The following is a 72,089-nucleotide window of genomic DNA, read 5'->3' as shown; positions in this document are numbered from 1 at the left end:
TCTTGACCAAGCCCCCTCTCTCTTCATGATGTTATGCCTTTGCCCGTGTTCTTTCTTCTGTCTGGTGAGTTCCTGGGACAAACGTGCTCGTATCTTCTCTTCCAGAAAGCCTCCTCTAACTGGCCCCTCTTTCGTCCCTGAAGAACTAAGTCCTCCCTCCTAGGCATTTGCATCACTCTGCACACATGTTGGATATGTCAGCATCACACCGTGTTACAGGTTCCTCTCTTGCCTCTTACGAGGCACTCCCTCCCCAAGTGTGTGTATCAATTAGCTACTGCCATGTAACAAACCATTCCAAAACTTAGTGGCTTACAACAACAACTATTGATCTAACTCATAATTCTCTGGGTCACCTGATGGTTGGTTCTGCAGATCTCAGCTGGGCTTGGTTGAGCAGCTCTGCTCCTCTCGGCTGGGGCCCCCTCCTGTGTCAGCTGATTGCTGGCTGGTCTAGAACGGCTTTGGCTGGGATGACTCATTTTGGTCTTTGTGCTCTCTCATTCTCCAGCAGGCTAGGTCAAGCTTGTGTTCATGGTGGCTGAGCAGGGTTCCAAGGGAAGAAACAGCAGCATGCAAAAGCTGCTTGAGACCTGGGCTCAGAACTGGCACAATGTCACTTCTAGCACGTTTTGATGGGCAAAGCAAGTCACAAGGCCAGCCCAGGTTCAAGATGTGCAGAAATGGACTTCATCTCTCAATGGGAGGAGCCACGAAGTCATACGGCAAGGAATGTGGTTGCAGGGAAGGGAAAATTGGGACCATATTTGCAATAGATCTGCCATGACTTTGGTTAGCCATACGATATTTGTTCTCAGCGCTGTAAAACAGTCCCTATGTGATGTGGAGAAGCAATGTCACCGTATGAAACTCACACCATGTATTATTATTATTTTAAAATTTATTTATTTGTTTATTTTTTAATTAAAAAATTAATTATTTAATTTATTTTTGGCTGAGTTGGGTCTTCATTGCTGTGCGCGGGTTCTAGTTGCGGTGAGTGGGGGCTACTCCTTGTTGTGGTGCGTGGGCTTCTTATTGCGGTGGTTTCTCTTGTTGCAGAGCATGGGCTCTAGGCGCATGGGCTTCAGCAGTTGTGGCATGCAGGCTCAGCAGTTGTGGCACACGGGCTTAGTTGCTCCATGGCATGTGGGATCTTCTCAGACCAGGCATCGAACCCATGTCCCCTGCATTGGCAGGTGGATTCTTAACCACTGCACCACCGGGGAAGTCCAGAAGGGAATTTCTGTAGCACCTTTGAGTTGCAGAATTGTGATGCTCTCTTCATCCTGATTCTTCCCTTGGGAGACCTTTCCATGCCCTGGGGACCCTCGCACAGCCTACAACCTCTGCTTCGCTGAAACACTGAACCCCAGGAATCTCCTTTTCCGTTTATGTCTCTGGCAGCTGCTTTCTCTGCAACGGCCCCGCCCAGAGGACATTTCAACAATGCCAATTCCCGCGCACTTTCCAGCCACCCCTGAATGAGTGACCCTGCTAGGAGTGCAGTTTTCTCTCCCTCTTGCCCTCACTTTGATTTGATCAGGCCAAATCTGAAATGATGTGTGAAAGTAATGATATTTTGTAATTAAATCTCTGGTGACGGCCGCCACAATTTGTGCTACATGCATTGTTCATAAGGAAAAAAATGCATCAATTCATTTTCTGACCGGCTACTCCAGGGACTGGCAATTAGGAGAAGCTCATCTCGTTGCCTCGCATATTAAAGAGCTACTGAAATGCGAAGATAATTTGGGAGGTGTTTTTTTTTTTCAACCTTCTAATAATGTTAGCTTAATTAGGGAGGCTCAGTGTTAAAGGGAAAGTTTGGATGACTTGAGCTTATAGTGGTAGAGGGAAAATAAAGAGCAAATAAAGGGAAATGAAGATGCCGGGCAGAGACTGGGAGGGCTAGAGGATTAGGCATATTCCCTCCTGAAAGTTTTGACTTTGCTGGATCAGGGCTGGCGATGGCTAAGGATGGGAGGGCCCAGGGCAGGCTGGGTCTACGGATCTAACGCTACTCCCTTGGCATTCTGGCTGGACGTTTTCATTTTGCACCCTTATTCTTGCCATCATGCCTCGGCGTGTACCTTTTTCACCTCCGTCCTTCCCATCCCCCCCCCCAACCCACCACAGCTCTTCCCCTAATCTGGTTACTGCTCTTGGCATCTGCCGAGGACCAAGGTACTGAAAGGATCTTCCATCCTTTTTTAAAAATGTAGACTTTATTTTTAGAGGAGATTTAGATTCACAGAAAAATTGAATGGAAGGGCTTCCCTGGTGGCGCAGTGGTTGAGAGTCCACCTGCCGATGCAGGGGACACGGGTTCGTGCCCCGGTCCGGGAACATCCCACATGCCGCGGAGCGGCTGGACCCGTGAGCCGTGGCTGCTGAGCCTGCATGTCCGGAGCCTGTGCTCTGCGGCGGGAGAGGCCACGATAATGAGAGGCCCGCGTACCGCAAAAAAAAAAAAAAAAAAAAAAATTGAATGGAAAGTACACAATTCCCACCGAAAGGAGTCTTTCTCACTATCAACGTCCCGCACGGTGTGGTACATTTGCTATAACTGGTGAACCTACAAGGACACATCATCATTACCCAAAGTCCATAGTTTACATTATGGTGTTGTACATGTTATAGGTTTGAACTAATGTATAATGACCTGTGTCTACCATTATGGTACCCTAGAGAATAGCTTCACTGCCCTAAAAATTCCCTGTGCTCTGGTTAGGCCTCCCTCCTTCTTCCCCTGACCGCTGATCTTTTTACTGTCTCCATACTTTTTGCCTTTTCTAGAATGTCATATGGTTGGAATCATACAGGATGTAGCCTTTTCAGATGGACTTCTTTACTCAGTAATATGCATTTAAGGGCATATGACTTTAATGCCTTTAAATTAAGGCATTAAAGGCATCTTTTAAGGGCATCTGTTTTTCAGGATCACCCCTCGGAGCCCAGGAAAGTCATTCTTCTAAATACCACCCACCCCACCACATGTCCGAGCCTTTGGTTCTATCTGTGCAGTGCCCAGGGATTGCTTGAAGGTGTGGGCAGAGAGGAGGATGTGAGAGAGACAGAGATCACAGAGGATGGATTGCGGAGAGTGGGCAACTAGGGTCCAAAGATCTAAGAGGATAAAAGGCCAACATAACTGCTGAAGCAGATTCAGTCAACATTATTTGTGTTTCTGGAGTCTGCCAGACAAGGTGCTGGTCTAGGGGGTTTCACATAGAATTTTAATTTGGCCCTTGGGATGACGCTGCTGCCCAGGGTGAGATGGTTAGTGCAGCCCATTTTACAGGAGAAGAAACTGAGGGTGAAGTAAATCAGAAGGAGAAAAACAAAGACTGTATCATATCGCTTATATGTGGAATTTAGAAAAATGGTACAGTTGAACTTATTTGCAAAGCAGAAATAAAGACACAGATGTAGAGAACAAACTGAGGGTTACCAAGAGGGGAAGGGGGAGGGGGATGAACTGGGAGATTGGGATTGACATATATACACTACTGTATATAAAATAGGTATCTAATGAGGACCTACTGTATAGCACAGGGAACTCTACTCAGTGCTCTGTGGTGACCTAAATGGGAAGGAAATCTAAATAAAGGGGATATATGTATACGTATAACTGATTCACTTTGCTGTACACCTGAAACTAACGCAATATTGTAAAGAAACTCTACTCCAATAAAAAAAAATTATTTATGTAAAAAAATTTCAGGGAATGCCCACTGGGTGAAACGTGCCAGATAACTGGGGGTTAGACCAGTGGTTCTCAACCCTGAATGCACTGGAGAGTCACCTGGGCAGCTTTTAAAAAGTACTGATGTCCAGGCTGCCCTCAGACCAATGAAGTCAGTGCGTCTGGCAATACCAGAATGTTGTAGAAGGTCCCTCACACTTGCAAAAATCCTGGGGTCACCCTGTTTCATCAGAAGATAAGGTCGTGCTTGCCTTCTCCTGGTTCCAAAGTTCTCTGTCATCCTTAGAGATCCCGGGTTGCCTTTTAGGGGGTTTAACCATTAGCAGAGCAGATGGGTGCTTTGCCGTTGATCTTCGAAAATTGGAATCTATTTGCAGTTCTGAAAGGAGGGCTGGGGATCTTTGCATATGTATAAAGAAGGTGTTTTCTAAGAATCATAATGGCGTAAATAAGGTTTAGGTGCATATTTAAACCTACTTTGCAAGCTTTCCCAAGGTCTTTAGAAATGCTTGTCAGCATATAAACAACTCATTTATTACAAGTTATTCTTCTATTTCATTAAAGCATGCCCCCTAATCCCTGATCACAGGCAACCCTGAGCTTAGTTTGAATAACTATAAGAACTTGAAAAAAATGTGGGTTTTGTGTATATTCAGTAATACAGGTTTGGCTCTAAAGCCAGCATGATCTCCCCAGTCTGAATTCAAGTTGGAACATAAACGCTTTTGGCCAGATTATCTTCACTATTAAATCGTTCAGATTTAGTTTTCTTCCCAGGTTTTAATGGAGTCAGAAGCTATAGTTAAGGCTCACTGGACATTTCATCTTCTTACTTCTTGCTGCCCTCCGTTTGGAAATTAACATTTACTTAGCATCTAGTAAGTGCCGGGCTCTGGATTAGCCCTTTTCATCCTGGCTGCAACCTTGAAAGGGAGTATTCGCACTGCTGCTTTGCATTGAAGGCAAACTCCTGCCTGTGGAAATGGGTGGGAAGTAAGTCAGACAGAGAAAGACAAATATCATACGATATCGCTTATATGTGGAATCTAAAAAAAGGGCACAAATGAACTTATTTACAAAACAGAAGTAGAGTCACAGATGTAGAAATAAAGCTTATGGTTACCAGGGGGTAAGAGAAGGGAGGGATAAATTGGAAGATTGGGATTGACATATACACACTACTATATATAAAATAGATAACTAATAAGGACCTACTGTATAGCACAGGGAACTCTACTCAATACTCTGTAATGGCCTATATGGAAAAAGAACCTAAAAAAGAGTGGATATACGTATATGTACAACTGATTCACTTTGCTGTACACCTGAAACTAACACGACATTGTAAATCAACTCTACTCCAATAAAAATTAAAAAAAATTATTTATGAAGACAAATGATTTCAGGGAATGGTTGAAACGTGCCAGAAAACTGGGGGTTAGACCAGTGGTTCTCAACCCTGAATGCACTGGAGAGTCACCTGGGCAGCTTTTAAAAAGTACTGATGTCCAGGCTGCCCTCAGACCAATGAAGTCAGTGCGTCTGGCAGTGGAGCCTGGGGCAGGCTTTCCAAAGCTCCCTAGGTGAAGGCTCAGCTGAGAACCACAGCATAAGCAAGTACAAGGCCTCTTTCCCAAAGCTGAGTCCTAACATCCAGTGTAGCGGGAGTGATATGGATACCAGAGCATGTGGACCCAGGTTTGAATTTTGACTCTGCTCCATATTAGCTGTGATTTTGGACAACGTATCTTGTCACTGGGAATCCCCTTTTTGAGCTGCTGCTGATAATATTCATCATGATAATTAAAAAGACTTGAGGTGCAGGGTTCTTCTGAGGATTTAATGGGACACCCAGACACTCGAGATGCCCAGGGTTCCTCCTATGAAGGACCAACCATGGTACCAACCTCTTCCAGTCTTGCCCAAGGTGACCTGGTCCTCACCCCGCCTGGAAGCATGTGGCTGACCCCAAGTCCCAGTCCCGGCCACCTCTCTGGAAGCTGCCCCTTTGGACGGTGCCGGCGACGTGCTCGGCCGTGCCCATCTCCTCCTGAGGAGGATGGCATAGACATTTCAAAACAGTTTAATTATTCTGTGGCTGTCTGGCTATTAGCTGTGACAAGAGAGCTCAGGGCTATTTTTCAGCATTAATTTTCCATTTGAAATGAATTCCTTTTGGTTACACTTTTTAAATGTTTCTTTTAATTAGACGCAATTACTTCAGAAGAATTGCTTTTATTCCTCAGCCTGAGATCCCGGTGATAAAGTCGCTCTCTGGCCCCCACCGAACGGCCGGGATGGCTCATTTAGCTGCTGCACTAAAGTATATTGAACTAGGAAATTATACAGCGAATCAACTATTAATTCCTTTTATGATCGCTCCCTCTAACATCTTGAATGAGATCTTCAGGGAGAAATTTAGTCACAATAGGGATCATTGTTCTCTACCTCCAGCCTCAGGCCCAGGGTTGGGGGCAGGGTGGGCGGTGCAGCTGGGGGCTGCCCTGGTGCTGGGTCTGACACAGGGGGCAGGATGGCACAGGAGCTCCTGGCTGTCCTGGGGTTTGGGGGCTGGGAATGGTGCAGCCAGAGCTCCTTGGCCAGGCTGGAGGGTAGACCCTTAGCTCCATGCAAGCGGAGGGGGCTGTGGCCTAGCTTCATGCAAGGGGAGGATGCAGGTTAATTGACTCAAGTTGAGGGCTGCAGATTTTGGTGATTTCTTTGGTGGTTCGCAGTACTGGGAGTCAGTAGGTGGCACTCTTCCCTCTGTGTTGGTAATTCTGTCTGGGTTGATGGGAGGCCCTGGGAGAGCTTTTGCAGCCAGACTTGGAAGAAACCTTTCTTTAGCGGCTTTAGCCGCATCCACTCTTAGCAGATGGGGAAACTGAGGCACAGAGGGCTGCACAGGCAGACAAAGGCTGAACCAGATCTCTTGGGCCCCGGCCAGTCTGAACATGGCCCCTGGGATTTTCTTGGCTTGGAAAGCCACCCCTCCAGTCCTGGCTGGCTGACGGCTTCTCCTGGAGCAGGTATTTTAGGTGAAGTTTACAGTTTCACTCACCTAGGGCTGCTTTGCCACCATGCACCTGAGATGCTGCAGTCCCAGCACGCCGGACGAGGAAGGGGTAGGCAGGACCGTGGGGTGTTCCTCAGCACTTGGGAACCGCAGGGCTGCAGGAGCTCAGGGGTGCAGTGGGGCAGAGGAGGGCCCAGATGCTGGCAGTGACCTCAGGAGTGTCATGGCTGCCTCTACAAACCCTGCTGGACAGCCGCTCTAAACTAGGCAGTGGGGTGGTGGATGGAGGGATGAGACCAAGAAAACATGGGTCCTGACCTCTTGGAGACATTCACTCAAAATCACAAGATGATGAACGTGTGAAATTTCTTTTAGAGGAGTTGGGCTTTGAAGATGACTAGGAGTTTGCAGAGGAAAGACATTCTGGGCAGAGCAAAGGCGTGGAGATGTGAGAGCAAGAAGCTTGGGGGCGTGGAGGGGAGCGGCAGGAGGTCTACATACGACTGCCCACCTAGGCCGTGTGTGCCAAGCCTGGGAGTTTGGACTTTGTCCCAAGGGCAATGGGGAGCCGTGGAATGGGGAGCCTTTCGGCAGAGAGGAGACATAGTCACATTTGCGATTTCGACAGACCGTGCTGGCTGCTCTGTGGAGGATTTGAGACAGTAGGCTGAGACACCTGCTGGGAGGCTCCCCCTCACCGCACCCCCCCCAACCCCGTGCACCATCCAGGAGTGAGGCAAACACGGCCTGAATTAGGACAGGGTTGGGGGGGATCAAAAAGGCAGGCACAGGTGAAGTTTTGAGCATGGCTGCCTTCTGACCTCCGTGGACCCTGGACACTTCTGCCGTTTTGGGTTGCTCCCAAAATAATAGATTTTGCGGCGGCGGGGGTGGAGGTGGCCTAAAAATTTCATTTGTTTCTGATGAGAGAAAAAATGAAACATTTTGATCTACTCGAAGTTAATTTTCTTCTGATTTTAAAAGAAATTAAAAATATGCTATGTACATACAATGGATACTATTCAGCCTTAAGACAGAAGGAAATTCTGCAATATGCCACAATGTGGATAAACCTCTGGGTCGTTTTGCTAAGCGAGATAAGCCAGTCATAGGAAGACAAATACTGAATTCTTCCACTTAGAAGAGGTAACTAAAATAGGCAAATTCATAGAATTGCCAGGGGTTGCCAGGGGCTGCGGGCAAGGAGGAAATGAGGAGTCACTCATCAACAGGCATAAAGGTTCAGGTGAGCACACCTTAAATTTATACAATGTTATATGTCAAATATAATTCAATAAAAAAATTTCAGGGCTTCCCTGGCGGCACAGTGGTTGGGAGTCCGCCTGCCGATGCAGGGGACGCGGGTTCGTGCCCCGGTCCGGGAGGATCCCACATGCCGCAGAGCGGCTGGGCCCGTGAGCCATGGCCGCTGGGCCTGCGCGTCCGGAGCCTGTGCTCCACAGCGGGAGAGGCCACAGCGGTGAGAGGCCCACGTACTGCAAAAAAAAAAAAAAAAATTTCAGTTAAGTAAGATGAATAAAGTCTAGAGGTCTGTTGTACGACATTGTATTGAGAGTGGACAGTAATGTATTGTACACTTAAAAATACGTGGAGGGTAAATCAACTTACTGTGGGTGTTCTTACCACAGTAAAAGAAGATGAAAAGACATGAAAACATTGCTGGGCATCCGTAAAATATTGTTGGCCTCAGGTATGGTGCTTCTGAGCCTGATGGAGAGGTCGGTGCTGGTTTTGAGGGAGAACAGATAGGATTGGGAACTTGGGTCTCCTGTTCCATGGCTGAGGGAGGATGTGGGACCCTTCCCCTCCCCTTCCTCCTTCAGCCTCTCCCCACCACCTCGGTGCCCTGGAGGGTGAAAGTGATGACAGTGATGAACACTTAACTGAGTGCTTACTATGTCTGAGGCATTTTATGTGCTCTGTTTCATTTACTGCTCACTACAATTCTTTGAGGTTATGATGATTCTTTCTACTTGGTAGATGAGAAAAGCAATGCCCAGAGAAGGTAACGTGGCCTGGCACAGAGTTCCTGCCCCAGAATCATCTGAGCAAAATCTCTCTCAAGTTTATCTGGGAGAGCGGAGGGTGGTCAGCAGAAGTCATGCTCACTACTCGGGCCAGTTTCCTTCCTGCCCCCAAGTACTCTGTTATGGACTGAATGCTCGTGTCCCCCCACGTTCACTTGTTGACGCTTAAATCCCCAGTGTGAAGGTATTTGCAGGTGGGGTCTCTGGGAGGGAATTAGGTCATGAGGGTGAAGCCCTCACGAATGCGATCAGTGCCCTTATAAGGGGATGAAGAGACCAGAGTTCTTTCTCTTCTCTCCACCATGTGAGGATATAACAAGAAGATGGATGGCCATCTGTAAACCAGGAAAATGGTCCTCACCGAGATCCTGACCATGCTGCCATCCTGATCTTGGACTTTCAGCCTCCATCACCGTGAAAAATAAATGTTTGTTGTTTCAGCTACCCAGTCTATGGTATTCTGTTATAGCAGCCTGAACTAAGACATACCCTTTTTGCTAGTCCTGGGCAGGACGTCCTGCTCCACAGGGAGCCACGAACCACCTCTCAGAGCCCTGGGATCAGGCCCATGGCTGGTGGAAGGGAAATGGCAACTCCTTTCCGTGTATGTTGAGATGAGCCAAGCATGTGTTGTGATGCTGACCAACCGTTTCAGCATCATAGGACTTCCTTTGCTAAAATCAGGACAGTCCTGGGCAAACTGGGATCGTTGGTCACCCTAGGCTGTCTGTGTGTGACTATAACACAGACCAGTCAAACATTTCTCCTGCTAAAGACATAAGCTAGTTATCACCTTGTCTTTGAATGACCTCCATCCTGTAGCACGTTTCCAGGGGAGCCAAACTGACTGGTTCGGCCACTTAGAATGGCTGGCTTGATTGGCTGGTGAAGACTTCATTGGCTATGAGCAACAGGCTTCCAAATATATTGGAGAATTATTGTTGAACTTGAGGTTACACACTTTTAAGTTTGAGCTCCGTTGTTTTGGACCATATGAACCTTAAGGTTGTTGTGTATTTGAATTCCACTTTCCATCTAAATTTCATTCTTCAGAGGAAACTCATGTGTCTGCTCTTTGAATTTCTTCAATTCAACTGAGTTCCACAATTTCCAAAAAATAAAAATGCATGATTTATGTTAGGGCGGTTATGAGATGATTTTAAGCAGTTCAAAACTGATCAGGTTTTAAAAAATTAAAAAACATTTAAAAATTTTTATTATTATTTTTTGCGGTATGCGGGCCTCTCACTGTTGTGGCCTCTACCGCTGCGGAGCACAGGCTCCGGACACGCAGGCTCAGCGGCCATGGTTCACGGGCCCAGCCACTCCGCGGGACTTGGAATCTTCCCAGACCAGGGCACGAACCCGTGTCCCCCGCATCGGCAGGCGGACTCTCAACCACTGCGCCACAAGGGAAGCCCTAAAAAACATTTTTTTAAATGAACGTTAGATTTAAAAAGCAGGCGTCTGGGCAGGAAAAAGGGATGAAGTATTAAGAAAAACTTATGATTGAAGGGGAACAGTACAGTGGAGGTTTCAACCATGGCTACGTGAGTGCGATTGGTACCTTCAATATTACTGCTTGGAAAAGGTAGACTGGAGTGGGGCAGAGAGCAGTGTTTTCTCGGCTTTGCCACTTAACAGGGGGTAAATATGCTCAGTCTCTCCGAGCCATAGTTCCCTCATCTATAAAAGAGATATCATGAGTGTTGGGTTGTCCTGAGGATTAAATAAGATCAGTAATGTAACCTGCAGTTCTTGGCACATAGTAAGGTCTGATGAGTAGAAGCTAATTATTTTTATTTTTATGAAAAAAAAAGACAAATGATCAGAGTGAGTAGGAACCTGAGAAGCACTGCTCTCCATGACATGCCACATTTACACACAGAAAACAGAGTAGCTAATATAAACTCATCTCATCTAAACAAAGAATTATAAAAAGCACCGTTGGCTGATCACACTCTCAAAAACCTCTGGGGTGGCTTCCCTGGTGGCGCAGTGGTTGAGAGTCCGCCTGCCGATGCAGGGGACACGGGTTCGTGCCCCGGTCCGGGAACATCCCACATGCCGCGGAGCGACTGGGCCCGTGAGCCGTGGCCGCTGAGCCTGCGCGTTCGGAGCCTGTGCTCCGCAACGGGAGAGGCCACAGCAGTGAGAGGCCCGCGTACCGCAAAAAAAAAAAAAAAAACCTCTGGGGAAAGCAACCCTGGGTGGCAGCATTTCAGATATGGTCTCAGTGCTGCCTGCACATCAGAATCACCTGGGGAATTAAAAAACACACTCATGCTCTACCCGTAGAGATTGTGCTTTAACATGCCTAGAGTGGGGCTTGGGCATCGTACCTAAAAGCTCCCCTGCTGATTCTAATGGGCTGAGAACCACTGCCCTATGTAATCATAGATCTGTTTAATGTCTGTCTGTCCCAAAGGGCTGGAAGCTTCCCGACGGCAAGGACTGTAAATATTTGTTGAATCAGAAATGGATGAATCAGAAATGAATCAGAAATGAATGAATAAAGGAGGATCTTGCAGGCAAGCTTTCTACAGGGCACGGGGAAGGAGGTGACTGCCTGGCCTGCCCTGGACCCCTGGCTGATGGGAACTGGCCTTCCTGGTGGAGGAAATATCACTTATGTGGGTGCGGCGGCTGAAGCATGCACGGGTAGCTTGCAGGAAATCAATCAGCCCAGGCCGGTAAACATGGGTTGAGGGAACAATGCTGGAGAGGGGCTTTGAATGCTGGATAAGGAGTCTGGACTTCTTCCACTGGTTACCTCTTCCGGGATCAGTACTTTGTTCTTGCCTCTCCCCTCGTGGAGCTCAGCTTCAGTGTGGAGAAGGCTTGGGGCAGGTTCTCCTACCGATGCCTGCCCTGTAGTCCACTGAAGCCAGGGGCCGAGAGGAAAGCCAGCCTGACTCCCAAGAACATATGGGCCTTGGAAATCATAATAAGAGGAAGCCATCTTCTTCATTAATTGATTAATGTAATTAAAGAAAGATAAGTAAGTCGATACCGACCACATTAGACTTAATTTGTACAGGCCATTAGCTGTGCTCCCTCCTTCACGGTAAGTGCTTCAGATGTGCTTGTGCCCTGGGGGGCGTTAGTGGGTGCTGGGTTTAAACCTGGCCCCCCGTGAACCTTATTCTGGCACCTCATTGCCCAAAAGTAGTACTTGAGCCCCCAGATGTGGGTTAGATACCAACTCTGTGACTTTGGGAGATTTCCCCTCACTTCCGTGACCCTCAGTTTTCTTGTCTGTCTAAGGGGGATAATGACACTGATCTCAACGTGGAGATGTATGTGCCAGGTCCAGGGGAGGAGTGAGACGTCCTATTCCGTCCTGTGTCCTTCCAAAGACAGCCTCCTTTTCAGGCCTGGGGGCCAGCCCTGGGCATACCTCTGCTCTGGACCCTTAGCCCAAGATGCTCCTGTAAGGTCTCTGGGGACTTTGTGGGTCAGGTTCTCATCCTACTTCCCCCTTCCCAGATGCTGTCTCCATCCTCCCTTGATCTCCAGGGGCTATCTCTCAGGCTTTCTGCTTCTCTTTCTTTCTCTCTCTCCCTCTATAGTCTCCTTCTGGGCCAAGGCACTCATCCTCAGGGAAACTTTCAATCCCCCTCTCCAGTGCCCTGCAACTCTCTCCCCTCCTCAGTATTCTCACATCAGGAAATGGCACCTCCAGGGACCTCCCCGGCTGTCCAGTGGTTAAGACTCCGTGCTTCTAATGCAGGGGCTAGGGGTTCGATCCCTGGTTGGGGACTAAGATCCCACATGCCACATGGCGTGGCCAAAAAAAAAAAAAAAATAAAGGAAATGGCACCTCCATCCCTCCTCAGAGGCTCAAGCCAAGAACTTGGGGGTTACACCTGATGTTTCTTTCCCCCTCACCGGCCCCACCCAAACCATCCACAAGTCCTGTTAATTTTTTTTTTTACAACTTTACTGAAGTATAATTGATATACAATGAACTGCTCATATTGAAAGTGTGTATTTTGAAAAGATTTCACATATGTGTACACCTGGAGGACCATCATCACATTCAAGATAATGAACATATCCATTACTCCCAGCAGTTTCCTCATGTCCCTTGGCAATCCTCCCTCCCGCTCTTTCCTAAATCTCTCCTCCCTCCCATCCCCAGGCAATCACTGATCTGTCCCTGTAGATTACTTTGCTTTTCTAGAATTTTATACAAATGGAAGTATACAGAATGCATTCCTTTTTTCTGACTTCATTCACTCAGCATAATTACTTTGAAATTCATCCACGTTGTTGCATGTGTTAATAGTTCATTTCTTTTTATCGTGGACTAATAGTCCATTGAATACCATGAATGTGCCACGATTTTTATTTATCCATTTACCTGTTGATGGACATTTGGCTTATTTCCAGTTTTTGGTGATTACAGCTAATGCTGCTATGCACATTCCTGTATAAGTATTTGCATCGGCATACGCTTTTGTTTCTCTTGGGTAAACACCTAGGAGTGAAATGTCTGGATCATGTGTTGCTATATGTTTAACATTTTAAGAAACTGCTAAGCTTTTTCCAAAGTGGTATTACCATTACACACACTCACCAGCATTGTATGAGAGATACATGCACCAGATGCCCCATATCCTCGCCCATATTTGATATGGTGAGTCTTCCATTCTGATAGAAGTAGAGTGGAATCATATCATGGTTTTAATTTGCATTGCCCTCATGAATAATGATGTTGAGCATTTTTTCCTGGGTTTATTTGCCATCCATATAACTTCTTTGGTGAAGTGTCCATAGTTTTTACCCACTTAAAAAAATTGGGTTGCTTATTTTCTTATTATTGAGTTTTGATAGTTTTATGTATTTGTAATAAAAATCCTTTATCAGATATGTCATTTGCAAATATATTTCTCCAGTCTGTGGCTTGTCTTTTCATCCTCTTAACAGTATCTTTCAAAGAGCAAAAGTTCTTAATTTTTTTTTTTTAGTAATGCTGGGAATGTTTGGGTGGTGAGGTTGAAGAGAGTATGGAGAAGTTGTTAGAGTAGCTGCAGGTTTTTGTTTTTTGAAGATGTTGGGGGTAGGAATTTATTAATTTACTTATTTATTTTGGCTGTGTTGGGTCTTCATTTCTGTGCGAGGACTTTCTCCAGTTGCGGCAAGCGGGGGCCACTCTTCATCGCGGTGCGTGGGCCTCTCACTATCGCTGCCTCTCTTGTTGCGGAGCACAGGCCCCAGACGCGCAGGCTCAGGAGTTGTGGCTCACGGGCCCAGTCGCTCCGCGGCACGTGGGATCCTCCCAGACCAGGTCTCGAACCCGCGTCCCCTGCACTAGTAGGCAGATTCTCAACCACTGCGCCACCAGGGAAGCCCAAAAGTTCTTAATTTTAATGAGGTCCAGTTTATCAATTGTTTTTCTTAGATGAATCATGCTTTCGGTGGCATATCTAAGGAATATTTGCCTTACTTGCAGTTACACAGATTTTCCTTCTATGAAGTCTTCTGAAGTTTTATAGTTTTAGGTTTTATATTTAGTTCTATGATCTTTTCTTTGGTTAACAGCTTTATTGAAATAAAATTCCCATACCATACAATTCACCAATTTTAAGTATACAATTTGGTGGTTTTTAGTATATTCACAGAGTTGTGCAGTCATCACCACTCTCTAATTCCAGAACATTCACATCACCCCCAAAAATACCTCACATGCATTAGCAGTCACTTCCCATTCCTCTCTTCTCCAAACCCCTGGAAACCACTAATCTACTTTCTGTCTCTATGGATTTGCCCCTTCTGGATATTTCATAGAAATGGAATCATACAATATGTGGTTTTTGTGACAGGCTTCTTTCACTTAGTATAATGTTTGCAAAGTTTATTCATGTTGTAGCATGTATCAGTACTTCATTCTTTTTTATTGCTGAATAATATTCCACTGCACACATGGGAATGGATTGTATACATGCTGTATAATATTCCATGCAAACATTTTGTTTATCCACTCATTATTTGGTGGACCTTCCTGATGTTTCCAAGTTTTGGCCATTATGAATACTGCTGCTATAAACATTTGCATACAAGTTGTTACGAGGACTTATTGCTGGGTCATATGGTAACTCTACGCTTAACTTTTTGAAGAATTCCCAAACTGTTTTACAAAGACGCTTCACCAGCAATGTATGAGGTTCCAATTTTTTGTATATACTCACCAACACTTGTTATTGTTCACTTTTTTTTTTCAACAGTGAGAGGCCCGCGTACTGCAAAAAAAAAAAAAAAATTGAAGTAATTGCTTGAATGAATGAATGAATGAAGTAACTTCATTTCTTTCAGCCTCTTTTCCTTATCCATAAAATGAGGGTCATAATCTTCAGGTCCCTGGATTGTTGGAGGTATTCCATTTCAGTGAGGCTTTGTCATCTGGAAGACCCTTAGGAATTGGTAGTTCAAGTTTCCACTCAAGATGAGGGTCCCATTCTGACCCAGGGGACCTTGCTCTTTAAGGGTCCAGCACATCTCCCATCCCCACTCACCAGGAAACACACCCTGGCTCCTCTGTAGGTCAGTGAATTGCATTCAGTCTCCTGGAAGTTGGTGTCCCCAACCTGAGTGCTTCCAGGTCCCCCTGCAAAACTGACACCTTGATCCCCACGAAGAGCATCTGTTCACATGGTCCAATTACCACATCTCAGTGGGTCCTACCCTGCTCCTTCTGTACAGGCTGCAGACATGCTGTGTGGGAGCATGAAGGATGTCCTTCTCAGTATTATCTGCTTCTGTCTGAGTAAAGGGCATCTTTATAGGACAGGAAATGTCACGTCTTTAAGGATGTCTACCACCATTTTTCTTATTGACAATACAACCTAGTGACTGCACAAGAAGACTTCTCTGCAGTGGGAACAAGGGCAGAGGTGAGACCAAAGCTAGGATTGGGGGCTTAGTTTTTCCCCCAGTCCACCTAGAGCAGCCCCTCCTTCCTGCTAGGTAAGGTCAAGGGCTTCTCTGACCCATCCGGTCCATCCATGACCCTTCCATCTGGGCTTTGAGGTCTCATCTACTCTGGCCTTTGTATCATTGATTATCCTTCCTCTTTCTTGAGGCTTGAAAATAATCATCAAAGTTAACCTTCACTGGGAATGTTCTGGGATCTAGGCCCTGTACTAGGCCCTTCTACAAGCCTAATCCAATCCTCCCAACAACCTCAGGAGGCAGACAATATTTTATCTCCATTTTACAGATGAGGAAACTGAAGCTCAGAGAGGTTAAGTCACTTGTTTGACGGTATGCTGCTCTTGGTTCCTTCCCATGGAGACTCAAACATGTTTGAAGACCGGAGCTCTCACCCTAACCGGGGGCCTGGTTCCCCTGACTCCCTATTCTCCTGGGCTTACAGCCTGTCCTTGGGATTTGGGACAAGATGGTCAGGGGGATGGTTCTCCAGAATCCCAGGGCTCCTCTAGCTAGATTCTCTAGAATCCCAGGGGAAGAGGAGGCAGCCCATCTCCAGGGACTATTTCCAGGCAGTGAGCTTGAACTTACTTTATTCGTATGTTCCAGAGGCCAAGACTCCAGGAGGCTGACAGACTGAGTCTGGGCTCTGGATCACTCAAAAACACTCAGCCATCTCTGTTGCTGTAAAACTCATGGTTTTAGAAAAAATTCCTAATGTGAAGGAAAAAATGTTATGCGATTAAAAAAAAAAAAACCCACCCACCATCTGAGAGGCAGCCATTACCATCTGTTGTATGTGTAGCTGCAGACCACTCCCCCACTTCCCTTGATCAAGACTGATGTGTTGGGCCTGGACCCAGTACTTCCAAGCAGGAGGCTCAGGTACCCTTGCAAAGTGCCCTGGGAGCCCCTGGTCCCGAACCATCACCCAGCTCCATAATTGCATGCTCCTGACCTAACATAGTCAAGTTCCTCCATCTGCAAAATGGGATAATATTTGTATGTACCATTGACCCAGAGAACTCAGACATGGGGATCGGCTCTTACTTTTGATTATAAAACAAACCTCCACCTGCCTTGAGGTCTCTGGACCCCATGGGTCCATTGTTCATTTCCTTAATGATAAGCTACATTCCCTAATGATAAGGAGATATAATTTTACAACCATCGTTTGGGGGCTTTCTGCTGTAGGAATAGGAAGCTATGGAGAGTGAACATGGTGATAACTTTTCCTGGCTTGCTCTCTTCTAGCTGGAGGGAGGTCTTGTTGAAGGGCTTAGTTGCAGATGTGCACATAGTGGGTCAGCACAGGCAGACTGAAGAGGACCCTTTTTGAATTGGGGGCTTTTGAGAGGTCCAGAACCCAGGCCCAGCTTGTCAGCCTGCTGGGGTCTTAGTCTCTGTGACCTATTTTTAAAATTAATTTTTACTGGAGTACAGTTGATTTACAATGTTGTGTTAGTTTTTGCAAAGTGAATCAGTTATACATATACATATATCCACTCTTTATAAGATTCTTTTAAAAAAGAGTAGAAATAGGTCATTACAAAGTACTGAGTAGAGTTCCCTGTGCTACACAGTAGGTCCTTATTAGTTATCTATTTTATATATAGTAGCGTATATATGTCAATCCCAATCTCCCAATTTATCCCTCCCCCTCTTTCCCCCTTGGTAACCATAAATTTGTTTTCTACATCTGTGACTCTATTTCTGCTTCGTAAATAAGTTCATTTATACCGTTTTTTATGATTAAAGTGGGCTCAAGCCCCCTTCAGCTGGCCTCCCTGCTCCTTCCTCAGCCTCTGGGCACAGGTACTATGACTGCCTGGATTGCATAGATGTGAGAGTTGACCATGGCAGTGAGGATCTCTACAGAGGGCTGGAGAGGAACAGGATCTGACCACAGAGCAGAAGTCTTCTAACCTCTTAGGGAGGATGGGGGTCTGAAGAGAATGATGCCTGTAAAGCTCTCAGCCCAATGACTGGGCCAGAGGAAGTGCTTAATGATTGCTAGTTGTTATTATTTATCCTTAGCATTTCTTCTTCTTCTTCTTACTATCAACATCATTATTAGGGGTGGCATTATTAGATGGCCTCCAAGAATTCATGCTTCCTCTTTCACAGAATAGAGTTGGTGCTTAGGGGCAGCTGTCCAGATAGAAACAGTTTTTCCCAGACTCCCTTGCGTCTAGGTGGCACTATATGACTAATTCTTACCAGTGGGCTATGAACAGGAATACTTTGTATTAATTTTAAGTCAAGGAGGTTAGGAAGTGGGTCTGCCTTCTCCAACCTCTTCTTCTACCTGGTTAGAGGCAGAGAACATTGAGGCCTTAGCAGGGATTCTTTTTTTTTTTTTCTGAAACAAACAAACAAAAAAACCCAACGGAGATGCAATTTATAGACATAACATTTACCTATTTAAAGTATACAATTCAGTGGATTTTAAAGAGTTGTGAAACTATCCCCATAACCTGATTTTAGTACATTTTCATCATCCCAGAAAGAAATTCCTTATCCATCAGCAGTCACTTTGTAAACCCTGCCCTGCATCTACTGAGAAAATCATGTCATTTTTGTCCCTTATTCTATTAGTATGGGCATTACATTGATAGGCACGTAGACCTTAACCAATGTCCCTAGCTGGGATTCTTAACTTTTTTGTGTTCCATGGACCATTCGGCAGGCTAGTGATGCTTATAGACCCCCACTCAGCATAATGATGCTCAATCATACTTCTGATTGAAGTTTAATCCCTAGAATGATAAGGGAAGCCAATTATATTGAAATAAAGTTCTCTCCAAGGGTGCCTTGGGATTTTTAGGTTAAGATCTCCCAGGGCAGGGTTTCTCTACAGCATCTGTATCAACATTTTCAACTGGATACACTTTGGTTGTGGGAGGTTAGCGTGTGCATTGTAGAATGTTTAGTAGTATCCATGGCTTCTACCCACTGGATGCCAGTAGCACTCTCTTCCCCAGTCATGATAATCAGAGGTCTCTCCAGGCATTGAAAATGCCTGGGGTTGGGTGGGTAGGGGAGACAAAACCACTTCAAATTGAGAACCACGGTGCTAGGGGATGTTGGAGCCACAGGATGGAAGGAACTTGGGTCTGAGTCTTACTGTGAGGAGGGAAGCCTCCTATTGACCAGTGAAACCTGCACCGGACCATTACATGACTGGGAAATAAACATTTATTGTGTTAAACCACTACAGTGTGGGAGAAAGAAGTGTACAATGGACACCCATATACTCACCACTTAGATTCTACAATGAACATTTTGTCTGTCTGCTTTATCACATATCTATACAGCTTGATGAATTTTTACATACATATATTCATCAAATTTTACACACACATATATATATTAACATACAGAACATTTCCACCATCTCAGAAAGCTCCCTCTACCCTTTTCCAGACAATATCCCTTCCCCCATTACTCGTTCTGACTTCTACCACCACAGATTAGTTTTGCCTATTCTAGAATTTCATATAAATTGAATCGTACAATATGGACTCTCTTATGTCTGACTTCTTTTACTCAGCATGATATTTTTGTGATCCATCCATACTGTGTTTGTCAGTAGCTTTTCCTCTCTCTTGTTGCTGTGTGGTATTTCATCATATGGATATACCACAATTTGTTCTTTCATTCTCTTATTGATGATGAGTGTTTGGGTTGTCTCCAGTGTTTGGCTATTGTGAATAAAGCCATTATGAACATCGGTGCTCATGTCTTTTTATGGATAGATGCACTCATTTCTTGTGGATAAATACCTAGGGATAAATTTGCCAGACTATACAGTGCACTTTACACTCTCATCAGTCGTATGTGTGGGTTCCCATTGTTCACATCCTTGCCAACACTTAGTCCTGTCAGTTCTTTACCTGTTAGCATAATTACAGATTGAAGTGAAATTGTGGTATGTGATACAAAGGAGAAGCTCAGGTGGGTCAAGGGTCATACTGGTAATGGGATCAGGAAGGGACCCGGTCGTAGGGGCAAGAGCCTTAGTAAAGGCCTGGAGGCTGAAGGGAGTGTGAGATTTTGGAGGAAGTGGAAGGACAGTGTGGCTGGAGAAAAAGAACAAGGAGCAGAGTGCAGGGAGATGAGATGCCTGAGGCTGGCGGGAGCCAGGCTGTATGAGGCTTTGAGGCCAAGGCAAGGAGATCCACCTTTGTCATAGAAGAAGGGACTCATACACTGCTGGTGGGCATTGGAAATGGTCCTGAGGTATGAAAAAGCGTGATGCCTTTGGGAGAAGTGAGAAATTCAGTGTCTCTGAGAGGCGTGTGCTAGGGGTGTCATGTCAGGAGATGAAGGGGAATAGGCTTAAACCAAACCATCAAGGGCCTTGGGGGTCAGGCCAAGAAGGCAAGAGCAACCAACAGAGGTTTTAAAAAAATTATTACTAATTAGTTAGAATGGGTTATACATACACACACAGCAAACTGTAAAAGAGGTGAACAGGGAGTAACAAGCCTCCTTTCCAATTTGTTCCCACCCCCAGAGCCCTTTTTCCTCTATAGAACCAAATATTGCAAAAATTGTCATCCTGGGGCTTCCCTGGTGGCGCAGTGGTTGAGAGTCCGCCTGCCGATGCAGGGGACACGGGTTCGTGCCCCGGTCCGGGAAGACCCCACATGCCGCGGAGCGGCTGGACCCGTGAGCCATGGCCGCTGAGCCTGCGCGTCCGGAGCCTGTGCTCTGCAATGGGAGAGGCCACAACAGTGAGAGGCCCGCGTCCTGCAAAAAAAAAAAAAAAATTGTCAACCTTTCGGGATACTCTGCATATATCAGCGAAGATATATATGTGTCTATATCCTTAAGAAACCCTCACGAAGAGCAGCATTCTAATCACAGTGTTCAGCACTTTGCTTTTTTCACTTAACAATGTATCTTGGAGATTGTTTCATATCCAAACATAAAGAGCTGCCTCATTCTTTTTTAACAGCCATAAAGATTTCCATTGGAAGGATGTACGGCAATTTATTTAAGCAGTCCCCTGTTGATGGACATTCAGGCTATCTCCAATCTTCTGTTATTATAAACCGTGCTGCCTTGTACATCCAACTCTGCATACATATATGCAAGTATGTCTGTGGAATTCTTGAGCAGTAGGATTTATGCGCCAATGGGTACGTGCCTCAAACATTTTGACAGAGTGCTGATTGCCATCCATGGAGACTGCCAATTTACACTCTCACCAGCCTTTGAGAGCCATGGTGTCTCCACACTCCAGCCTGTTCAGTGTGTGATCGAACATTTTGATCACTGTCCGTCTGATAGGTAAATAAATAGTATCTCATTGTGGTTTTCATTTGCATTTCCTTTTTATTAAGACTGAAGCTGAACATCTTTTTGTATGTTTCGGGGTGGAGTTTCCTAATCTGAGAACTGCTTGTTCATACCCTTTGCCCATTTTTTATTGGATTCTTGGTCTTTTTTCTTACTGAATTGTTAGGACATTAGTATAGGGGTGTAAAGCTTGCCTGTTGGTCAATTTCCTCCAGCCTCTGACCCATCCCTGTGGTTGCAGTGTGTGCATACAGACATTCCTTCTCTGAGCTGAGGTGGTGGAGGTTTGGAGAATGCAGGTTTTGCTTAGCTCTTTCATGGAGACACGACTAATGGGACAGAGCAATTCTACTCCTTGGTAGAGGAAGAAATGCCTCTGACTGGGACAGAGCCCCTTCCCTCTGCTCCCCATCAGCTCTCTTCTTTTCTCCCTGGTTCAATACCGTGCTTCCTCCCTATACCCCAGGAGTTCTCTCTGCTCAGCTTCCCCTTTCCTAATATTAGCACAGGCACAGCCCTGCCCCCCTGTCACAGGCAGTAATTATATAGCAAATTAACCACAAGCTGTTCGGTCCTTGTCTGGTGGCAGTTGGGGAGATGCTACTCTGAGTAATGACTTGGGTAGTCGATGCTCTCATCTGTAATTTGCGTGTGCAATAAACGCAGAAATAAAAACCCGATCCACATGAAAAAGGGACCAAATAGAGGGAGAGGGGGTGGGGGAAGAAATCATGAATTTTGTGGACTGCATCTTACTGTCTGGCTTCAATTTCCTCTTGAGTAATGCAGTCATTGCCTACATGTGATTGATGGCTGTGTTTGCCTAAAGGATGGAGACAGGCAGAGGGAGAGTCAGGGAGCAGGGCTTGACTCCTGACTCCTCAAAGCGTGTCTTTGTGAACGGGACAGTTATTCTCTAAGCCTCAGTTTCCTCATCTATAAAATGGGGATAATAATAATTTATCTCCAATCAGGTATTAAACAGCCTGGATTTTGGAACATGGTAAATCCATAGTAAGTGTTAATTTTCTTCCTTCCCTCCCTCTCTTTCTTCCATCATATGAGGTAGGGGTTTTAAAATTAAACTTTCATTTTTGAGATAATTGTTGATTCATATGCAGTTGTAAGAAGTAATAAAGAGATCCTGTGTGCACTTTACCCATATTCCTACAGTGATGACACCTTATAAGACTATAGTACAATGGCACAACCAGGATATTGACTGATACAAATCACAAATCTTACTAATATTTCCCCACTTGTACTTGTACGTGTGTGTGTGTGTGTGTGTGTGTATTTAGTTCTGTGTAACTTATCACATGTGTAGGTTTGTTAATTCACCATCACATTCAAGATAGATAACACTTCTATTACCATAAGAATCCTTCCTGTTGCCCTTAAATAACCACACCCACCTCCTCCCATCCCCCGGCCCATCTCCAACTCTTGGCAACCAACAGTCCGTTCATTTCTAAAATCTTATATAAATGGAATCATACAGTATATAACCTTCTGGGATTGGCTTTTTATAAAAATACTCAGCATAATTCCTTGGAGATTCACAGAGCTTGTGCATGTGTAATTCATTCCTTTTTATTGCTAAGTAGTATTCCATGGTATGGATGCATTAGAGTTCTTTTAACCATTCATTCCCTGAAGGATGTCTGGGTTGTTCCCAGTTTTTGGCTATTACTAATAAAGCTGCTATGAACATTCATGTACAGGTTTTCATACAGTTTCACTTATATATGAACATAAATGTTCATTTCTCTGGGACATATGCCCAAGAGTACAATTGCTGGATCATATAGTTATTGTAAGTTTAGTTTTTATAACCAGCTGCCAAACTGGTTTCCAGGGTGGCTGAACCATTTTATATTCCCACTGGCTATGTATGAGTGAGTGATCCAGTTTCTCTGCATGCTTGCCAGCACTTGGTGTTGCTGCTACTTTACGTTTTAGTCCTTCTTATAGGTGATATCCCACTGTGGTTTTAATTTGCATTTTCCTAGTGGCTAATGGTACCAAACATCTTTTCATGTGCTTATTTGCCACCTGTAGATCCTCTTCTGTGAAATGTCTCTTTGTATCTTTTGGCCACTTTCTAACTGGAATATTTGTTTTTTTACTATTGAGATTTTTTTATTGAGCTGTTTCTCTCTTTAAAAAATAGCTTTATTGAGGTATATTTCACATATGTAAAGTTCACCCTTTTAATGTGTATAAGTGGCTTTTAGTATACAGTCATCCCCCAGTATCTGTGGAGGATTGGTTCCAGGGCCCGTGGTAGATACCAAAATTTGCAGATACTCAAGTCCCACAGTTGGCCCTGTGTATCTGTGGGCTCTGCATCCTTGGATTCAACCAACCATGGACCATGAATTAAGTTCGTGATCTGCGATTGGTTGGATCGTGAATGGTTGAATCCGTGGATGTGGAATCTGCAGATATTCAAACTGTGTGTTCATTAAAAAATATGTGGGGCTGCCCTGGTGGCGCAGTGGTTGAGAGTCTGCTTGCTGATGCAGGGGACGCGGGTTCGTGCCCCGGTCCAGGAGGATCTCACGTGCCGCGGAGCGGCTGGGCCCGTGAGCCATGGCCGCTGAGCCTGCGCGTCCGGAGCCTGTGCTCCGCAACGGGAGAGGCCACAACAGTGAGAGGCCCGCGTACCGCTAAAAAAAAAAAAAAAAAAAAAAAAGTATGTCTTGGTTTGCATTTCTCTAATAATTAGTGATGTTGAGCATCTTTTCATGTGTCTCTTGGCCATCTGTATGTCTTCTTTGGAAAAATATCTATTTAGGTCTTCTGCCCATACAAACTTCATGAGCTGTTTGTATATTTTGGAGATTAATCCTTTGTCCATTGATTTGTTTGCAAATATTTTCTCCCATTCTGAGGGTTGTCTTTTCGTTTTGTTTATGGTTTCCTTTGCTGTGCAAAAGCTTTCAAGTTTCATTAGGTCCCATTTTGTTTTTATTTCCATTACTCTAGTAGGTGGGTCAGAAAAGATCTTGCTGTGATTTTTGTCCAAGAAAACTACAATGAGGTATCACCTCACACTGGCTAGAATGGGCATCATCAGAAAATCTACAAACAATAAATGCTGGAGAGGGTGTGGAGAAAAGGGAACCCTCTTGCACTGTTGGTGGGAATGTAAATTGATACAGACATGATGGAGAACAGTACGGAAATTCCTTAAAAAACGAAAAATAGAATTACCATATGACCCAGCAATCCCACTACTGGGCATATACCCAGAGAAAACCATAATTCAAAAAGACATATGCACCCCAATTATCATTGCAGCACTATTTACAATAGCCAGGTCATGGAAGCAACCTAAGTGTCCATCGACAGACGAATGGATAGAGAAGATGTGTACATATATACAATGGAATATTACTCAGCCATAAAAAGGAATGAAATTGGGTCATTTGTGGAGACATGGATGGACCTAGAGACAGTCATACAGGGTGAAGTAAGTCAGAAAGAGAAAAACAAATATCGTATATTAACGCATATAAGTAGAATCTAGAAAAATGGTAGAGATGAATCGGTTTGCAAGGCAGAAATAGAGACACAGATGTAGAGAACAAGTGTATGGACACCAAGGGGGGAAGGGGGGTGGTGGGATGAATTGGGGGATTGAGACTAACATATATACTAATATGTATAAAATAGATAACTAATGAGAACCTGCTGTATAGCACGGGGAACTCCACTTCACTGTACATTAGAAACTAAACACAACATTGTAAAACAACTATACCCCAATTAAAAAAAAAAAAAGAAAAAAAGTATGTCTTGTTTTCACCTTTCATTCCAGGTGCCTATAGTCACTCCCCAGAGAAATTCAATATAACCAGTTTCTTGTGCTTAGCTCCACAAGAATACAGATATGGATATGAAAGGTACATTTGCTCATACATCTCCTTTTTCTTACCATCCTCTAAACATGTTTGGCACCTTCTTTTTTTCACTTAACAATATATCTTGGAGATCATTCCTTATCACTACATGTTCTACAGCCATCCCATATTTTAAAATTGTGTTTCTTTTCATGGATGTACCATAATTTATTTAAGACGTTTGTAGTGGTGGGCATTTAGTTTATTCCCAAACTTTTGCTGTAAAAAGAATGCTTTAAGAATCATCTTGTACGTACATCTTTGCACCATATATGAGAATATCTGTGGAGTAAATATCGAAAGAGGACTTAGACATTTAAAATTTGAATACATACTGCCAAAATGCCTTCCAAGGGTGAGGACCAATGCATATTCCCAAGAACACAGTCTTTGTCTGTTTCCTCCTACTTTTACCGACAGCATGTTATTAAATATTTTGATCTTCGCTCTTCTGATAGATTAAAAAAATGTTTAAAATTATAGTTTTGATTTGTATCTGAGAGAGGTTGACCACTCTTTCATGTGTTTAAAAGCCATTTATATTTCTTTTTCTGGGAACTCTCTGTTCATTTTTTTCAAGCCTAGTTTTCTATTTTTTCCCTTATATTGATTTCTGAAATCTTCTTTATGTAATGGAAAAATTAGGTCTCTATTTTATGTTGCTTACATTTTTTCCCTGAGTTTGTAACTTTTCTTTTTTTCTGTTTGCCATACAGAGAGTTAAATTTTTTTTTTGCAGTACGCGGGCCTCTCACTGTTGTGGCCTCTCCCGTTGCGGAGCACAGGCTCCGGATGCGCAGGCTCAGCGGCCGTGGCTCACGGGCCCAGCCGCTCCACTGCATGTGGGATCTTCCCGGACCGGGGCACGAACCCGTGTCCCCTGCATCGGCAGGCGGACTCTCAACCACTGCGCCACCAGGGAAGCCCAGAGAGTTAAATTTTTTAATGTAGTTAAATCTCCCAATCTTTTCTTTTATTCAATGTCTCCTGGATCTTGTGTCCAGAAAGCTACACCAAGACTTTTCTCATTCTGAAATTCCAAAAATTATCCCATATTTTCTTCTAGTACTATTCTGATTTCATTTCTATGTTGAAGAGTTTTGATACATCTGGAACTTATTTTGGAATGGAGAGTGAGGAAGACATCCAACTTGCTATTTTTCTAAATGCCTAACCAGTTTTTACAATTGAGTAATCCAAGAATGGATTATTTCTGAAGATGGCTTTTGTCTATTTGGTAATCCCAGTGGTCACAGGAAGCCAGCATGGGGTCATTCAGGGCCAGGAGGTGAAACACACCTGTTTGCCTTTTTGCAAAGGGATTCTGGGTAGGTAGGCTAGGGGCAGGTTGTAGTGAAGTATCTCTAGGTTTTAACCTTACATCAAGTAGAAAATGGTGTGGAAGGATGATATTATTTAGAACACTGAAGAATTGCTATTTAAAAATGTTATTGTAGAGTTATCTTCTTGAGTCCTTGTATGGATGCTACGAGAAACAGCCTGATGGAACCTCCTGGCTTCATTACCTGAAGGGCTATTTTGTGTGCATTAACACAGTGGTTATCAATCAGAGGTTTGTTTTTTGGTGAAAAAATTTGTATAACTTATTTGCAAGATATTTCACAATGGAGTTTCACAGTTAAAAAAAGGTATGAAACAGAAGACAAACTGCTGGTTACTTGTAAATAAATAGAAGCACTGGAAACCGCCCCCCCCCCCATTTTCACTATTATAACACTTAAAAAAATCTGGTGTAGGGAGTGGGCACCTTGCAGTGTATTACGCTGGAAAGTTTTCTGAGGTTCTTCTTCCTATCAAAAGATGTTGCTCATGCGGGGGTGGAGGGTTACTTGTTAAAACACAGGATTCTCAGTTATATTTGAATTTCAGATTAAAAAAATGAATAATTCTTTAGTATAAGTATGTTCCAAATATTGCATGGGTCATACTTATATTTAAATATTATTTGTTGTTTATCTGAAGTTCAAATTTCATTGGGCATCCTGAATTTCTATTTGCTAAATCTAGTAACTCTACCCCCAGGGGTAATTGACAGTGTCTGGGTGCATTTTGGTTGTCTCAGCTGAGGAGGGGAGTGCGACAGGCATCTAGCGGGTAGAGGCCAGCACTGTACAACATACAGGACAGACCCGCCTCAACAAAAATGGTCCATCCCAAAACGTCAATAGCGTCAGGCTGAGAAACATTTTAACTGGCTTAAGAGACAGTTCTCACAGTCTCTAATTAAGAGTTCTCTAGTATGAAATTTCTTTTAGAATCACAACTGAAGGAACCCTAAGAGTCCCTTGAGGAACTGACTTTTTTCATTCTTTTATTAATGACAGTAAGACCTAAGTAACTCGTTTTGTTTCCTTTTTCTCTTTCACTATTAGGAAACTCAGACCTAATTAAAGGCCCCAGCATAAAGACTGTGGGATCTTACTTGATATATATATATGCACACATCTATCTATCTATCAAACATGTACATAATGTATATCAAATATACATATATCAAATATATATATTATTTTATTTTTTTCTTCCAGTCTTATTGAGATATAATTGACAAATAGCATGGTATAAGTTTAAGGTATACAGCATAATAATTTGATTTACATACATCATGAAGTGATTGTCACAATAATTTAGTGTATACCTATCATGTCATATAGGTACCAAATAAGATAAATATATATATTGCTGCATCTCTATTTTATTTTTTCTTTTTGGTCTGAACATTCTTGGCTGATTTGCATTTCCCTGGTCTTAATTCTTATTCTTTATTCATTTTTCACCATGTCCTGTAAATCACTCAAATCCCTTGTGGGATAAGCTATGAAACACACACACACACACACACACACACACACACAAATAAATATTTAAATATGGAGTTTACCAGACACTTGACAAGGTCCTGGACTGTGCCCATGGGAACCAGGGAGACAAATGGGGGCTGCCCAGTTCCTTTCCCAGTATCCTGCATGTCTCAGGAGACGCCTCTGCTCTCTGGTTCCTCTTTACCTTCAGGCCCAGGCCTTAGAACCACCGTGGGGTTGGCCCTCGAATATCAAAGCTGCCAGGCCACTGGGCTTTGGGCCCCAGCTGAGTGGACACTGGCTTCCTCCAACTTGATTTTGGGAGGCAACGGAGGTCTTTCCTGCTGGCCAGCAAGTGAGAGGCCCTCAACAGAGACCAAGCAGGCAGGGCCGTGTAAGGCACTGAACGGCCCACGTAGACACACATTGGGAACAAAATTGCATCTTCCCCCGGACCAGCGAGATGCTATAAACATAATCAAAATGTAATAGAAACTTTTTGGAAATGCTGTTATGAGGAGAAAGCATCAATCTTGATGGAACTCCGCTCAACAGGCTTTGCGGAGCTAATCAATCATGGTCAGGACTTGGCCTCCCCATCTGTCTGCGCCGGGGACAGCACGGAGCTTGCTGACTCCCCGGCTGAGGCTGCATCCCCTCACCAGGCAATCCATCATGCTGCAGGGGGATGGCAGGAGGGGAATAATAGCACGCTAATAAACTAGGGGCTTTTTTCATTCCCAACTAATTTTTAGTAAATGAGCCCAATCCAGACAGAGCAGGAAAAAGAGCCCGAGGAGATGGTGCTTCCGAGATGCGCCTCGCTGGCTGGGGACAATGGCTCATGGGCCCGAGGGGAAGCAAAGAGCCAGCCCAGCCGAGGATAACTCTCAGTGTTCATCTAAGGCAGGAACTGGTCCACGGAAGTGCAGGGGAGAGTGAGGCTGGAACTACTTCCGGAGTTGGGGGGGGTGGACTTCCTGGGCTGGCTCCTGGTACTGATGTGAGGTCACGGCTGCAACACCTGGGTCTGGTTTGCGGCTTGAACTTACAAGGGAAGCCAGAAGCCAGAGAGTCCGACATCCAAGAGGTGGGCCAGATAACGAGAAAAGGACCCAGGGGCCAGAAGCCAGGGAGCAGAATGAAGAGCAGAGTGCAAGACGGGCTGTGAATAATCAAAGGGGCATGGGGCCCACTTTCATCGGACAGTGGCTGCCTTGGCGCGGGGGGTGGGGGGTGAACCTTCCAGGTTACAGAGCAGGACTGTGCCCAGAATGGGATATTCTTAGAGAGGCCTGTAGTTTGGGAGACCAGATCTGCTTTTACTCATCTTTCTGTCTCTAGCACTTCGCTTAGTGCATGGCACCTGGTGGGCACTCATAAATATTTGCTAAATGAATACATGAATGAGAATTGTCCCTGAGATAGCAGACTTTGAAGATCTGGTCTGATAAACTTCCAAAATTCTTCAAGCTCCTGTTCTGAAATACATCACAAGTTAAGTCCCCAGTATCCTCCCACCCAGGACCCATTCTTGGACAGAAAGACAGTTTGAAGAAGGTGTATATATTCGTAATTATTGCTATGTAACAAATTACCCCCAAACTAAGTGGCTTTAAACAATAATAAACATACCATATTTCTCACAGCTACTGTGGATCAGGGATTCAGGAGCTGTTTCCTCTGTGTGCTTCCCAGCCTTGGTAAGTCTTTCTGGATGTGTGATTATCAGTTCTGCACCAGGAATTAGTGGATAGTTGCAAATTTTTGACACTCCCCTCATCAAGAGATGATGTCTATTTCTTCTCCCCTTGAATCTGGGCTGGCCTGTGACTATTTTGACCAATAGAAGAGTATGGAAGAACTGATGCTATGCCAGTTCTGGGTCTAGTTTTAAAAAAGACTGGCAGCTTCCACCTTGTTCTCCTGGAGCCTGAGCTGCCATCTAAGAAATCTGACCACACTGCTGGACACACTTCATGGACAGGCCCTGAGTCTGCTTGAAGAAGGGAGGCACCCAGGTGAGCCCAGCCTTCTAGTCCTTGACAAAGTTGAGACACGTGAGTGATGCCCTCTTGGACGCTCCAGATCAACCCAGCTGAATGAATACCATCAAGTGACCACGGCCAATGCCACATAGAGCATAAAATGGCCCAGGTGAACCCTGCCATGAAAATCATGAGACATAATAAAATGACTGTAGTTTTCAGACACTAACTTTTGGGATAGTTTTGCATCAGGAGATAATTGGAACACCGGGAGTCCAAGGGAATATCAAAGATCATAGACTGTAGATGGTCCCACTGCACATTCTGTGTTTGAATCATTTCTGCAGTTTTTTCCCCCTAGACATCATTCAGTCTTTTACTTAATTACCTAGAGGGGCAGGACAATGATTACTTCTGGAGTTAGCCTCTCTTATTGTGGGATGGTTATAGCTCTCATTTCTTCTTTTTTAAAAAAAATATTTATTTATATATATATTTTACAATATTTATTCATTTATTTATCTGCGTCAGGTCTTAGTTGCGGCACGTGGGATCTTCATTGTGGCGCGCAGGCTTCTCTCTAGTTGTGGTGAGTGGGCTGCAGAGTGCGCGGCTCAGTAGTTGCAGCAGGGGGACTCTCTAGTTGTGGCGCATGGGCTGCAGAGTGTGTGGGCTCAGTAGTTGTGGTGCGCAGGCTTAGTTGCCCCGTGGCATGTGGGATATTAGTTCCCTGACCAGGGATCGAACCCACGTCCCCTGCATTGGAAGGCAGATTCCTAACCACTGGACCACCAGGGAAGTCCCTCTCATCTCTTCTTTCTTCTCTCCCTCCACCCTCCCTTTCCTCTACCCTTCTCCTTTCTTTCTTTCCTTTGCAAATATTTACTGGGGAGAGAATCAAAAAATGGTTCCCAGAGGAAGTATACTAATCAGGGTTCTCCAGAGAAACAGAACCAATAGGATATATACAGATGTATGTAAGAGGAGATTTATCACAGGAATTGGCTCACGTGGCTGTGGAGGCCGAGAAGTCCCACAGTCTGCCATCTGCAAGCTGCAGAAACCGGAAAACCAGTGGTATAATTCAGATTGAGGCCTAAGACCTGAACTGAGGGGCTGCTGGTATAAGTCCTAGAGTCTGAAGACCTCAAAACCAGAAGCTCTGATGGCCAGGAGAAGATGGACGTCCCAGCTCAGGAAGAGGAAGAGATAGAATTCATCCTTCTTTTACCTTTTTGTTTCAATCAGGTCCTCTAATGGAGTAGCTGGGTCCTGACCACATTGGTGAGGGCAGATCTGTTTACTTAATCTACAGAATCAAATGCTAATCTCTTCCAGAAACACCCCACAGACACACCCAGAAGTGATGTTTTATCAGTTTTCTGTATCCCTTAGCCCAGTTAAGTTGACACATAAAACTAACCATCGGGCTTCCCTGGTGGCGCAGTGGTTGGGAGTCTGCCTGCCGATGCAGGGGACGCGGGTTCGTGCCCCGGTCCGGGAGGATCCCACGTGCCGCGGAGCGGCTGGGCCCGTGAGCTATGGCCACTGAGCCTGCGCGTCCGGAGCCTGTGCTCCGCAACGGGAGAGGCCACAACAGTGAGAGGCCTGCGTACCACACACACACAAAAAAAACAAAAACAAACCCCACAAAAAACAACTAACCATCACAGGAGGTGATACCTGGGCTGGGTCTGGATTGGAGTGTAGGAGTTGAACAGGCACGTGGGAAGGAGCCCATTCCAGGCAGGGCTGGTGTTGAGAGTGCATGGTGTGGGGAGGTGTTCATGGTGGGGCATGAAGTGAGTGGAGGGACAGCTATAGCTGCATCACTATAGGCTAATGCTGCTTAGGAGTTTAGACTGTACGGCCAGGCTGAGCAGGAAGAGATTACCCTTTCAGAAGCCACCCTCTGGTTGCTGTGTAGGCGGTCTGTGTGGCAGCAGGGAGACCAGTTAGGAGGCCGATTGGGTGAAAGATGGTGGTGGCTTGGACCAAGGTGGAGGTAGTAGAGTTACAGGAAAATGGGTGGTTTGGTAAGTGTAATGTGTACTTAACTGTATTACTTGAGAATATGTAATTCTTCTATAAAGGACAAGAAAAACAAATAAGATGGATGAACCTCCTAAGAAGTGCTTGGCATAGATAGTACATAGGCTAATAGCCTATGCAACAGAGGCAAAACTCAGAGGGTTTGTGAAGTATACACCATGAATGAACTTTTGAGACTCAGGCAAAATTGATAAGATGGGTTAAGTACAGATAGTAAGAATGTTAGTAGCCTGTCAATCATAAATTAAGTGGCTTATATGGTCAAAGAAGCAAGAGTACCATAAATAGGAATGGGTGGAAAGACCAAGTCATGATTGTGCCACTTCTGGTCTGACAGCTAGGTCGTGCCTAAATTGACCACCCACTGGTATTACCAATCCTGGTCTCATTCTTCCCCCACATATGGTTTGTCCAAGAAATGCAGGTAAAACCCATGGCTGTTCAGAGGTGAGTGGCCAAGCCGCAGCAGTATCTAGGCATATGTACTTGGCTTTGTCTCTTCAATAGATCATGTGTGTGATTGACCCCAGGCACCTTCTGTCAGTTGGACCCCTTTGCTCAAACCTCAGCTCTGGTGCTCTGAACCCCACATCAGCAGGGTAGGCTGATGTGACAGAGAACATTGCGTACCTCAGGGTTCCAGGGTCATTTTTTCCTTCCATCCACTTGTACCCCGTCTTAAATGTGCCAGCCAACCTCACATCTTTTTTTCTTGAGTTTTTGCTTTGTGTCTTAATTGGTTTAATGAACAGCATGATTTGAGTATCTTGATTTAGTCTGTGAGCCTTCCTGTTCTGTGGTCTATGAGTTAGTTGCTTGGTGGTGCTCTTGTGATGGGAGAAGGCAGACGTGTGGCAGGGACAAGATGGGTTATCAAAAGCTCTCTTAAGCTAAGAGCCTCCATCTCTATTCTGGAAATACACATTTAATGCATCCAGGGAGAGAGGGCTCTGGGCAGGGGCGGGGTTGCAGGGAGCAGTCATCAGGAGCCCCTGCCTCAGCTCTGTGGCTCTGTAACATCCTGAAACAAGATGCATCCAAGATTAATGCATGCTAACCAGGCCTTCCTTAGCTTGTGCCTCCTCCACTCACACTTAGATCATTGTCCCAGCCTCCTCCCCATCTTTCTGCCCATAGCCTAGCCTCTTTAGCCCACCCTCCACCCACAGGGGTTATTTTGAAACACAGATCCAGGCTATGATGTGAAGTCCATGTGCTTGGAGGTAGGGAGGTCTTGATGAGTCTGCATAGCATGAGGCAGGAAGAGGGAGTAACGTGCTTTGCATTAGTTAGTTTTTGCTGTATAACAAATAATCTCAAACATTTATTTTTATGGTCACAGGTCATCTGACTTTTAGTTAACCTTGACTGGGTTTGGTTGGGCCAGGCTGAACTCCAGGCTTCCAGTTGGGTTCAAGTCTTCTGTGTCTTCATTTCAGGATTCAAGCTGAAGAGTCTACAACTATCTGGGGCATGCTCTTCACATGGCATTTCACTGGAGCAGATGAAGCCAAGCTATGCAAGCACATTTAAAGCTCCTGCATGCATCACATCCTTCTGCTAACATTTCATTGGCCAAAGCAGGTCACATGGCTAAGCCCAACACCAACAGGAATATTAGTCAACCTTAAAAAGGAAGGAGATTTGGACACAGGCTACACCATGGATGAACCATGAGGACATTATTCTAAGTGAAATAAGAAAGGACAAATACTGTATGATTCTACTTATGTGAGGTATCTAGAGCAGTCAAATTCATAGAGACAGAAAGTAGGGTGGTAGTTGCTAGGGGTGAGGGGGGCCAGAAATGGGGAATTGTTGGTTAATTGATAGAAAGTTTCAGTTTTACAAGATGAAAAGAGTTCAGGAGTTTTGTTGTACAATGTGTACAACAACACTACTGAACTGTACAGTTAAAAATGATTAAATTGGTAAATTTTGGGGTTGCTTTTTAAAAAACAACTTTAATTCAAATAAAAAAGAAAATTCAATTTAAACACCAAATGGTATAAAATAAATGCAAAGGCAAAAGTCATATAGCGCCTATAATCCTATCACACAAGAATGGACGCTGTTAACCACTGAAGTCCCTGCCAGATATTTCTCTGTACGTGAGTATCCCAGGGAAGGACGTGTTAACTTTCTTTAGCAGAAAGAATGCTGCTAGACATGCTCTATCCTGACCAACTTTTTTTTCAAGCAAAGTTGCCTTGTTGACTTGTTCTGGAGTTAATATGTAGAACTCCCCATCATCGTTTTTAATGGCTGAAGAGTATTCCCTGTATTATATGCTCTAATTGTATCAGTTCATAATGCCATGTAACAAAACCCCTCAGTGCTCAGTGGCTGAAGACAACAACCATGTATTACTGCTCCTAGGGTTTATTGTGAAAGTATTTTACCAGGGGACTGCTCTCAGGAGAAGGGAAGTTAAGGAAACAGGATAAAGCAGATCATGAAGAAAGTTAAGTCAGGGTGTGGTGGTAGCTGGAGATAGACTTCAACCTGGTTCAATGCAGAGGCAAAAGTGCAGCCCTGCATCGGTCCCACCTTCAGGTCCTTTGATAGACCTCTGCCTTGTCAATCAATCACTGGCCACAAGCTGACAGATTGTGTTTAGCCAATGGCAATTCTCCAGAGAAGGGTGGAGGTGAAAACTATCAGTGACCAATATTGGTAGAAGCTTGGTGAAAGAGAAGGTGGTAAATTTTATGTGTATTTTTACCACAATTAAAAATTAAAAATACTTAACACAATCAGTGGCATGGGCAAGTACACTCCATTTACAGTGGGAGGCTCTGCAAGGTTACCAGGCAAAGAGTATGGATGGCTAATCCTGATATAGTGGAGTACGAATTAGGACCAGTAATCCAACCCATCACATGCTCAGATTTGCATGGTGGGAAAATTTCTTTAGCAATGATGGTGGGGGATGGACTGACCCTCAGCAAAGAGTCGACAATCCAGGTGAGAGAGGGGGAGCCTTGAGCCAGGGCAGGGGCAGTGTAGACGGGGATGGGGTAAAAGATGTAATAATAGCCCTTTTTGTTGAGGACTTACTGTATCTGAAACACTGTGCCCATGGCTTTGCATCCTTCATCTCCTTTAAGCTTCCAACAACCTGATGACGTATGTCTACTATGAATCCAATTTTACAGATGAGGTAGTTGGGAGGGAAGTGTTTTGCTTTAGGACGCACAGCTGGTAGGAGCTCAAACTGGTATTGAAACCCATGTCTGTCTACCTCCAGGACCTAAGTCTTTAACCCTCAGGTCCTACCATCCTGGGTGAAGGAGAGAGGCATCTGATTTGACCTTCAAGTTTGGGTGACAAGTGTTCGGTGAGCCCATCAACTAAGGCTAAGCACCACAGTTTTTAGATCAACTGGGGACAGTGGTGTGGGAGATTCTGACTTTGAAAGGAAAAAGAAAACTCCTGACTCCAAAATAACATCGTTTTCCTCTGGCCTTGCTTCCCTCAACTTGTTTTCCAGTAACTTCTTCCAACTCCAACCGCCGGGGACAGAGAGAAAGGGAGGACGGGAATCCTCCAGGGGCCCCGGCTGCTGTTCAGCTCGGGATGTAGCCTGACAAATCAAGTGGGTAAAACCCATTAATTAGCAGTTTTGGAAACAGTTGCAAAGTTAATTATTCTGTTTTATGATGAAAGAAAGCTAATTTTTGGCATTTACACCGACAGTGACATGAACTAACATTTTTCGAGTTGACATCCCTCAAGATAAATGATGCTGTGAGGCATTTGTGCAAACATCCTGACCCACAGCTCACTGACGGAGAGTGTCTGCAGTGGGTGTCTTCGCCACAGTTTTTGCCTGGCAAGTTTGGGAGGTGGGAGAGCCAAGAAAGGGGCTTGATGGGGGGGGAGGGGAGTGAAGAGGAGAGAGCTGGTGACATGCAGAGAAGACTCAAAGCTGGAGAGAACATTTGCATATTCAGAAGGTTTTGCTGTAACTGAGAGAGCAGGGGAGTGTATTGTCCATCTGTCTGTCTGATTGTCTCTTTGTGGTGATATTCATACCCAGAGGAGGGACCTAGTTTTTCCAAGTGGTTCCTTCCAAATTTAGATCTTCTCCCCAGACTTTGCTTCTGAGTATCAGGCCCGAGCATCCAACTGTTGGCTTGACATCACCATTTGGCATCTTACAAGCATCTCAAACTTTGTCCCAAAGGAGTCCTGGTTTATTCTAGGTCTGGTGGGAAATAACATGGTTCAGTTTGCCTATTTGAGAGATGCAGCTCCCCCCTCCCCCCTGTGAAGTCTTTCCTCCCCTAAGTCTTCCCCATTCAAGGCAATGACATCATCATCTATCCAAGTGCTCAAGCCAGAACCAACACTATCATCTCTGATATTCCCCTTCCTCTCACTCATCCCCGACATCCAGTTTATCAGCAAGATCTACCAGAGCTCCCTCCAAAACACGTCTCAGCTATGCCTTCTCCTTTCCCCTCTACCAACACTACCCCAGTCTCAATAACCACCATCCCTTCCCACTCAATGCTCGCCTCTAGAAACATAATGAGCACCACACAGGAAAGATGACCTTTTCTTTTTTCTTCTGTTTAGATCTGTTACTTTTTTGTATTTTATTTTTAATTTGAATTTAACTATTGATATTTGTACATCAATCTTACAGGCACATTACCAATGTAATAAATAATTAAATTTTTCCTAAGTAACCAAATTTGTCTGTCATGAGTGTGGTTACTTCCTTTTACATTTAAAATGATGTAGAGTTTAATTTAGTTCTTTATCTTATCAGAATTGCTATGTGGTCAAGTTTACCTTTTCTTGTGACCGCATTCAAAAAAGTGAACAGAAACAGGTGAATTTAAGTTTTTAAATGAATGAACCTTAGGTTTTAGAGCAGTTTTAAGTTCATAGTGAAATTGACTGCAAGTACAGAGATTTCCTGTGTACCCTCTGTCTCCACACAGGCACAAACTCCCCCACTATCAAAAATCGCTGGGACTTCCCTGGAGGTCCAGTGGTTAAGACTCCGTGCTCCCAATGCAGGAGGCACGGGTTTGACCCCTGGTTGGGGAACTAAGATCCCGCATGCCGCATGGTGTGACCAACCCCCCCCCACAAAAACAAACAACAAATTAATTAAAAACAAAAACAAAAAAACAAAACATTCCCCCACCAGTGGCATATTGGTTACAATCGATGGACCTACATGGACACATCATCACCTGAAGTCCATAGTTTCCATTAGGGTTCACTCTCGTTGTTGTACATTCTGTGGGTTTTGACAAGTGTATAATGACTTGTACCCACCATTATAGTATCCCACAGAAGAGTTTCACTGCCCTAAAAATCCTCTGTGCTCCACCTAGTCATCTTTTCCACCTCCCTAACCCCTGGCAACCACTGATCTTTTTACTATCTCTGTAGTTCTGCCTTTTCCAGCGCAGTTTGACATGATGACCTCTCCCACTCTTGCCTCTGTCCATCCCATCCCCACTGAGCAATCAGAGGCATCTCTCAAATAGGCAAATTGAGCCATGTTATTTCCCACCAGACCTAGAATAAACCAGGACTCCTCCCTTCAGCCTACAAACCCTGGCATGATCTGGCCCTTGCCTACTTGTCCATCAGCTTCCTGCCACTCTCCTCTGTGCAGTATGTCCAGTGACCTTGGCTTTCTTTTAGTTCTTCAAACACGTCACACTTGGTATTGCTGAAGTGTAAATTGCGAAGGGGGAGTGGAGTAGGTCCTCAGGCACCTTGCAGGCCAGGTGTCCTGAGGGTCCGTGAGAGCCCCACTGCAGTACAGCAGAGGGGAGTGGGTAGACCAGGGTTTGCACTAACCCTTTCTGGCTGCTTCCTTCCGCCTCTCCAGAACTCAGCCTGAATTTTGTGCTCCAGGCAGCATCCCTCTTAACACAGGCAGATTAATTGGAAACAGATGTCAAGTGGTGTGAGTTAAATACAGACATCTCACCAAATGTCAGCCCTTCCCCTGGGCCATGATGGAGTCCTTGCTTCTCATCCTCACCAGGGAATTGGGGAAAAAGCCTCTTACATGTGCTGGTGGCATGTCTGACCCTGAGGGTCTTTCTCAAAAATTTAAGGCCAGTTACAACTCTGAAAATCAGAACCCGAGCAATGCATTTACTTGTATCCGACGCATACAGACAAAAAGTCCTCTCGGAACAGCTGACTCTGAAAATAACCACAGAACCCTCAGACTGTAAGAACCGAGAGGATAGTCTCATCTCCTCACTTCACAGGCCCAGAGCATGGGAGGGACTTGTCCAAGGTCACTCAGGAGGTTAGTGTCAAAGCTGGAGGTGGTGATTATTTTATTTTATTTTTTTTGCGGTACGCGGGCCTCTCACTGTTGTGGCCTCTCCCGTTGCGGAGCACAGGCCCCGTAAGCGCAGGCTCAGCGGCCATGGCTCACAGGCCCAGCCGCTCCGCGGCATGTGGGGGTCTTCCCGGACCGGGGCACGAACCCGTGTCCCCTGCATCGGCAGGCGGACTCTCAACCACTGCGCCACCAGGGAAACCCTGGTGACTATTTTTGAAAGTGCGTATTTGATGCTGTCTCCCTCCACGCCTCCCTGTTGCCTGGAGAACAAACCCAAACTCCTTGGCAGGGCCTGAGAAGCCTTTTACCCCTTCCCTTTCACCTCAGCCTCATTTACCCAGCTCTCCCAGGTCAGGGACACTTCTGCATTCCTAAAGATGTCACTCTGATGCCTTTGCCTACGATGTTTCCTCTGTCTCCTCACCTATGTAGTAAATTCCTATTCACCCTTCACAACCCAACTTAGATGTGCCCTTCTCTCAGAAATCCCCTCAACTCTCCAGGTAGAGTTACTCCTTCTCTCTTCTGGGATCCCATAGCACTGAACGCACGTCACTGTAATTATCTGTGTATTTTCCTCTCTTCCCCCATCCCTGTGTTTTATTTCATCTTTGCTTCCCTGCCCTGGAGCTTGGCACAAAGCCTGGTACACGGTACGCACTCAGTAAATACTTATCACTTTGACATTGCCAAAGCCAAGGGACCCCTTTCTTTGCTTTCTTACTCAGCTTTTCTGTACTATCTGATACCACTGATTCTTCTTGAGATGCTTCCTTCCTTAGCACCTATGGTTCCCTTCTGCCTGGCTTTCCCTCTCATCTCTCTGACTGTTCTGCCTCAGTCTCCTTTTTGGGTGTCCCCTCCCCTGTCCATCTCTTCTAGGCTGTGGTTGTTAGAGGATTTGTCTTGGCCTTCTCCTGTCTTCTTCTGGAAAACCTTCTCTGCCTGGGTTAAGTGTCATGGGATTCAGGGCCTTTGCCTATGCTGTTCCCTGTCCTGGAGACACTCTTCCCCTCATTTTTGGAATGACCAACTTCTTCTCAACCTTCAGCCCAAAGGTCACCCTCTCAGACGGTCCTTCCCCGACCACCTGAGCTCAGCCTGAGGTTGGGCACTGAGCAGCCAGTAGGACAGTTGGATGAAGGGGAGGATGGAAGAGTGGGCAGGACCTGGGCAGAGCGGAGCCCAGGGAAGCAGAGGGGCAGACATCTCTGGCACAAGTGCTAACAGCTCCTCCCAAATCACCAGCTGGGCATCCCACCTCTCCTCAGTCCAGAGCCAAGCAGGCCCCAGCGTTTGGGGTTATTAACTCCCCTCAGTAACCTTCCAGTGAGTATGATACAACACTCAGCAGAATGCAGCAGGAGCTCATAGTAGCAGGATATACTGCCATTTTATAGAGCTTAAGACTGACTTCCACACTCAAGCTAGTGTATATTTAAAATTCATGCCCAACTTCCTGCCTGCAGGGAGAAGGCCTGAGGCCTGGGGGGAGCTGACACGGTTCCGTGCTCACCTCGCAGGTCTCATGCACCCTGAGTGGGCACTAGCATGAGGGGCCTCCCAGCAGGGATTGGGCCAAGCCAGATGGGGCCTCCCGTGACCCACTTCCGAATGGGCCATGAGAACAGGCTTTGGAGCCAGACAGACCTGTGTTGGAATTCTAGCTTGAGGACCAGTTGGTCCTGTTTGTCCAGGACGGAGGTGTTTTCTGGGTTGTGGGACTTTCAATGGTAAAACCAGGAAAGTTCCTGCAAACCAGGATGAATTGGTTATCCTGGACCTGACTCTACTGTTTCTTTGCTTTATAACTCTGGGAGGCTCACTTCCCTCTCTGAACCTCAGTTTTTCAGCTATCAAAAGGAACAATTATCCAATGCCAGTGGTGTGGAGCAAGGCCATAGTGTTGTGTGTATGCAATGGCTATTGTCTGGTTCAGGGATAATACATAGTCGCATCCATACTGGGTGAGTTGTCCTTGAATCATAGCCTCCTCCAAAAGTGGGCAGAGCCAGTAACCTGGGCTAGAAAGGGGCAGACAATTCATCATATACTAAAAAAGGAACAATTAAACCTACTTTGTTAGGTGAATTAACGCAAGAGGCTATAACAGACAATTCCCAAAGCTCTGTGGCTTAACACAGTATGTGTTATTTCTTGCTTCCAACATGGTACAAGTCAGGTTAGGTGGATCCACGCTCCTTTACAGCAGTGACTCAGTGAGCCAGACACTTCCATGTTGTGGCTCTGCCATCTCCTAAGGCTGCCTTCTCTGCTGGATCCTCTGTATTAAGCCAGAAGAGATCGAGGATTTAGTGGGATCTTTTAGGGCAGTTGTTGGCAAACTACACTCGTAAGGCAAATGTAGTCTCTGGCCAGTTTTTGTCAATAAAGTTTTATTGGAACAGGCACACCCATGTGTTTCTTATGGTTACTTTTGTTCTACGGTGACAGAGTTGTATAGTTGTGATCTAGACTATAAGGTCTGCAAAAGGTAACATATTTACTACCTGGTCCTTTACAGGAAGAATTTGCTGACCTTGGTTTTAGGGGGTAGGCTTGGAAGTGGTATCTGTCACTTTTACCTACAGTCACTGGCTAAAATTCAGTCTAATTACCCCAAACTAGCTGCAAGGGAGGTTGGGAAATGTAAAGGAACACATGGATATTAGCATGCATTCACGGTCCCTGCATACCAATCGCTCAAAGGCTTTATGATGATGCAATAAAATCACACCTGGGAAGTATTTCTTGGAGGCTCTGGCATATGGTAACTCTTGCATGATGACACCCGTGCAGCCCCAGGTCTCAGAGATGTACCAAGTGGCTGGGATTCAGGATTGTGTGGAGGATCCCCTCCCCACTCTAGAGAAGAAAGAATAACTGGTTGTTCAGGTTTTGGTAACTAGGATGTGAGCTGATACCTTGTTCCATCTGATTTGAATTTGGGGCTCTGGTTATTTCCATGTGGCCACTGTGGCAGGTATCAGGAAGAACTCAGGGATGCTTATTTGAGCCCTAAACCTAACACCTCCCAGACAGATGTGTTTTTCTGCTGGACAAGCAGGGTCGCTGCTGTGGGTTCGCCAGCCCTCAGGGCGTTGCCCAGTCTTAGTGTGACCTGGCTGGATACGTGTGGTCTGACTTCTACTCACCCCCGTCATCCCCAGGCTTAATACCATTTAAAAAACAGCAAGTTTGGAAAATTACAAAATACTTTCTGTTAATCACGGTGTATGAAAGATATAGAACATTGAACATATGTTATTAATATATTTTTACTTTGGAAAGTAACTATGGTAAAATTTATTTAAAGCGTCGATTGAAGGTTAATGCTTGATATTTTAAAGGTAAATCACTGATGTGAAGTGAGGGTGATTCTTCACTAATAATCATGAGACAATTCTCAGTTTAGTTGCAATTTTGCTAAGTTTTCCCCCCTTTCATATCGGATTTTCATTAAGAGTTGAGACCCCTATTGCATAGAAATGTGATATTGAAATCACATAGCAGAATTGTCAAGACTTTAAAAAAAAATAATGGAAGATTTCTTTTTGTCATAGAAATCCAGGACTACTCATCAAGAGAGATGCCTGAGTGTTTCATCTTAAGGCCATAGTCTAGACATAGAAGTCAATTCTTCTTGGAAAATAAAATCAAAATCAGTACCAGGCCCCTAACCATGACTGCAGTTGCAGGGTGCATACTCAGTTATCAGTCTGGCATTGGCTGGTGCTTCAGCATCCACTCACTGTCTGAGGAGCCCCAGGTGCTGCACTGACCCAGAGTCCTCATTTTCTCAGAAAGAGGAGATGTTCTTGTCTGACCCAGCAAGGACCACTGTACCTGGTGCCTGAAAGCTCAGCCTGTTCTCCAACTCACTGTTCCCAGCTCAGCTCAAGGATGATGCTGACGAACTTCAACAGAGCAGGGTCTGTCCTCAGCCTGAGAAAAATGTTCCACCTCTGGCAACTTTAACTCTCTGTCCTGATCCCTTTGGGAGCTTTTTGCTGTTTCATTGCTCATCCTGACCTTCTGCCCTGGAGGCCACTGGGTATGTTTTCTTTTTTTTAAAAAATTATTTATTTATTTATTTTTGGCCACTCTGTGCAGCTTGTGGGATCTTAGCTCCCCAACCAGGGATCGAACCTGTGCCCCCTGCATTGGAAGCTCGGAGTCTTAACCACTGGACCGCCAGGGAGCTCCCCATTGGGTATGTCTTCAATGGCCAGCACTTGTGTCTCTTTTCTCTTCTTTGGAGAATTGTCTTTAGGCTACTGGAGTCACTTTGCCCGTGTGAACAGGGAGCCAGAATATTTCTGGGGATCTACGGTTTGCATCCTCATCATTTTGCTGGTGGAGCTCTCCTGCCTTGGGTCAGGACCACCCCGAGGTGCAACTTCTGCTCCAGAGCTCCCCTACAGAATTAGGCTGATGCTACCCTCGGTGGGACTTTTGTCGGCAATCACACCCTCGTGTGGCTTCCTCCCCTTCCCTGACCTGCTTCTTCCCATCCTTTACTTGTTTCTCCTGGGAGTACCTCTCTAAGAAGTCACATGCACCCGAATCCTTGTCTCGAGGTCTGCTTGTGTGGAACCTGACCTAAGACACGGACACCGATGGAGGTTTAGGGCTGCCTCTGTGAAGAGTCTGTGTTATTTGAGATGCAGGTATCCAGCCATGGGGCAGGGGGGCAGAGGTCAGGATGAGTAAAAGGCTCAGCCTCCAATCATAGAAAAATATAGACAATAGAGCCTAATGGTTATGGTTATAGGCTTTGGTGTCAGACAGACCTTTGTTGGTGTCCCAGCTCTGTCACATGCTTCCTGTGGCTTTGGACAATTTGCTTAACCTCCCTGGGTCTGAGTTTTCTCATTTGAAAAATAGAGGTAACACTCATACCTGTTCCTTGGGATGTTTATGAGAATGAAGAAAGAGCAGGCATGTAAAGTGCTGAGTATATGCTGGCGAATGGCAAGTGCCCAATGAATGTTAACTATGATTATGATTTGGTTCAAGCTATTGTGAATTTTTGGCTTGAGCTCGATCTCATTTTTGTAATTGGTATACTAGCAACATCATCACCCCCAGTGGCCAGTTTTCCTTTCTAGGTGGGGAGTGTAGAGTCGGGAGGAAGAATTCCTTTCTTTTCCCAGGAACAGGGAAAATATTTAAGCAATCTTTACTGTAGTTTTGTAATGGAGAAGAACAAATCTGACTCCATATTGGATCTGTTCAGTTGCCTGTGCTTAGTCATGCTGGCTCTGTACCTTCTGTAAAAGAATGTTGCCTAGAGCCTGAAGTATACAGGGTAGCCTATTCTCAGGGCTCTGACCTTTGAGTCCATTCATATAGAGATAAAAACTTGCAGAACAGAGAATAACATTTGTTTTATTGGAGGTTTACAGGAGCATTGTGACCTGATCTATGTGGACAGATGCAAAGGATTCCTACACCAAGAAGTTTGCAACAAATAACCATGCCCCTCCCTCACCTGGCCTTTCAAAGTGCTTTGCTGAAACCCTTCTAGGAGTTCGGGGCTTTTTGGGCACGAGCCACCCGTCTGCTTGCATGGCTCTGCGATGAACCTTTCTCTGCTCCAAATTCCGACATTTCAGTTTGTTTGGCCTCATTGTGCATCGGGGCACACAAACTTATGTTCGGTAACAGTTTGGCTTTCGATTGATTATGTGTAGTGTAATTGATGATGCCTGTGTGGTATTGGTTGTTAAATATTTTTAACACTGTCCTTGTCTGGAGAACTCCTAATAAGTCAAATTGGGAAGATCGTTCACCTTTGATTTGACACGTTCTTCCAGAAAGTAAGAAGAAAAGACTGTAGGGATTGAAAATAGGAACTGGGATGCATCTAGAGCCTTCTGTGGGCCAGGCATTATCTCATTGAATCCTCCAAGTCCTACAAGATTGGGGATATTTCCTCATTTCCCAGTTGAGGAAACCAAGAGCTGTTAAAATAATTTGTGTAGGATCAAGTGACCAAGTAATTGGGAATGAGAGAGATTACTCAGGCTATCAAATGATGGTGCAGAATTTCAACATAGGTCTTGTTTTTCTGAATTTCCTGCTTTTTTCCAGCACAAAGAGTTAAATGAAGACACTGAAATTATACAGTAAAAGTCAATGAGGGCAGGTTGAGACTGGGCATTGAGAATGTAATAAAAATCACAGAAGCTCTTTAAGTAATAGTTGGAATGGAAGATCTCAAAGTCCCTAAAAGCCTAAGGAATTTGTGCCTGTGGAAAACACCTTCTAGGCTCAAGGGTAGATCTCAGAAGGTTCTAAGGACTTTTCCTCCAGCTATCACAGCCGCTGATGTCACCAAAGTTAGATTCTCCTTACCAAATCCGGGAAATAGTTACCAGCTTTGGGACATTGAAGGGGTTTTCGTTCACAGAAGCAGAAAATGTCCGTTTTGTTGTTGGTTGCTGGCAATGAGACGGCATGCTGGGGGGATAATTATAAGGGCTTTGAAATAAAATAGACCCAGGCTCAAATTCTGGCTCAGCCAATTAACAGTGATGTCCTCTTGGGCAAGGTACATAACCTGTCTCAGTCTGTTTCCTCATCAGAGAGATGTATCTGAACATCTCATATAGTAAATGCTTAACAGTGCTTTGTTCCTGTTCTAGTTCGTGCTTCTCCACCTTGCTGCCTGGTAAACAAGCCTTCTTTGGGGATTCTGCTCAAGGATCACCTTTCTTGGCCCATGCCCTCCCCCTGCCCCCCTCCCCACCGCCCCAGGACAAGCTAGCCGATTTTCTCTTTTTCTGCTGTCTCAGCAAAACACTGTGTGAATATTTTGATTATGGCACTTGCCACATTGTATCATAAAAATCTGTTAAAAATCTCTGTGTCTGTCAGAATGCCTTTGGCTGCAAGTAAATAATCAAATTCCAACTGGCTTATTCAATGGGAAAATTAATTATGTCAAGAGACGAAAAGCTGGAAGGAGCTAGACTCCATAGAGAGGATGTAGTGGTTTTAAAATATGAATGGAAATCCTTTGGCACTCCTCTTTTCAAAAGGTAGGGTCTAAATCCCCTCCCCTTGAATGCAAGTTCTTCTAGAACCTCATGGCCTTCATCTGTTTAATGGGAAAATAATTATACTCACTTCCTAGAGTTATTATCAGTAGGGAGTGAGGTCACGTAGGTAACATGCCTTGTTGAAGACAGTATTTCTGGGAACATTGACGGTCCTTCTGCACAAAAATGGGCTCAGCTCTTGGTCAAGAAAGTTTGGGAAACGTTGGGTTAATCAAGTAGGTTTGCTGTAGGAGTCCTCAGAGCCTTGTAACAGGCTAATCTTCACTGCAACCCTCTAAGAAAGGTATATTATGAAGCTGTGTTCCCTTAATAATATTTCCATAGAATCTTATTGTGGAGGGCATTTTATGGGCCTGTGTCCATTGCCTCAGCTCTGTATTTGGGAAGCCACCTGTGGCCACCCGAGTCCTATGGTAGATCTATATCTGGTACATCTTTAACCTCTCCTGTTTGAGGTGTGGGGCAGACACTATGCAGAGTGAGTGCAGCCCCTCTTTTGCCCCTGCCTTGTGTGAATTCTGGGAGACAGTAGACTTAGCGATGGCCTCACGTATGCCCTCATCCATCTCCAATAATGCACAGGGTTCATAACATGCACATAGACTCAAGACTGCCCCGGGCACTCTGCTGCCATGGTGGCTGTGGAAATGCAGCCAGCAGGGGGTCCTGAGGGGCCCCGGCACACCCCAAGCTCTCCTTACCTCCTGGGCATTGCAGCTCCATTTGTTCCCCAAACAAAAGCCCCTTGAAAGTCACCTCAATGACGAAATGAGCAACTTTAAATAAAAGGCACCATTCTAATCCACAGGCCAAATGATGTAGCTTACTGACTGGACCCTGTCACGTAGAATCCATCCTTAGCTTCCTCAGCTACCAGGGTGGCTGATGGGCGTCAGAGCGGAAGAGGTCACTGACAAAGATAGGTTGGCACACGGCCGTTTCCCACTCCCAAATTTCCATTTTCCTCCCCTGAAGAAAAGAGTGTTTCTCCTGGCTTAGAGAATGTGACGCAATGCCCTTTCTGTGGTGGGTTCTGGCCCCATGTTGTCCTTGGCTGTCTCAGTGTGGCTGCCTCCTATGGAGGGAGCTGTATACCTGAAACGAACACAACATTGTAAATCAATTATACTCCAGTAAAATTAAAGTAAAAAAAATAATAAAATATTAAAAAAATACCCACTGTGGGCTAGACAAAACACACTGCAGGCCATATTTACCCTGATGGTCACCAGTTTGCAACCTCTGGTATGGACTCTTGTTTTATTATAAAAAGGCTGGTAGTTTAATGATCAACTTCAAAATTAGGAGGTCATCATTTCTTTTTTCTTTTTAAAAATATTTATTTGGCTGTGCTGGGTCTTAGTTGCGGCACACAGGCTCTTCCTTGTGGCATGCGAGCTCTTTTAGTTGTGGCACGTGGGATCTTAGTTGCGGTATGCGGGATCTAGTTCCCTGACCAGGGATTGAACCCGGGCCCCCCTGCATTGGGAGGACGGACTCTCAACCACTGGACCATCGGGGAAATCCCAGAGGTCATCATTTCTTCATTGTGGAATATATTATAATTCTTTGAACAGGTACGCTTAAAGTATAGTATGCTCTTCTCTGTTTTGAAGATGTAACATGTCTCTGATTACTGCTTCTCCCAAGGAGTTATGCAAATAAATGACAGAGCTGGAGGGGAGAACAACAAAAACAACAGCAATCAATGTATTTCACCACATTAACAGAATAAAAGACAAACTATGATCATCTCAACAGACGCAGGAAAAAGAACTGGGGGTGAGGCAAGGGAACCCCCTTGGGCTGAGGCCTCAGACTTGGAGTTTATCCGTCCCAGCTGCGTGGTTTGAATACACTCAGAGTGGAGTTAGTTTGGGATTTCCAGGGCTGCTGGGCCATCTTGGAGTGAGCAGAGCCTCTGAGTGGCAATTCTTCACTCATTTTGAGGGACCAGATGGAATCTTTGCTTCTTCTTCCTATAGAAACACAATCCAGACTGACACAGATATGATAGCCCTGGCTTTTGGGGTAAAACCCCTTGGTTTAGGGCTCTATGAGTCTGTTCTCTTCTCATTTACTTTTTGGGGTCCCTGTTTTGTGTTGCCTTCCTTCCCTTTAGGACTGTATTCGCAGTGCCGGCGCCTGAGAAAGAGAGTGAAGGTGAGACACAGGGATGACGAGTTCCTACATCTGTGACCCACCGTCCTGGTGACAACACGGATGATGGGGACGACAGCGTGAGCTTCCTTAGTCCAGGGCCTGAGACGGGACAAATCAGGGCTGGAGGATGGGAGGGTGGGGGAGGAGAGGAAAGAGACTATAGAGGAAGGGGGAGGGGAGGGGCAGGTGGGAGGCAAGGGGCAGAGGGAGCAAGGGTCCCTGACTGGGGGGCATTCAGGACAGGGTGACACGTGAGTGACGCCCGGTGACTTAAGAGGGAAGAAGTGGGCGGCCTGAAAGGGAGGGAGACAGAAAGCAGGGCTTTTCAATATGAGCATTCATGTTGCAGTGACAGCAGTCATTTATCACGCCCTGAATGGGAGTGCGGGCCCCAGCGCTGCCGCCAAAGGCCTCTGGTTAAAGTTTTACCTGAGTGTGAAAGGGGCCGGGGTGGGCCAAACAGCAGCTCTTGGTGCTTCCGGGGCTGCGGGGGTGGCCCCTGGGGACATGTCTGTTTGGAGCAGAAAGACTCTGGCACCAGAAGAGGGACCATGGGACAGGATGTTTCCGGGTGGCAGACCCCTCCAGGCGTCCCTGGCCATTGGGGGAAGGAGTTGCCTCATATACGGGCCTGGAAAGGCCTGCTCCAGGCACTGAATTAGGACCCTATCCCAAATCAATCTTGTGAGCTTGCCAGCGGGTGTGGGAGAGGGCAAGTGGGAGGGACACATTTGGGCAAGCGATGTCACTGGTGCCCAGCTCAAGATTTTAGGAAAGATATTATTTAGTACTTACCATGTGTTAGTCATATATATATATTTTTAATTAGGGTGACTATCCCTGTTTGCGGTCAGGAATGCGGAGGGTTCCTGAGATGTGGACTTTCAGTGTTAAATCTGGGATAGTCCTCGGCAAAGCAGGACGGTTGATCCCTCTAATATTAATTTGTTTGATTTCACAGTAGCTCTTGGAAAGAAGCACTGAATTTATCTCCACGTACAAATAAGGAAACAGGCAGGGAGAGAAAGTGATGTTCCCAAGGCCACAAAGCCAGAGATTGAGTGAGCTTGGGTCTGGAGTTAAGTAGTTAGGTGTCCAAGTGTGAGCTCCCAACCCTTCCCTTTGCTGCCTGGAGCCTGGAGGCGACGCCAGTGTGATGAACATGTTTTCCAAACAGAGAAACAGGGTGATGGGGGCTGATGGGCCCACTGGTCTTTAGGACCCAGTGCTTGAGATGGGCCTGTCCCTCCCTGACTTCTTCGTCTGGTCCACAGAGAGGCCAACAATGACAGAGACTGTCTGTCCCCAAGGTGGGCAGTACTTTGAGTGTGTGCAGCCCTGGTTTTTGCCCAGGAACATAGCTAACGACCCCCAAGGTCAACTCCCAGGGCAACAAGGACCAGAGGAGGAGGTCAGGGAAGGCACACATGTTGATACTTGCAGCCCAGGAGACTTTGCCAAGCGGCCCTACACCCCACCCACGAGTGGCGCCTCGGCGATGGCAGATGAGCAAGGACAGGGGTGAAGCAGCGTTCCTGGGCAGGGACAACTTTGTCCTGTTTTCCATCTTGGGCTGTGGGACAGCTCCATCATTCCTGTGCCTGGCTCCTTCTAGAGCTAGGATGCTAATCCAGGTCCTGGGAGTCACATGGGCTGCCGAGAGGCCGTTTGGAAGCAAAGTGAAATCTTCCCCCCCTTCTCCCGTTTGAAATCTCTCTCCTGTGGACTGTGCTGATGGAGGCTTTCAATGCAAGTATTTTCTGGAGACCCAGTTCATTCCTAGCATTGTGGGCCGAGGTCTCAGTCCTGGGAAAACAAGAGGAATGTGTGTGTATGGGGGGAGTGGGGGAGGGCGCTGGAGCATCTCTTATTTCTCCTAAGAGAGCAGCTCAACTAGGAGCATGGAACTGCTAGCAGGTTCTCTGCTGCTTTACCCCCAAAGCCCAGCCACCGAGGCCTGGCTGTCTTGGGCTTCCACCCCCAGCTGTGACTATCGTCTCCTGCGATCCTCTCCCAGCTCCTGCCAGAAGCTCTCTGCCTGGCTGCTTGGTCCATTACAGCCCTGGCCCAGACCCCTCGCCTCTCCTCATGATGGTGGTGGGACCTTGCTGGGTTTGGAGAATCAGGAAGCCACACTGTCACCCCAGAGCTGGCTGATGGGGTACGAGTGATGGGGACACAGAGGCCTCGGGTGGCGGGGAGCAAGCCCACCAGAAGGAAGTATAAACCTCCTCAAGGACCAGGAGATGGGGGATTCAGAGAAATGTGATGGAGGAGGCGGGAGGGGGAGGCCTCAATCAGGAACCCGGGGCCAGTGGTGCTTCCCTCTTCTTTCTGTCCTATAGTGTCATCCACTCAACACATGCAAAGCATGTTCACTGAGACCTATTGTGTGCTTGTTCTGTGTTAGGCTCAGGGTATACAGGAGAAAATAGGACATGGTCCTTGCCCCATGGAGCTTATATTCCCAGGCAGAAAACAGACATGAATCAAGAAGGTTATATATTGTGGTTAATATTGTGAAGTTGATAAATGGGATGCTGAGATAGTAAATGACAGGGAGGTCTGGGAAGGCCTCTTGGAGGAGGTGACATGTAAGTGGAGCCTGAAAGATGGACAGGAGCCATCCAGGGAAGAGTGGGGGCAGAATCCAGGCAGAAGGAACAATATGTGCAAAGACTCTGAGCTTGCACTATTTGAAGAGCCAAAGGACAGCTTGTGAGGTTAGAGCCCAGTGAGTGGCAGGTGGACCAAAGATGGAAGGGCAGTTGGAGGCCAGATCCTTTGGGGCGCTGAGGGCTGTGCTGAGCAGATGCGTTGTGGGATGGATTACTTCACTAGGGCAGGGCCTGTGAGTCGATTACTAGATCTCTGTTAGGATAAAACAGTAGGTGCTCAATAAATGTGTTAGGGAGCAGGTAGAGGCATTACGGAGGGAGCTGGGTCAGAACTGAGGGGCGATGGGATGTGAGAATGGCTGTGTGGGTGGGTGGGGGCAGAGGCAGCCCTTGCACCAGCTCAGTCCCCTGGGGGCTGCCCCTGCCACCCCCCACCCCCTACTCCGTCCTTGTCCTTCTGCTTGTCTGAATTGCCTTGGAGGAGCTGAACAGGGAGCCTGCGAGGGGCTTGCGTTTGCACCTTGCACGAGGGACATTAAGTGAATGGAGTCCCTCTCAGTTTTTCATGTCATTAATTGGTGATCTTCAGACTCTGAAATAGCATTTTCCCTCTCCCATCCCTTATTTCATTATCCTCAGTTCAATACACTTCAGTGCCGCACAAGGCAGCCTGCTTGGATACATTAGGAATTATTTAAATGAGATGGGGATGTATGGGTAGTTAAAAGCACAGTCTTCTATTCTGCCCTAATTATGTACTGAATTACATTACAATTATTCCCAAATATAAACTTGCTGAGAACCTCAAAAAGAGAGGTTCTGGGAGTATCAGGAGAAAAGTGTAATAGGGCACAGTGGGGGTGATGGCCCTGCGCCCTAAATGGGTTCTGAAACCCAGGCATTGTATGTGTGTGTTTGGTCTGTCTATGTCTCTGTTTCTGTGTGTTATCAACTTCACTGCCATGATGTGTCCGTTAGGTGTTTCTGGCTCAGGACTTGGTAGCCGTGAGAGAGCAGAAAGAAGTCTCGTCCAGCCCCTGTGCCGAGTGATCTGCTAAGACTCTACCACCCACCAGCCATGTGATCTAGGAGAAGTCTTGTAACCTCTTGAGGCCTCAGTTTCCTCCTCTGTAAAGTGGAGGTGATGCTAGCAGCTATACCCTACAGCCCCTGGCACCTAAGAAGCTCTTGGCAAATGGCATGAGTTACCATTTTTACTGTTGTTAGCTCACCTATTGGGTCCGTCATGGTCATCAGCTTCTCTAAGGGGTGGGAACCTCTGAGGCTGCCCTTCTCTCTGGCTCTCACTTCCTGTGCGTAGCTGGTCAGTCTGAGCTAAGCTGGGGGTGCCCATGACTCAGGGCTCAGGCTCCAGCCTTCCCTGTAAGGCTCAGCAACACTTAGAGAGCATCTATTCTGCATGGCCCTTTGCAAATGCCTTTAACCAATGCTCACTTAGTCCTGGGAGAAAGGCATGGACTTGCCCAAGATGTCTTAGCCAGAAAGTGGCAGAGCAGGAAAGAGACCCAGGTCTGCCTCTGAGACCCCAGGAGGTGATAGGGAGCCACTCGGTCCCCAGGCTAGTGGGTAGGTTTCCTCTGAATTTTTTTTTAAATACTTTATTTATTATTATTTTTTTAATTTTTAATTTTTCTTTGGCTGCGCCATGCGGCATGTGGAATCTTAGTTCCCTGACCAGAGATTGAACTGATACCTCCTGCAGTGGAAGTGCGGAGTCCTAACCACTGGACCGCCAGGGAAGTCCCTCCTCTGAGTTGGTCTCATCCATTCGTTTTATGTGAGGAGCAGCCTCCCATGCAGCTCTTAAGAAGGGTCTCATTAACCTTTATTAATAACTTATTAATAATTATTAATCATCAAGAGGCTACTGGTGTTGCAGGGCTCCAAGTTGGGTAGCTTCCACTCCTCTTCTCCTGAGACCGCCACTCACAGCCACTCCTATTCCCATCAGAGGACCCGTTCTCCCCTATCTCTGGTTATTAGATGGGTGAGATTGCCCAGGGCTGTCAAGGCATTTTCAGCCAGGACCTCAAAGCATGCTGAGACCTTGTAATGGGTTGGATTGTATCCCCCCACCAAAAGATGCTGGAGTTCTAATCCCCAGGACCTGAGAATATGACCGCATATGGAAATAGGGTCTTTGTAGATAGTCAAGTTAAAATGAAGTCATTGGGGTGGGCCCTAATCCAGTATGACTGTACCCTTATATAAGAGGGAATTTGGACACAGACAGACGTACACAGAAGGAGGATGATGAGAAGAGAAACAGGGAGAAGGTCAAATGAAGCTGATGACAGAGATTGGGGTGATGTATCTACAAGCCAAGGAACACCAAAATTATCAGCAAACCCCCAGAAGCTAGGGGAGAGGCATGGGACAGGCTCTCCCTCACAGCCCTCAGAAGGAACCTACCTTGCCTATACCTTGATCATGGACTCTAAAACCATAGAACAATGAATTTCTGTTGCTGAAGCCACTCCGTTTATGGCAGCCTTAGGTAATGAACACAGAACTCACTGGTGGGATGCAGGCAGGACAGACGGAGTGGAGCAGCTGCGGGGTGGCGACCAGGAGCCTTGCCCTGACAGGGGTCCAAAGCATAGTGGTGGGGGCCTGTGAATGAGTGAATGTGGTCTTGTGGCAGCTGGTCCTGAAAAAGAAATGACATGCTTACCTGGCAAATGACCACCTGAGGAGTTCTTTCTGAGTCCGGATCAGGAATCCAGCCAGTGGTTGAGGGGGGAAGGAGCAGACTGCAGTCCATGGGAAAGGGGATGGGTAGGACCTGGGTCTTATGGTGGGCTTTGGAGCAAAAATGTCTGGGGTTCACCAGTGTCTATCTCTTCTGCTTATCAAGAACTTACCAACGGTTGCTGGGAATGTGGTCTGGCTCTGTTCCCTCTGCCCCTTGGTTCTGCCAATGGGATGTAAGGACAAGTGATGGGAACTACCTGTGGGCTGAGGGAGTTAAGAGGTAGTGTGCCCTCTCTACATGTCCTCTCCTTTTCTGTCTGCTGCCTGAAGGAGGGGACTCCGAGGATGGAACCTTGACATAAAAGACACCTGGGTCCTGGAGTCCTTGCTTGGAGGACAACTGCCCTGGAGAAGATTTTGGAGTGGACTACATTAGCCATGTGGAAAGGTCTAGCCCGGTGCAGGGCGCTTGGCATAAAGCATACCTGGTCACTATTTATGTCTCTTTTCCTTCTAGGATCCAGCTCCCCAACACCAGAGGTGAGATCACCTTGAATGACTCTCTCTTTTCCAAATCAGAAGCCTCTTCCCAATGAGATCTCTCCTCTAGGTGCTCCTGGATTCCCCAGGAGAAGCCAGGGGCCTCCAGCCTGACCTTGGGGTCTCTTTGATTTGCAAGATTGCCTATTTTCATTTTAATAGAAATGTTTCTAATTAAGGTAACTGAAACCCACATGCAGTTCTTGGATGTAACTTTGTTTTTTTTGTTTTATTTTTTGGTAAGACAATTTGTGCTAATTAGATGTAAAAATCATTCATGGGAAAATAATATAATTTACATGCAATTTACAAAATAAACCTTTGCTATTATTTGTGATTCTGCTTTGCTATGAAATGAGTAAACAGCATAAAAACAGAACCTGTGAGAAGGTGCTTCAAGGGAAGGAGGCCCAGTGGTCCCAGGTCTTGGGCATGGCTTTCCAGGTGATACACCAGGTTCTTACTGTGGAGGCCCATTCTCCCCAGAAGCAGCCCAGGCAGTACCAGCTGATACCAGCCAGGACCCAGCTTGGGCTGGATTTCAGTTTCAGGATGATTCACGTATGGCTTTCTACATGTTTCAGCTATGATGTGATTCGTGAGTGCCCAGGTGTGAGGAAGGCCTCTTGGGAGATGCTTCACTGGTACCCAGAGGCCTTGTCCTGGTGGTGTTTTGTTTTGTTTTGTTTTGTTGTTGTTGTTTTGGCTGCGTCAGGTCTTAGTTACAGCACATGATATCTTCGTTGCGGCATGTGGGATCTTTTGTTGCGGCACGCGGGCTTCTCTCTAGTTGTGGTGCACGGGCTCCAGAGCGCATGGGCTGTGTAGCTGTGGCGTGTGGACTTAGTTGCCCCGCAGCATGTGGGATCTTAGTTCCCCGACCTGGGATCGAACCTGCGTCCCCTGCATTGGAAGGTGGATTCTTTACCACTGGACCACCAGGGAAGTCCCCTGGGTGGTGTTTTGATTAGTGATTTGGATGAGGGTTCTAGGTTGGTTGATCACACTGGTAAATGGCATGAAACTGAGAGGGATAGTGAATGGGTTGGACCCATTAGGATTCGACAATCTCTAGACAGGTAGGAGCTATGTTCAAACCTAACAGGAGGCAATGTAACAGTTGCATCTAGAAAATCATCCATTAGGTACACAGAGGGGGAAGGTAAGATTTAGCAGCAGTCTTCCTGTTGGGGTCGCATCAAGAGACAGAAGCCACACGAGGTATTTTAACAGGATGTATTTTGTATAAAAAACAGTCATCAGGAAACTGAAAGGGTAAAAGGTGAGCACTAAGGCATCGCAGGGAACTGCAAGAAGCAGCCAGCTAGGGCTGAGGGAGCAAGGGAAGAGCCTGAGATTATTAGAAGCTAGACGTTGGCTGGAGGAGCCCCAAGGCTGGGGCTCAGACCTCTGAGGAGGAAACGCCAGCTGGTGTCTCTGAGGGGACATGATGAGGCTGGTTCTGCAAGTGTTAGGAAAAAACTACAAACCAGATTCTGTTTCTGTTACTGGGGTGAAATGCCATTGCCAGGGTGAAGTAGCAAGCTGGGGCCATGCTACCCAGAACAACAACTGAAACAAGAACAGAGAGAAAGCATGAAAGAGCATGTCCCTTCTTCCTCCTCCAGACTTCCATTCTCCCTCTAGGGCCCCTATTGTTGGAGTCTACCATGGACTCTTTTGTTTTTTTTAATATTTATTTATTTTTTACTGGGGTAGAGTTGCTTTACAATGTGCACAACGAAGTGAGCCAGGCATATGTATACACATATCCCCTCCCTTTTGGATTCCCCTCCCATCCAGGTCACCACAGAGCACCGAGCAGAGTTCCCCGTGCTATACAGCAGGTCCTCACTAGTTATCTATTTCATACCCAGTGGTGTATATATCACATGGACTCTTCTGACCATGGAGAAATGTGTTTTGCAGAGTCCCAGCTCCAGCAGCAAAATCAGAGTATAGAAGAATAGGTTCAAAACGGATGGACAATATCTTAGTAACTGACTAAGTTAAAATACTTTGTATTTAAAATACCTGATGGAACCCCAACAGGAAGACTGCTGCTAAATCTTACCTTCCCCCTCTGTGTACCTAGTGGGTGATTTTCTAGATGCAACTGTTACATTGCCTCCTGTTAGGTTTGAACATAGCTCCTACCTGTCTAGAGATTGTCGAATCCTAATGGGTCCAACCCATTCACTATCCTTCTCAGTTTCATGCCATTTACCAGTGTGATCAACCAACCTAGAACCCTCATCCAAATCACTAATCAAAACACCACCCAGGGGGGCTTCCCTGGTGGCGCAGTGGTTGAGAGTCCGCCTGCCAATGCAGGGGACAAGGGTTCGTGCCCCCGTCCGGGAGGATCCCACATGCCGCGCAGCGGCTGGGCCCGTGAGCCATGGCCGCTGAGCCTGCGCGTCCGGAGCCTGTGCTCCGCAACGGGAGAGGCCACAACAGCAAGAGGCCCGCTTACCGCAAAAAAAACAAACAAACAAAAAAAACACCACCCAGGGGACTTCCCTGGTGGGCCAATATGAGTCAACAAAAATTTAACGTAGCTATAGGCTGCATTATTAAAAGTACAGAGTCTAGTGTGAGGGAGGGGATAATCACAGTTTACCTTGAACCGGTCAGACCCATTGTGTTCAGGCGTGTGTACAATTTTAACAGGACCTAGGCCCCCCAGCGTTCACCTAGATAAGGGTCTTAACCTGGGGAGGAGATTCAGAACCAAAGCAATATGAGGAACACATGATCGGAGGAACTAGAGCCCACGGAGGAATAAGTGCCATCTTCACACCCCTGAGGCTGCAAGTGGGAAACAGAACCAACTTGGTCTAGATGGTTCCAGGTGGTAACAGTAGGCTCCAGAAAGGCAGGTTCCGGGTTGGCATAAAGAAGACTGTTTTCCCTAAAAAAGAAACAAAAAAGTTTTTCTTCTGATTGTAGAAGCAATGGCTGTGCATTGTAGAGGACTCGGAACATACATGTTACGGAGATGTCAGCTGGGATGCAGGGAGAGTGACATTATCTTTTAGCGTTCTGGGTGAAATGAACTAGGCCCCTCTGTTGCATAAGTGGAAGGCATTCAGAGCACTTGCTAAGAGTTCTGTGCATTTCCCTCTGGTTTAAATTCTCCAGGCTTCCCCTGATTCTTAGAACCTTGACCATTGCTGCCCTGAGACTCAGCTTGCCTGGCACGAGTTTCCCCCTTGGGCCAGGCCCTCAAGGCTTCAGCTTCTAACCCATGTGCTTTCAAGGTACTTCTCCAAAGCCAGATTCTTTCCTCTGAGGACTTTTGGCACTAGCTCCTAAGATAATTACATTTTTCCACCTTGTTGCGTACAGAAGAGTTTAAAGAAGCAAATAAAAATCATTTGTAATTATACCTCCCAAAGATGACCACTGTTAACATTGGCCTTTTTTTTTTCCTGTGCAAATATATTCATTTTTAAGAGAATTGGGACATGGTAAATATATAATTTTGTATCCTGTTTCTCCTTAACCCCCTCCTTAACACATGAGCATTTTCCAAAGACCAATACGTGGTTTTAAAAATATCTTTTTACAATAGTGACCTAATATTCAGTTCTTTGGCTGTATCATAACATGTTACATTTTGCTTATAACTGATTTTTTTCTTTCATGACCAGTTTTCTTGTTGATATCTCTGTACATAAATCTTTGTGCACATCTTTTTTTTTTTTTTTCGGTACGCGGGCCTCTCACTGTTGAGGCCTCTCCCCTTGCGGAGCACAGGCTCCGGACGCGCAGGCTCAGCGGCCATGGCTCACGGGCCCAGCCACTCCGCGGCATGTGGGATCCTCCCGGACCGGGGCACGAACCCGCATCCCCTCCATCGGCAGGCAGACTCTCAACCACTGCGCCACCAGGGAAGCCCCTGTGCACATCTTTGATAATTTCCTCAGGATAGGATCTCAAAGAAGGATTGGCTCAAGTGCTATATTAAACCACCTTTTATTATGGAAAAATTTCAAATATACACAAGAGAGAATAGTATATCAGACATGCCGGTATGATTATATAGCTTCAACAATGACCAGCATTCTGACAATCTTGTTTTATCTATCCCCATTTTTTTTTTTTTGGTTGAAATATTTTAAAGCAAGATGTTGTGTCATTTCCCCTGTAAAAATTAAGCTTTACTTCTCAAATGGGTAAAATAACTTCTTAAAGCGTAACCAGGCTGCCATTTGCACACTTAAAATAATTAACAATAATTCCTAAGTAGCGTCTAATATCTGGCTAGGTCCAACTTTCTCCAGTGATCTCAAAAATGTCTTCTCACAGCCAACCTGTTTGAATCAGGATCCAAACAAAAGCCCACATTTTATATTTGGTTGATGTATCTTGTAAATCTCTCTTAATCTTCACCACCTCTTCCTCCTTTTGAAACTGTGTTCTTTGTGTACTAAAGAATCTGCTATAAAGAATTTTACAGCTCTTGATACGTAATAGAGACTGATTTCTGGGAGGGTTGTAACGATTTGCACCTCCACCAGTGAACACAGACGTGAGAGAGCACATTTCCCATTCTCAGCATTGAATATCATTAAAATTTTTAAAAATCAATTTGATAGGTGAAAGATGGCACCTTATGGCTGCTTTAACCTGCATTTCTATGATTATGAGCATGATGGAACATTTTTTCCATATGCATATTAGCTGTTTGTATTTCTTCTTTTGTGATTTATCTCCTTCGACCTTTGCCCCTTTTAAAAAGGGGTATTGATTATCATGCTTGAGTCTATAACATAGAGAAATTTAAAATTTTTATGTAGTCACATTCATTATCTTTTCTTTTGTGAATTCTTCCATTGTTTTTATGCTCAGAAAACCCTTTCCCTACCCCTAAATTCCATTCGCCTACTTTTTTTCTCCTAGCATTCTTATTTGAATTTTTTTTTACTGAGTTTTAAAATCCATCTGAGATCACATGTAGTTAGACCATTGATCTAGTACCTTAACACTTCATTTTTTTCACTAGTGTGTGATATGCTTTTACCACACTCTAATTTCATTTACACACACACACACACACACACACACACACACACACACACGTTGGTCTGTTCAAGAAGAACTTGTGCAGTCAGCAGTTTTCTGGGCCCGTTGTGGGAGGTATGCAAGCAGGGGCCCGTCAAACACAAGATCAGGCTGGGATCTTCTACCCCTGGCATTCTGGGGGTTTCTGGTTTCCCTAACCTGGGAGGACCTGTGTGCCCTCCATCAGCTGTGGAAGCAACGATGATTTCCCTTCCTCCCCCTCCTTCTCCTGTCCTTCCTGCCTACGGGATGGACCTTCAGACTCTGTTTCTGTCCGTGCTCGTGGCTGGGGTGTGGAGCCTGGACCTCACCAAAGAGGCCTGGCCTGAAGGACCTGAAGCCCCCTCAGCTGGACAACCCACTGGTCGCTCTGTGGACCCACAGGATGACTAGGCTCAGCTCTGAGGAGAAATGAGATTTGTCCTCTTTCCCAGATATACTTTGTCCTCATAGCATTTGCCCCAACTTACAATTACAGTCACTTGCGTTGTTTGCCTCTCCACTAGACTGTAAGCCTCCAAGGAGAGACGTCTTGTATTTCCACGTCTGGCACATGGCAGGCACATAGGAGCTGAAGGAAAGAATGAGTGAATGGTCCTTTGGAACTTACGGGTGAGGGCTACAGTGACTTCATAAGCTAAGCCCAAACCGGAGACAGTCATATGACCACAACAAATACTCTTTTAGGAACAAAGGGACAGAACATCTGAAATGGAGATCTGTCCCTGAAAATCCAGTACAGCTAGTGGTCACAGGGAGGGCTGGGTCTCCTGAATCTCAGGTCCGCGTGGAGCCGTGAAAGTCACCCGTTTTGACCCTGAGCTGACATCTGACCTCTAGAGCTGATTATTTCTCCTCTCCATGAGCACATTCCTGGCAAAATGGGGTCTGGAGACATTTGCATCCAAACCACCAAGCACTTTAAATGCTGGGGCCCGGAGGCCCGATGGGTTTATTAGATTATCATTGCGGAAGTTAATAAAGAATTAATTTCTCTTCATGTGACATCCAAAGGCAGTTATTCCAGGAGCCTGTCCATTTACACAAAGCCAAGTATTTGTCAAGTGTCAGAGGCAATTCCCAGGTCCCAGCCCCCCCCTCAATAATTCTGGATTAGGGACAGCCTGAAATGACATTACACAAATTTTCTTTCGAGATGCATTGAGCTCTGGGGACCACTCAGGAATTTCAGGCTCCTGAAGGTTATACTGTCAGCAAAAGGGCTGGGGTAGGGGGAGCTGGAGCTACTGCAGCTTTCCAGCTGGGCCAGCTCTCGAGGGGGGGGAGTGGAAGAAGGAGGGGGAGGGAGACATGGACGGCCATTAGTCTGTGGAGGCCCATTTGCCTCCTGAAAACAACTTACTTACGGCCATTTGTATCGCAGACCTCTCTCCCAGCTTGATGGTTTTTCCTTGTTCTTTGACTTGGGCCCAGGGAGGGGCCATGGCCTGATGGGGACAGCAGGACTGGCCCACGTCCCCTGTGGCAATATATTAGGGAAGGTCAAGGCACCATCAATCCCTGTCTTTGTGTTAAGTGCTGGGAAGTGGGGGGCACTGCAGGAAAGGACTCACTACTAGACCCTAAAAGCGAGTTGTGGAACAGTCACTTCAGGGCCATGGGGCAGAAGTCTCTGGGGCTGGGCTGATGGGAGGGGGTCCTGAACTTGGTCCAGCGGCATCAAGAGGCTGGTGTGGAACAGCCCAGCCCTCGCACTGGAACTCCAGACATGGGCATTTGGCCATGTCCTAGACACCATCCCACAAATGTCCCAAACTCAACCCCACAGCTCCAGACGCTCTCCCCTCACATACCCAACACTCCAGCCAAGTGGGGCTTCTCCTTCGTTCTCCAAGCGCACCAGCCCCTTTCAGACTTCTGTGTCGTCTCTTTCCTTGGAATGGCTTCCCCTTCCTTCCATATTCGTTGTTTAAGATCTAGCCCGGGGGTCACCTCCTCTGTGAAGGCCTTCCTGATTACCTCAGGAAGAATCAAAGTCTCCTGCCAGGGCCACAGTTACATATGCAGCCCCGTTGTGCAAATTAAAGGCCTCCACCAACCGTGGCCCATCCGTGGTCACATCTTTTGTTAAATAGAAAGTACCTGTGTATGAACTAGAAAAGGTGCCCTTCCCCTGTCCCCGCTCCCACAACAGCCATAGTCCTCACAGGGGTTTATGGTTTGGTGAGAGGAATGTGGGCTAAATTTCAGCCCCAGTGACCTCCTTAGCTGGCTATTTTTGTGCACAGCCTGGACAACCACACATGGCAGCCCTGCTCTTTCATCTGAGATCCTACACCCCTCTGTGCATAGCTGTGTGACCACGTGTATTTGTTTCCTATTGCAGCTGCACCAAATCACCACGCGAGGTAGCTTAAAACAACAGAAGTCTATTATCTTATAGTTCTGGAGGTCCGAAGTTTGAAATAGGTTTCACTGGGCTAAAATCAAGGTGTTGGCAAGGATGTATTCCCTCTGGAGGATGTAGGGGAAAATCTGTTTCCTTGCCTTTTCCGGCTTCTAGAAGCCACGTGCATTCTTCAGCTCCTGATGCCTTCCGCCATCTTCAAAGGCAGCAACAAAGCATCTTCATCTTTCTCTCTCTGACTCTGACCCCTGACATCTCTTTTTTGATTCTGACTCTCCTGTCTCCCTCTTTAGCCCACTTGGATGATCCGGGATAATCTCCTCATCTCAAGATCCTCAATTTAATCGCATTTGCAAAGCCCCTTTCGCCATGTGAGGTAACATGGCATCAGGTTCCAGGGCTTAGGACTCAGACATCTTTGGGGGCTATTATCCTGAGATACCATGAGATCTCCTTCTATCAAAATTGTTTCTTCCACTGACTGTAAAGTCTCAGAGAGGAGAATCACTGCTGTGTTCACTGCTCTCTTTAGAGCCCAGCACAAGCTTGACACAGAATAAATGTTCAAAGAATGTTCATTGATCAAATGCACAAGCGTGTGGACACACAGGCCCTCCTCTGGGAGACAGAGGCAATAGATAGGAGACACCTGCCTACAGCTTTTCTCAAAGAGTTGCTTGTAGTCCTGCATGGTTTACTTAACTGGGGCAGGACTGCCCCCAAGGTACACTTAACGATGTCTGAAGACATTTTTGATTCCCAGAGATGCTGTTAAACATCCTCCAATGCACGAGGGCATTAACAACTTAACCAGCCCCGATGTCTACAGGGCTGAGGTTGGGACATCCTGGTTTACACCAGGACTGAGTGGCTGGAAACCCCAGGAGGCGGCTGTGGCTGGGATCTGCTCTAGACATCTCAACGTGCCAGGTACCTTATTCCTCAAAGGGCTGGGTTTATCCGACTCCAATCTGCAAATGAGAAAACAGACCATTGAAGGTGCAGCCACTTGCCCAGGTTTTACAGCTAGTCCCTGATGGGGGTCAGGTTTTGAGATCAGGTCCCCCTGCCCCACGCAGTGAGCACATGGAAAAATGACATGGGCAAAGGTGACGGCCCCCTCCGCGCACACTGGGCCTGCCTGGCTTTCCTGCTCCCTCTCGGATCACTCCTTCTCTGCTTTCCTGATCATTCTGCCTCTACTGAACCCCTTTTCCCTGTACCACAAGTGTCTCCAGATTCTCTTTGACTTCGCCTCGTTTTTTGCTCTACCTCGGTGACCTCAACTGCCTTCCCTGTGGGACAGCTCTTAAAACTTTGTGTTAGCAAAAACCTCTTTTCCGGAGTGCCAGTCCCACCCTTTGCCTTGTCTTGTGGACCTACCAGCTCTTCTTACCAGCACAGCCCGGCTCTGATCCTACCGCCACTCAATAATTTTCAGCGGCTCCTACAAGCATCACCTAAGCCCAGCATTCAGGCTCTGTTCTGGTCAAGCTGAAAAGCTCACTGTTTTCTAAACCCACCTTGTACTTCCTCAGTCTTGTTTTTGCTCAAGTTCTGCTTTCCATCCCGATCACTCTTCTTGGTGCTCGTCTTCATTCTCCTGGCGCCCTCAGGAGTCGTATAGATTTGCATCAAACCTGCAGGTCAGCTTGTGGCTTGGGAGTAGGAGGTTGCTTTAATAACTGTTTTGTTTATTTACTCTGCCAATGTTTATAGACCACTACTAGGTCACAGGCACAGGGCTGGATTTGGGGCATGTGGAAGTGGATGAGAAAATTGTCTTAGTTTTCATAAAGCTTGCAGCCTCCAGGGCAGACAGACACGGACAGCTAATTTTGTAATCCGTTATATAGTTTCAGTTGTGGTTGGAGCACTGAGAAAAGTTTTGGGGGGAGTGGGATGCTAGGTCAGCAGAGGTTCCCTGAGGAGGTGACATTTGGGTCCAGGACCTGCTGGTCATTGTCTAGACCGAGTGGCAGCTTGAGTTGCCAGAGCCTGGACTGCTAAAGGAGGGGGGCTCGTTGCTGAGGAGGGTGGCACGGCCAGGGTTGGTATAAATCAAGCAGATCTCTGCCAAACCCCCTGGGCTCTGTGGAAAAGTTACCCCGAGCTGTGGTTCCTGGCCAGCCTTGCTCAGATGCCATTAATCCGGCTTCCAGGAAAGGCATCAGGCTGAGCAGGGGCTGGGGGATGTGAAGGTAGGGGTCGACCAGATGGATGAAGAGCCCAGCGACACCAGGAATGGTTGTGTCATTGCCATGCCAGCCCCTGCTCAGCTTCTTACCTGCAGTGCCACCTGGTTCCACGAGTTTCTGACTGATCGCCCTTGTGCTTCAAAGCGCCCACCATCGTACGTAATTGAACCTTTGCTTGTGTGATGGATTAATGCCTGCCTTCCCTACCACCTGTGAACTCACAGGGCCGACTCCAGATGTTCACTGGACCCCTGAACTTTGTGCTGAGCCTGGTGGGTGCTCCATACACACCTGCCAAGTGAATCCGGATCCCTGGGCTTGCTTCTTCTGTAGCCCAAAGTAGGGTGTTACAGGCCAAATTATGTCCCCCCATCATATGTTGAAGTCCTAACCTCCAGTACCTCAGAGGCAATTCAGTTAACATAAGGTTATGAGGGTGGGTCTTCATCCAATATGACTGTTATCCGTATAAAAAGGGGGAAATTTGGACACACACACGTACCGAATGCCATGTGAAGATTGGAATGATGTGGCCACAAGGCGTAAAGCTACCATAAGTTAGGAGCGAGGCCTGGAACAGATCCTTCTCCAGGGCCTTCAGAGGGACCTTGGCCTTGCTGACACCTTGATCGCGGACTTCTAGCCTCCAGATCTGTGAGACAGTAAATATCTGTTGTTTAGTCACTTCGTTTGTGGTACTTCCTTAGGGCAGCCCTGGGCAGCCCTGGCAAACTTCCTTAGGGCAGCCCTGGCAAACCCATCCAACGCCCTTGTAGGAATCCCGCATCCAGGCTGGGCCTCTGCCTGGCGCAGGGTGGCAGGGGATGTCTGGGTGATGCAGGAAAGTAGGGAGGTCTCATTCCTTCTGTCAAGCTAACCCCAGGCCTGAGGCCCCGTGGCCCAGGCAGAGCAGGGCCATAGTTCTCGCCCACTCCTAGAGTCTTGATTTGCAAATCAAAGGGCCTATTCCAGGCAGGTCCTTGGGCCACAGGGGGCCCAAGAGAAGCTCCATTCTCCAGGCCCCTGTAGGCCTTGGTTGGATGGATTTTGGGGGTCGGTGAGGTGGCCGGAAGGGAAGCTCGGTTAGCAGACAGGAGCCAGGTGCATCTGAAAGGGGCCCCTTCGTTCCCTGCATGGTGGCTGCAGCCGCCACAGACAGACATCCTGGACCAGGTTAACCTTTAACCAGGCAGCTCCGGGCCTCAGCTGCTGGGCCTGGGGCTCCTGCTGGCTGGTGAGCAGGCCAGCTTTTCTGCTCTTGTCTCCGGCGAACCAGAGTCCCTGATGAATGGCTTGCATACCCCCCGCCCCGAGTCCTGCCACCATGTTGAGTGCTGGTGTCCCCAGCCAAGATGAATTGGCGCCACTAATGAGCTGGAGGCGGTGGCACGGTGACCCCTGACCTCACGCACTCCGAGCCAGCGGCCTGGGGAATGGCTGCCCCCAGCCTGCTTAATGTGTCGGGCTGGCCCCTGAAAGGAAAACACATTTATTGCTACTTAGAGAAAATTGATCTAATTGGGCTGGAAGCATTCTGCTGATGGAACAGGGAATTTTTATTAGGAGGGTGACTCAAGTTCAGCCAAGGTATCCCAGCTGGGAAGAGACAAGAGAGTGTTTCTAGGGATTTCACCCCCAAATCTCTTTCCAGCTGATATGCAATATCTAGGGAGGTGTGGGTTTGAATTCTGACTGTGCTGCCTACAACCTACATCCTAGAAACCTTTGGCAATTTCTCCCAGGCATGATGCCTTAACTATAAGATGAAAAAAAAAAAAAAAAAAAGAAATTGTAACATTCTTGCAGACTTTTTGTGAGAGGGAAATGAGATTACTCATGCGTCAGGGCCACGGGACTGCCCTTAGCAGGAGACTGGATCCAATGGGGCCTGCACGAGCCAAGACTACATGTGGTTTCAGTCTCTTTGGCCAAATCCCCTGCAATTCAGTAATAAACCAGCCAAATCCTTGTTGGCTGCAATTGAGGTGAGTCATTTGAGATCTATTTTTAGACCAAGCTCTGGTCCCTGAAATGTGGGGACCATACCCCCTGATAGCCTCAGAATCACCCTCTGGCTTCTCTTACTGCAGCCAAGTCTTTAATATCTCCTAAATATTCCTAAACTTCCCTTGACCCTGTTATTCCTTTTCTGGGCTCAGTGCATGCTGTCATGGTCCCTGATTGCTCTGACCGAGGGACCATCCCCATCTCCTCCCTGGTCTCTCATCTGGTTCCACTCTGGTCCACACTCACTCTCCAAACCAGCCCACCCTCCATACGAGCTCATCCTGAACACCGGTGAATTCTCTGCAGATGGATCTTTCTAGAACACACTTCAGTCTGGTCACTCTCCAGCTTAAAACACTCCATGGCTCCCCATTGCCTCCAGGGTCAAATCCAAATGCCTTAACCTGCACACTGGGCTCATCCACGTAAGTTAGTAACCAGATCTAACTTAGCATCGCCTAAATCGAGACGATTTTATCCAGGACAAATAGTAAATTGCATGGAATGCCCAGTTGACAGACATAAATCAAGACTGTCCTGGGGAAACTGGGAGGTATGGTCACTCTGCCCATCATGACCTGGCCTCCACCCCATCTCTAACCACCCATTGTGCGGCCTCCTGTGCTTCCAGCAAAGCCCCCAATACCTACGCCTTAGCACATGCTGTTCCCTTTGCCTGGAATGAAGGCCCTCTCTCCGCCTTTTGACCTGTGTTCTTCAAACCCTGGCTTTGATGTCATTTCTGCAGCTCTTCCCGACTCCCATTGACACTGAAAGCTGTTTCCGTGTCTATTAGTCCTCTACTGCTGCATAACGAATACCTCCCATCGTAGGGGTTTAAAACAGCAAATACAGTATCTGACGGTTTTTGTAGGTGAGGAATTTGGGAGCACCTTAACTGGGTGGTTGAGGTTCAGGATCCCTCATAAGGTTGCGTCAAGAGGTTGGAAGGGGCTGGGGAGGGGGTCTGATTTCAAGACGATTTTCTCACATGATGGTGCTGACTCTGGGGCTCTGGATCACACCCTCATCCAGGAGTTTCCCAGCACTGGGGTTCCTCCTCTGCTGTCCCCTTGGGGACACTGATCTGATCCCACTAGAGCTGGGGATGGGGGAGGAAGAAGAAATTTCTAATATTAATAAACCAACCTGCTTTCATGTCCTAGTTCAGTGATTTCTAATAAATTTTATGGGTGCCCTTCAGGGACTCCATATCAGAAGGCACCCCATTAGCAATTCCTCTGGGATAGATCCACTGTTAGCCACGAGGGGCCTGGACCAGTTCAGCCTCACGGTTTGCAGCTCTAAGGGAGGGCTTGAAGCTTGGTATGTGGCAGCTCTGGCCATAGGCTTTGGAAGAGCCCTCGCTTGGGACCCTGGGTCCCCTAGAATCTTGGGCTTACTTTCTTAGGATCCTCACCCTGTTCTTTGATGCTGTGTCATTGCTGTAAAGGATGTGGAGAGCTGACTTCATTTGGTCTGCTATTGGCCACCTTTTTCGGGTGGAAGGGCTCCCTTTTTTCTCAATTATTAACCTAACATATGGTCAGAGGATAGAGTTAGTACTTGTCTTTGATTCCTAGATGTGAACCATTCCTCCATTCTTCCCTGCCTCTCCCCTTCCTTCTATCCATGTGTATCTATCCATATCCATCCACCCAACAAATATTTGATTTTCTTTCCTGCTATTCTTCCCTTTCCTCATTCCATGTCACTGACACTGACTTCTTTTCTGTTCCTTGCATTACCAAGCATATTCTTGCCTCAGGGCCTTTGTCTTGGCTGTGCCCGCTGCCTGGAATGTTCTTCACCCAGAATCTCACATAGTCAACTCCCTCACCTCCTTCAAACTTTGCTTAAATGTCACCTGCCAACGAGTTCTTCTTTAGCACCTTATTTAATTTTTTTTTTTTTTTTTGCGGTATGCGGGCCTCTCACTGTTGTGGCCTCTCCCGTTGCGGAGCACAGGCTCCGGACGCGCAGCCTCAGCGGCCATGGCTCACGGGCCCAGCTGCTCCGCGGCATGTGGGATCCTCCCGGACCGGGGCACGAACCCGTGTCCCCTGCATCGGCAGGCGGACTCTCAACCACTGTGCCACCAGGGAAACCCCCACCTAATTTAATTTTGTAGATTGTACCCTTCCACCCCAATGTCCTATCTCCCTTATCCTGCCCTTCTCCTTCCCCCCACCCAGAGTATTTTACCCTCTTCTAATAGCCTATTTACTTACTTATTATGCTCCTTGTTGAGTGGAATACAAGCTCCATAAAGAGAGGATTCTTTATTTTATTCACTTAGAGCGGTACCGGTACATCATAGACAGTTGTTAAATCTTTGTCAATAAGTGAATATTTATTTAGCACCTCCTGTATACCAGACATCATAGGCATTGGACTAGGCACCAGGAATATAGCAGAGAACAAGGCAGGGGAGGCCTCTGCCTTCATAGGACTCACTAAGGGTCTAATGAGTGAGATGGGCAATGAACATAACACAGAAATGAAAGGTAACTATTGATCATAATTACTGGTGTAAAGGGGGAAAAAAGGAAGATGTATGATGGTGAATACAGGGGAGACCTACCTTAGTTAGAGGGCATATCAATTTCCTGGAGCTGTTGTAACAAAGTATAACAAGCTATGTGACTTAGAACAACAGAAATGTGTTCTTTCACCGTTCTAGGAACTAAAAGTCTGAAGTGAAGGCTCCACACGCTCTCTCTTCCAGCTTCTGGTGGCCCCGGGTCTTCTTTGGCTTGTAGTCACATAACTCCATCATCTTTGCCTGGCATTCTCCTTTCTGGGGACAGATTTCCCTCTTCTAATTATAAGAAGTCATTGGCTGAGGGCCCACCCTAATCCAGTATGATCCATTCTAATGTGATTACATCTTCAAAGACCCTATTTCCAAATAAGGTCACATTCACAGGTCCTGGGGCTTAAAACTTGAACCTGTCTTTTGGGGGGACATAATTCAACCCACAATAGGGGGTCTGGGAAGCTCTCTGACATTTCAGCTGATACTGAAACTGGAGAATGGCTGGCCAAGGAAAAGAGGATTATGAGTGGAGGAAGAGACCAGATTTATGGTTACGGGAGGCAGTGGGTGAGGGAGGGGGAATTGGATGACAGTAGTTAAAAGGTACAAACTTCCAGTTATAAGGTAAGTAAGTACTAGGGATGCAATGTACAACCTGATATATATAATGAACACTGCTGTACATTACATACTAAAGTTGTTGAGAGTAAATCCTAAGGGTTCTCATCAGAAGGAAGAAAACATTTTTCTCTGTTTCCTTAATGTTGTATCTCTATGAGATGAGGGATGTTCACTAAGCTTATGGTGGTAATCATTTCATGACGTATGTAAGTCAAATCATTACGCTGTACACCTTAAACTTACCCAGTGCTGTATGTCAGTTATATCTCAATAAAACTGGAAGGAAAAAAGAGCAGAAGAGTACTCAGGAGCCCAGCCCTGCGGCAGGGAGAGTGGACCAGCGCTGTGCATCCCAGTGGCAACCTCTGTAGACCTCAGCCTCTCAACCTAGAGCCTGGCCTGACCAGGGCAGGGGGGAGGGGTGTATGGGTCTAAATACACTCCCAGCCTGGCAGCAGTACCGCGGCAGCGATGGGCTGAATCAATCATGATGGATCCAAATGCAACTCTGCTCTTGTACCTCCCCTGCTCTGTACTCCTCCTGGACTCCCCAGTGCCCTCAGGACAAAATCCAAACTGACCTCTTACCCCCTTCCACAGCCTATAGAGGTGGGAAGAAGGTGTGTGAGGGGCTCCCAAATCATGAGTAGCTTTGGGCAAGTCACCTCATCCCTTTGTGACTCAGCTTCTTCATCTGTAAAATGGAAGGAAACAGCTTCTGCTCTAGGTTGTTGTGAGGACTGATGGAGATCCTAGAGGTGAAATGCTGAGCCTGGCTTTTAGTGAGCTCTCGATCAGGTCTTCCCTTTCCCCGCCAGGCCCTGAGACCCCTGCTGTTACCCTCCCCTGAGTGGGCATTAAAGCCCAAAGCAGAAGGCCTGGCACCTGGGAGCATGTCTTTGGTCAATGTTCTGGGGATGGAAAATCCAGGTGCCTGTCCCCACTGTCATGCCTTGATGCTTGGAAAATGCCTTTCACTTCTCCCGGGGCACTCCTCCACTCACTGGAGATCGCATACACCCAAGTGCAACACCGATAACTAGAAATCACCAGGAAAAGAAACAGAGGAAGAAGGAATGCTGGGAAATCAACACTAACATGATTGATAAGCTCTCGTTCAGTGGTTGGACTGGGGTCAGGATGCACCTTGGTGAGGAGCTTGATGTTTCTAGGAAAGAGAGAGCTGAGACGAGGGCCACTTTCTCGTCTGGGTGGCACCACTCGAGCAGGCTTGCTGGGTTGAGGGTGATGGGAGTGAGAGCTGAGTACCTTGCACTGTGCTTAGTGTCTTGGGACTGTGCCCCCAACCAGCCTGGAGCTCCTGGGGGTGCAGAAGCCAGATCTTGGGGGTCCTCACTGTGTCCCCAGCCCCCAGCATGGGGTCTGGCCCTGAGCAGGTGAGTGCTCACTGGACAAATACACACATACGTGAGACTTGCATCCTGCGTTCTCTTATTGGACCCCACGTGGCCAAGGCATGGCCATAGCTTAGGTGTCTACAGAAGCAGGCTCTGAGTTGCAGGGGGCAGGCAGCTTGTTTGGGGGGGTGATCCCAGATGTGCTTGTAGGCGAGAGGGGACGTGAGAAGAGAGAGGAAAAGGAAACACACGTGTTACTGGGCAGGTTACCTCTGTGGGCAGCGGGAGTCCAGTCCTACTGCAGACTTTGGGAGACTGCACAGAGCATGCACCTCTAGGTTAGCTCACCTGAGGACCGAGGCAGCTGGGGCTTTTATGTACCAACTCATGGCCATCATTTTTCGAGGTTTACTTTGGAGGAATTTACTCCCTGGCACTTCCTGCTCCCAGCACACTGGCCCGCTGGCTCCTGCAGCCAGGAGAAGCCCTCCCTCCTGCTGAAGGGCTGATGGTTTGGGGAGCAGCTGCAGGTGGCAGAGGAATCAGGAGTGCACGTGGAGGGGAGTTGGGCAGGGCGCTGGGAAGGATCCCAGGCTCCAGAGGCCCCTGAATCACAAGTCTTTGGATGAGGCACACTGATTCTGCCTGACCATGTCCAAACCCCCGCTGAGAGTGGCTGATGGAGGAGAACCTTCCTGGGTCCACCTGGGCTTCAGATCCCAGAGTTCTGGCTTGGGTCCTTGTCACGTTCCCATCCCAGCCTGTGTCTGGCCCCGCACCCTGGCAAGAGGGGCTGGGCGGGGAGGAGGGAAGGCATGAGGGTACCAGCTGGTGGACTTTGGCTCTTCCCCAGACCGGGGCAGAGTCGAATGTTGAAGTGGGGATGAAAAACGAGCAGCCTTGTGTGCATTAAATATTTAATATTCTCTCCCTGGGAGGTGTCAGGAAAAGGACCCTATAATAAATACTGTGTGGGACAATTCCATCACAGAGCTCTCAGTTAATGGCCTCGTTTGCTCTGACAGAAGCATTACGGATGCCAGGTCCATGGCATGTTTCAGGCGTGTGTCTCCCTCCAGCTTCGGACCTAGGAGCGCAGGGGACCGGCTGGAGAAGAGGTCCTCCAAGTTGCCAGTTTTTATGCTAATACTTGTAGAATTAGTGGAATTATGGTTGTGCGGGAGAAAGTTTCATCTAACAGACACACAATGCTTGGTATCTACTGGGCCCTCTTTTAAGTGTTCCATGGATATCAATTATTTAGACCTCACTACTACTGTATTATCATGATGATTTCTATTTTAAAGTTAGGGAAATTGAGGCCCAGAGAGTCTGCTGAACAATTCATCCAAAGCCACAGGGCTAGTAAATGGAAAAGGCAGGATTTGAAATGGAAAAGGCAGGCCTGTCTCCTGCCCCAGTCTGTGCTATGTTGCTCTGGAGCCGGATGGCTGTGGGGATCACAGCTCCATCGTTTACTAGCTGTGTGACCATGGGAATGAAGCTCCACCTTTCTGAGCTTCAGTTTCTGTGTCTACAAAACTAGGGAGATATTGGTCCTGTCTCATCGAAGTTGGGAGAACTGTATGATGAATGGCGTGTAAGGCTTTAATCATCACATCGATAAAAGTTAATTCTTATCAATACTGTTTGAAACCCAATTTTGTCATTTCCTGGCTGTGTGACCTCCTGGCAAGTGACATGACCTCTCTGAGTGTCAGTTTCCTTACCTGTAAATGGAGTTAAAAGTCCTATCTGCCAGGGATACTGGGAGTGCCCTTTGACCTCTAAGCCTTGGACCTCTAAGCCTTGGACTATGCAGCCCATCTTCTGCTTGGTCCTGGGAATGGCCCTGCGTGCCCCTGTGGGTCAGGCCTGAACCAGGTGGTCCTAGCGTGCCCCTGTGGGTCAGGCCTGAACCAGGAGACCCAGGGTACCTGCAGATTCTCAGCCCTGTGCCCCTGGCTGGTACCAAGCCACCCTGTGCTACCCGATGGATGGTTTGCAGCCCTGAATTATAACTGAACTGCTGAGGATGAGAAAGGGGTGGCTTGATCTGAGTTCCTTGCAGCGAGAGAATCCATAGCCCCGTGTGTTCAAAAAAATGTGCCGGAGTACGGGGCAGCCTGTGGTCCCAAGGCTCTGGGTGGCCCAGGGTTGCTCTGGCACCAGGCATCGTTCTGTTTGTGATCTTGGCTCTGGGCACAAATGTGCAAGTCTTCTGCTGCCTCTGTGGCGGCTGAGTTCAGGATGCCCCTTACTCCTAAGGGCAGAGCGACTATCTGGAAGGCAATGTTCCAAAGGTTGTTCCAAAGGTCGCAGGCTCTGGGGGGTCCCGCCCCTCATCCCAGGGGTGCTATCACCAGCTTATTTTATACCTCTGGAGCCTGGAGCTGGTGGTGGAGGTGGGGAGGGAGGGCGAGATGGGGGGAGGGAAGAATGCTCAGTCAGCAGTGGCTTTATGGATGGCCGCCTGAATGTGAGAGGAAAGGGACCCTCGGGCTGCTCCCCGGTGCCCCAGGCTCTGCCTGACTGGGAGCAGTTGAGATGTGCTTGACTAATTTATATTAATTCAAGACCATTAATGAGGAGCTATCGTCTCTCTTTTCTCCTCTCCATCTCCTAGCAGGAAGACAATGCTCAGCTTCCAGTGCTGAGCTTTGCTGGCTCCCAATTCCTTGTGTAATAAGTTGAGAATAGGAGTCCAA

The sequence above is a fragment of the Delphinapterus leucas genome, chromosome 15 (assembly GCF_059928025.1).
Source record: "Delphinapterus leucas isolate spDelLeu-1000000601 "Yukka" chromosome 15, BTC_Dleu_Yukka2, whole genome shotgun sequence".
In the NCBI taxonomy this organism is placed as follows: domain Eukaryota; kingdom Metazoa; phylum Chordata; class Mammalia; order Artiodactyla; family Monodontidae; genus Delphinapterus; species Delphinapterus leucas.
This window is presented reverse-complemented; position numbering follows the sequence as displayed.